The following is a 61714-nucleotide window of genomic DNA, read 5'->3' as shown; positions in this document are numbered from 1 at the left end:
GAACAAATTCGTTTTAATTTAATTTCTGATAAACATGAACCAGCCTGGCTGGACCAAAAATGCCACAATGCACATAAAGGACACTTTATGGACTGGAAAAAAATAGTTTTTTTTTTTTTTTTCACATTAATATTGTCTCTCATAATTGTAATGTGTTAGTGTCACTTATGCCATTGGTTCTCAAAGTGGGGTCCGGGGACCCCCAGGGGTCCTTGGGGGGGTTCCAGGGGGTCCCCAGCACAATGTGTGAATATAGCATCACAATGATTTTAACCACTTTAACCTTTTATACTTTGGCTATTCAAAAATAGCAGATATACAAGCACATAGTGCGGCACTATGAGCTTGTAGATCTGCTATTTTTGAAAAATCTTGAAGATTTGTGCAAATCTTTGAATATATTTCTTTTAAAGCGAACATTTTAACACAAATCTTTGCTTCTGGGAGTCCCTGGCACAACATATTTTCAGATGGGGGTCCGCGGCCAAATATATATCAATTTGGGGGTCCCTGGCATGAAAAAGTTTGAGAAGCACCCACTGACTTATGCCAATAAAATATTGAATCGAAATCGAAGAGAGAGAGAGAGAGAGAGAGAGAGAGAGAGAGAGAGAGAGAGAGAGAGAGAGAATGGAGATACTGATCAGAGACAGAAAAAAATGCAGTCCACTCCACATGTCCAAGCATGCTTGGTCATTTCCACCTTGAAGTGAAAATGAATGCTGTAGTGCATTGGTTCTCAAAGTGGGGTCCGGGGACCCCCAGGGGTACTTGAGGGGGTTCCAGGGGGTCCCCAGCTAAATGAAAGACAGGAACCAAATGGACCCATATGGGTCTGTAACTCTGAGTGTACAAATGGACCCTAACGGGTCCATTTGGTTCCATTTGTACACTCTCAGAGTTAGATTAACATTGATTTTACAATATGAATTGGAGTCCCAGAGATATAAATGCCATTAAATGGGGGTCCGTAGCCTAATGCATGTCAAACTGGGGGGTCCTTGAAATTAAAGTGGTTGAGAATCGCTGCTAGAGCCGTAAAAAAATCTTCTCTTATGGGGGTCCCTGGCATATCTTTTGAAATGGGGGTCCGCGGGCTAATAAGTGTCAATTTGAGGGTCCTTGACATGAAAACGTTTGAGAACCACTGCTGTAGTGCACTGTTTCCCAAACAGTGGGTCGGGACCCATCTTTTTGTATGGGTCGCGAGTAAATATCTCCCTTTTTCCGTTTCCTACATTTCAAAAAAAGATATATACCTGTGTATATTTCAAAGGTTAAAACAAAAAAATCACAACTTTTCATCAATTAAAAACATTTTTATAAAGTATTTAATACATTAAATGAAAAAAAATCTAATAATTTCCATAAATGTAATAAAAAAGTTTAAAGGGATACTTCACTTTCAAATAAAATAAACATTAAAAAAAAATGTGTCCTACTAATGTGTGAGGGGGCCTTTATTTTGCCATAACTTCTTTAATTTTTTTTAAATATTTTTTTTTAATGTTTATTTTATTTGAAAGTGAAGTATCCCTTTAAGAAGTAATAAAAACAAGCTTGTATAGGTCTGCTATGTTTTACTATAGTTTGGGTCCCGGGCAAACAACTAATTTATCTTTTGGGGTCTTGAGCTTAAAAAGGTTTGAGAACCACTGTGTAGTAAACCAAAAGCACGTACTACTGTAAATGTCCCTTTAAAACTGTCTCCCCTCCCACATGTGTCTGTCTGTCTGGTCTGAACACAGCGCCCCCTATCGTCCGGACGACAGCGGTAGCAATACTTTCCAACACACATCAACAATGAGCACCTTCGCTCGTCATAATAATGACAAATCTAGTGTTATTCCAGCGAACAAGCAGAGCGTTCACCGTGTCTAACCCAACGTGGTACACCACCAGACTACAGCTGATATAGTAGCATCCGCTCATCAGAGCCGTTAGCATCGGTAAGTGCACCGTTTCCTTGTGTTTTTGACCATCCCAGTTTGATTGGCTGGTTAGCCTGTTAGCATCACAGCTAGCGTTAGGCCTCAAGTCTTTTGTATTTATCCGAGCCATGCCTTGGGTTTTCTCCTGTGCGTGTCCTGTAGGGAGAGGAGGACAGATCACGTTGTTTCCACACGCACGGGCCACGCACACATGTGCAGCACCGTGCACGTCGTCTCTCGGTAATAAAGGGTGTGAGGATGTGTTTAATGATGCAGCGTTTTGGTGAAGAAGCAAGAAAACTACTATAATGTCAGCTTCCGCAAAATGCGATGCGGCGAGATTAGAAGAAGTGCAGAACTTGTTTAGGCAGGGCCAGTGGTTTAAAGTAACGGAGTACATTTACTCAAGTACTGTACTTAAGTACTTTTTTACTTTACTGTAGTATTTACAGTTTTCAGTACTTTTACTTCTACTCCACTACGTCTCAGAGGCAAATATTGTACATTTTACTCCACTACAATGATTTGAAAACTTTTGTTACTAGTAACTTTGTAGATCTATATTATTATTACAAAACATACATTAACCACTTCAGCCCTAATACACTTTGACCATTTGAAAATGGCAGATCTACAAGCTCACAATTTTCTGAGCTTGTAGATCTGCTATTTTCAACAGCAGATCTACTGCTCTTATACATTTGAAAAACTTGTGAAATGGGACATACTGCATAATGAGTACTTTTACTATTGGTACTTTAAAGTATATTTTGATACCTTTTACTACCTAATACTTTTGTACTTTTATTCAAGTGAATTTAGAATTCTGGACTTTTACTTGTAACAGAGTATTTCTACATTGCAGTATTGATACTTTTACTTAAGTAATGAAAGTATCAAAATGTGAGTACTTTTCCCACCACTGAACATTAGAAGTGCAGAACTTGTTTAGGCAGGGCCAAAGTGTGTTTTTTTTTTGTTGAGGAAACGACCACGTACATTTTTTTTTACGCATTAGATTAGAACAATATGTCCCTGTTTTGACCTGCCACAGCACAGATTATGTATACATTTGCATTGTTGTTTTTGTCTCACTCTTGGTGCAAAGATGCATGTTTTTGTTCTTGTGCAACAGCACCTGGATGTCTGTCTCTACATGATCTGCTCTGCTGGATGTTGCTTAAATGTTGCTGAATGTTGGCCAACTGACGCCCATTCTTCTGCAGATGCATATCACTCTTTAATGTAATTATTTCCCCACACAAGTAGTGTCATTTATTGGCCAAGTATGTTTGGGGGTACATGTATGCAGCACATGAGAGCAATGTATACAAATAATATAGAGTCATGCATAACAAGTAAAACACTGGCCTATATGTATATATGAGAAGGAGCTATTGCAACGTATTGCAAGTCAAATAAACGTGAACCAATATGCAAGTATAATCAATGTAGCCTGTGATTTATATTCCTAGCAGCATTGAGGACAGATAAAGGTGAACATGATGTCCTGTACAAATCATTGAGTCATTTCAAAATTGTAGTAGTGGTAGTACAACAGCAAAGTTAACCAATCAAATAATGTTCAAACGTGTAGTCTACACAGCATGAGACAACAGGGCTTGCACTTGAAAATGTCTATAATTGAATCATAGTTCAAACCTTTCAGTTAAATCTCTCTCAAACACCAAGAGATAGAACGTTTTAGTGACTCGTTTCAGTGAAGGTGTTGAGGGCGTGAATTGCTGCCCTGCCTGCCCACTTTCCCAGTCTTTTGTTAAGCAGTATCAGTCGTCTAATCACAGCACTCCTAAACAGAGACATTTACATGCAGTTTGTGACGGTGCAACAGTATGGACACGTTTGGAGTAGTTTCTGGGGGGAGGTGATTTGATCCCCGGTCTATCTATCGTTAAGCAGAGATGTAGGGGGGCAAAGCCTTTTAGTTCCTCTTTCAGGCCAGGGCAGGCAAGAGCTCAGTTGGCCTTGCCTCTACGGTGGCTACGCTTCTGCCCCGAGGGTCCTTGGAGCCCACTTTGAGAACCACTGTCCTAGTGAGTGTGATGACCAAGGTTCAAGTCTGACCCGTCTTGCTTGTCTCTCCTCTCTCTGTGCTTGTTTTCTTGTCTTCTAAAATGGCAAGCAAATCTAGTGTGTGTGGGTGCGCGCTCTAACGTGTATGTATATACAGGATACTGTATATATGTACATATACCTTTAATCAAGTTGTATGTGCTCTGACTTTTTAGTTGTAAACCGCTGCGATCAAGAAGGGAAACCCAACCCAGACAGAAGACATTGAGTTGTGGGCGTGTCTGCGATGGCCGGAGGTCGGAGAGGAGCGAACCGAACCACTTACTGCAGGTCCCCGCTGAGCAGTGAGCCGGGCTCGGTGAGCAATGGCAACCACTCCACCAGCTCCCCGGTCACTGGGGTGCGATCTCGCACAAGGTGAGAGAGTTGACCTGATAATGGGTTGATTGTTTTGAATACTTTATTAGACAGAAATTTAAACGGCACGGATGTACAGTAAGACTTTTAGGCTGAAAGGATACAAGTCCTGGGGACTTGTTTGCATTGTGGTCCTATGTAGTCAATTAATCAACATAGCATAGAATATTAGCACGTTAATACATGCCATCAACAATTAAAAGCATCTATATGTACAAAGGAAAAAAACGACGGCAGTGAATGACACCTCCTGTCGGAATGCTTGGTTTAATCATACTGTACAGGAGTGAGAACGAGATGGCTGATTTTTCATTGCATTCACTCGTCAGTGTCATGGCCTCTGCTGTGTGCGGTGCACTGTTTGAATTCAAATGATTCCGTTGTATTGCTTCAGCCAGGAGCATGTACTGTATGTTAATGCTAAATGTATGTATTCCTCTGTCTTTACAGGTCTTGAGATTTCTCTTTTACTTGCATTTGAAAGGCTAGTTTTTCAAGTGGAAGGTAGAAAATATAACCCTAACAGCTTGCCACGGTGTACTTTGTGGTTCAATATTAACCATACGTTGAAAGAGGTTGAGCCTGCACACCAAGCATGGCAGTTATCGAAAAAGTTTTGATAGTTAGGTCAGGTGTCTTAAATATTAACCCAAACCTTCATGTATTTGGATGGTTTTGCTCTAAAGTACCAAGTGATGTCACAACTTACCAAGTGATGTCACAACTTCATTAAGAGGAAGTGCTTCAGACTCTTGAACCACAAAACCGTACCACACTGGACCTCGCTATTTTGGGCACGTCATTATAAGCTCCAAAAAAGAAAAGGAAAAAGAGAACTACAAGCTCACTCGCAACACATTGCGTTGCAACGCACTGTGAGCTTTTAGATTGGCTATTTTTTAAATGGGGCTTAAGTGGTTTAAACACTTGTTTATTGTGACATCACTGTCCGCTCCTTGATATCTTTATCGTAGCTCACAGCTTGTTGTGCTTGCAGGAACGGCTCTGGAACAGGCATCTCCAGCCCCCCGCTCGCAGCCCAGACCGTGGTGCCTCTCAAGCATTGCAAGATCCCCGAGCTGTCAGTGGACCGCAACGTGCTCTTTGAGCTGCATCTGTTCTTCTGCCACCTCATAGCGCTTTTTGTCCATTACGTCAACATCTACAAGACAGTGTGGTGGTATCCACCCTCACACCCCCCCTCGCACACATCTCTGGTAAATAAATACTTAGGAGCCATGCACTCATCGACCGTGGTCCTTATCTCTGCTTATCATAGTGTTTATGCCGACCCTTGTGAAGTTACTGTGTGTAGCGTTTTTTTTAGGTAGGTTTTTCTGTCAATGATTGCTTAATTGCTGTTGTTATGATCACATGGTGGTTGGTTTAAATATCTTTGGAGGTCTTTCTGTACAGGATTCTTTGTGTGTAGTTGACGGAACAGTTGGAAGACGTTGCAGTCATGTGCACTATTGATCAATGTTGTATTGTATTACTGAAGGGTTTTGTGTTCTCTTACAGAACTTTCACCTCATTGACTATAATATGCTGGTATTTACCGTCATCATATTGGCGCGGAGGTTGATTGCAGCAGTTGTTAAAGAGGTAGGAACACATTTCTTCACGGTCTTTTAAAGAATTGTATTTCCATTATCCTCAGCGTTTCTCCTATGTACATTTGGTCCCCATTGTGTGCAAATGATAATGCAGTTGCATGTGCAATTATTCCATTTATGTCATGATACATCTGGACCTAATAAGAGCCAGTTTGATATAGCCGTAGGTAATGGAGCTTATGCTATAAATAGGTCTTGGAACAAGCCGTTTCAAATCCAAAAATATCCTCCCACCCCACCGCTACCACACCAATCTGAAGGAAACGGCCTATGTGCTCTGCTATTGAAACATTTCACCCAATGGCTATCCGTCCGTTTATCCATCTTTGTTCCTCTGTTTTCCCTACCTCCCTTCCAGGCGTCTCAGAGTGGGAAGCTGTCGTTCCCTCACTCCATCTTTTTAGTTATGGCACGCTTTGCAGTGCTGACACTGACCGGTTGGAGTCTGTGTCGCTCTCTCATCTACCTGTTCAGGACATACTCGGTCCTGAGCTTGCTCTTCCTCTGTTACCCGTAAGTATGAGCCAGACACAAGGCCACCAACAGAGCCCCTAACAGAAACTAACAGGGCTCTGATGCTTGTAGGGCTGCTCAATTTATCACATTTTAGTTCCTGATTATGGAAACAAGCTAATGGAGATAAAACTAGATAAAACGTTGTGCCACATTCGCTTTCACAATGATGCTCAGCTTTTATCTTGTGTTTATAAATCGGTGTATACTTATGTAGTCAATCATGTCTTGCGTCCACAATCTTCAAATGCTACAGAGAGTCTGTAATCACGCCTCTTTACGAATGGAAGCTGTCATCTGTTTGTCTTTTTCGTTCATGTAAAGGTTTTAAAATATATTTTTGAATTGAAATTCCACTAAGAAGCAACCTAGATTAGGACTTATTTACGCAACAGCAAAGAAGAAACGGCAGTGGGGGTACTAACCCTTATGGGTCTGTAATTCAGAGAGTGTGACCCGTTAGGGATAGAGTCCGCACACTGGCTCAGCACTGTTGTTCACTGTTTGGATGTGCGTGCTCTTCTACTACCTTAAGGGTCCATTTGGTTCCATTTGTACACTCTTGAGTTACGAGGGACCAACCAAACTAGGGGCCCTTGAAATGAAAACCTTTTGAGAATCACATAAATGTTATAAACGCAGCGGTGCACCTTCTCGCCTCCCTAAAAGCCCAGACTCACTCTGTTAGGCTGTGGCATGTTTAGTTCAGCTCCAGCCAAGATGACGCAAAGAGAGCCTTTTGGTCAACATGAAAGGTCAAACCAATTCAGCTGTTTGGAAACACTGCTCTCAAAGAGTCCAACGAATACGGTGGAAGTTTCATTACAGTCCTGTGTGCACCACGAGGAAATGCAAAACATTTGTTTAACCATCGGAAAGAAAAGTTCAAGAAAATCCACTTTTAAAAAGACAGTTAAAGTTCAATAAATGCATGTTTCCAAAGTCGATGAGTAATCGTTCGAGCAATCGAGCAAAAATATCGAGCAAAAATACTTGTGCCCTAGGTGCTTGTCATACTGATGATCCATAAACAACACAAAATTTGATGGCGATGATTTTTTTATTTTGTATTTTAAATGTTTATGTTAAAAGAGACGGGACGGGGTAGGAGATAAGGGTTCCTACCCCGAGGGTGATGTAAAAGCTGGTCAAGCTGGTCATCAGAAGTTGTCGCTGTCTCTTCTGCACCGCAGTGCGCTGATCTTTTGAATGGAAGTTCAGCTTGCTCATTTGAGCCTGGATGTACATGTATATCTTCAAAATAACACGAGGCAATCCAGAAACCCTAATATCTCGTGTGATGTCGCCCACAGATTTGGAATGTACATTCCCTTTTTTCGCCTGAGCTGCGACTTCCGGCGAATGGGCCCGCTCTCGCCCATCGCGAGCATCGGCTCGAAGGAGGTGGGAGGCATGGGCCGGGGCCGGGACTATCTGACGGTGCTCAAGGAGACGTGGAAGCAGCACACCAGCCAGCTGTACGGCGTCCAGGCCATGCCCACGCACGCCTGCTGCCTCTCGCCAGACCTCATCCGCAAGGAGGTGGAGTACCTGAAGATGGACTTCAACTGGAGGATGAAGGAGGTGCTGGTCAGCTCCATGCTCAGCGCTTACTACGTAGCCTTTGTACCCGTCTGGTTTGTCAAGGTGAGAAGCTGGCCAATGTCAAGGGTTTTTTTTTCCTTTCCATAATTCTGTTGTTTAGATGTATGTATCTGTATTTTATGATAGATTTTGTCACTTGATAAATCAAGTAGGCCAATAAATTATTACACACTACATCTACAGCAATATTTTTTCATGGTTTTAAATTTCAATTCAGTGGTCAATATCTTTTCATTTGGACTTGACATGGACAGAAAAAGCGAGGGATTACTTTTAATTACACTACAGTAGCTTACATTACGCTAGGCTTATAAAACGGATATTCTTTGGACCACTTATCTCTTATTAGCCTTTTGGTTTTGATGCTTGGTTGTTCCCCCCCCCCCCCCCCTCCCCCCTGTAGAGCACACAGTACGTGGATAAACGCTGGTCCTGTGAGCTCTTCATCCTGGTGTCTGTCAGTACCTCCATCATCCTGATGAGACACCTGCTACCACCGCGCTACTGTGACCTGCTGCACAAGGCCGCAGCACACCTGGGTTGCTGGCAGAAAGTCGACCCATCGCTATGCTCCAATGTCCTACAGCACATGTACGTTCTACTCAAAATACTCATTAAGCAGAATGTCCCGTTTCACAAGTTTTCAAATGTATAAAATGTATACAAATCTTTTGAAAATAGCAGATCTACAAGCTCACAATGCGACGCATTGTGAGATTTTAGATCGGCTATTTTCAAATGGATGAAATGTATATAGGGCTGAAGTGGTGGCTGAAGTAAAAGTACTGAAAATTGGAAATACTCCAGTAAAGTAAAAGTATCTCAAAATTGTACTTAAGTAAATGTACTTAAGTTAGTTTACATCACTGTGTATAGGCAGCAACACACCAGACCGACGTCGGCATTGATAAGTGGAAAGCACCGAAAATCTGTTGTAGTATACGGTGTCTACATGGCTGTGACGGGTCCTCGGTTGTAGTGAGGACCCGTCGACCAAGCCAGCTCAGTCGGTTGTCGACCTCTGATAGCAACGGGGCGGCAGAGAGGGGGGGTCGAGCTCTCTGGTTGGTTGTTTAGCCTTGCAAGCAGGGGGCCCTTTTGGCAAATGCAATGGAGGTGGTTGTACCCGCAGTAAATTAAATTGATTTTGTCTGCATATCACATAGAGTAGGTCTACGGTAGACCGTATCGCTGCAGTGCACTGCATGTTTGTTGGAAGTTGGATTACTTTGTGGTGTGCAAGGCTTGTGCCCAATGTGGTAAGTACTAAGTAGCCTGCCGAGGCTAATCATTCTCGCTATTGATAATATATAGATTATTAGTTCTAAGCAAAATGACTGATGTCCGTGTGCACATCGCAGCACTGTGTTTATTGTTTTAACATTAGATAAGAATGGTATGATAACCAAAGTAGCCCAAATACAATAACCTTGTGTCTATGTCCTGTAAGCCCCCTGCTGTGCAGTGGTCATCATTCATGCGTGTGTTGTTGAAAAGCTAGTGTCAAGCCATATTTTTGGCACCATACTATCCGACTGTCGGTGTGGTGTGGAGAGAGTGGCATTCAGCAACTTTTTCCACACCTTTTAAACCGATTTTATTCAACTAAATTACAGTCTGTAGTAGTCTGGACGACAAAGTTTAGTGTGTAGCCCGCTTATGAGTTGAGGCAAATAAACCTCCTTGATTCTCTATTCTACTGAGCGGGTCTCTTGATTTACAAGCACTCTCTTTCTGGCTCAGGGGAAATTACTTGCTTCGCAGAAATAGCTGACTGGACTAAGAACATAATTGCTTAACCACTTAAGCTTTGCCGTACAATTGTGTAGCACAGGGAAAATAGCTGATTCACAAGCTTGTGAGCGTGTCAATTTTAAGTCTATGGCGATGTTGAAAATAGGCTGGCAGCGTTGAAACTGTTTAAACATCTTCGTCAACATTCTGTTATGCGCTCTTATTTGGGCTAAATGTGACTACAAACGGCATTCTCCTAAAAATGGCATTCTCTCTCTCTCTCTACACAGATGGACAGAAGAATACATGTGGCCCCAGGGTGTCCTGGTCAAACATAATAAGAATGTCTACAAAGCCATGGGCCACTACAACGTGGCAGTGCCCTCAGACGTGTCCCACTATCGCTTCTATGTGAGTATCGCCAGCTGAGCACACAGGTCCCCTGTCAAATTGGGCTGGCCACAGTAAATAACCCCAAAAACCCACTGTGAACACGGCACTCAATTTGAATCCCATTGTAGGAAGCAAGCCCTGTTTTAATAATCAGTGTCGGCGTTGCAGGTTAATTTTACTTCATTTATTTGGAAGTAGAGGCTGTACTGTCATGGAACCTATTTTGTAAGAAAGAAATAGACAACTTTCTTTTTAAAGGCGTGTGATCGTTTTGAAGTATTACAATAACATAGAATTTTGAACAGCAGATAATACCGTTTTTTTAATAGTGCTTCATCACCAGCAGATAATAACTCTGTACTGGTCATGGCTAACGTTACCGAGATGAACAGCTCTACAACATCAATCACGAGCAGGGATTGTGTTTCAAATAAAGATAAGATAGGCTTTTTATTGATGCCATTGGTGCAAGACGGGTGTCGTAGCAGCAACAGCATTTAAGTGTAGAGAGATAAGAAAACAAATGGACTTGGAGTTTCACACTACACATCTGTGCTGGGTCTGAATTATGCATATTTTATTAATAAATATAAGTATAAATATGAATGAATAGACATTGCCAATGAATGTATGACTGGTTATGAGACCGATATAGAGCACCGAAGTCTGACATCACTGCCGCTAGAGGGCGCTATCCCCCTGGCTCACAGCATTATTTTTTCAAGTGTTTCTCAACCAGTGGTCCGGGGACCACCAGTGCTCCTTGAAGGGGTTCCAGGTGGTCCCCAGCTAAATGATGGAGAGTTTGTAACCAAATGGACCCTTTATAGATCTTAACTCTTGTGAGCGTAAAATGAAACCAAATGGACCCTTATGGGTCCATTTGGTTTAATTTTACGCTCCCAAGAGTTAAACTGTTGTTAAACATCTGCATTACTTAATTTAGAAGAAGTCTACACAATTAGAGAAAGTAGAAGGATTGTTATTTTGATCAACGTTTGCCTGTTATCTCTCCTATGGTACCAACATCAATACAGCATGGAATTGTGGACAGAATCTTATCCAACGACAACGAAATATTCTATATATATATATACCCATTTTTTGGGTCTGAGAGTCTAAATCTCATCAAACGGTGGTCCGTGGCTCAAATGCTGAATAAATAATGGACCTTTTTGATATGAAAATGAAAGGTTGAAAACCACTGCTGTAGGGGAATCTTCATATAAGAACTGTGTTCCAGAAATAAACAAATAAGCCTTGGGCGATTTATGGATATCCATACTCGTATGGATATGAAGCATCAACTGACGGTGAAAGAGTACTAATTTAGGGTAAGAACATTTTAAACAATTCTCCAAACACAGACGTTAATCAAATGTAACAGCTAGTGTATATATATATATATAATTTTTTTTAATAGCCAAAGAAATCTAAAGATGACGCAGATTCTTTCCCGGTTTAAATGGGTTAATAACAGGCATCTGTCATGGTACATCACAGTAGTCACTCTACACGAAATTTCTTTGCCGAAAATAGCCAATCTACAGGTTCGCCGATTGTTCGCCCTAGCATGGGGACACCAGAATTCAAGTGGTCAAAGGTGGAGGAAGTTATAACTGTAGACTGATTTTTGACAGTGAATCTCTCTCTCTCTCTCATATTTCCCATCCTTCAGTTCTTCTTCAACAAGCCTTTACGAATACTGAACATCCTCATCATTCTGGAGGGGGCCATGATATTCTACCAACTCTACTCGTTGATATGCTCCGAAAAGTGGCATCAGACGATATCGTTGGCGCTGATCCTCTTCAGCAACTACTACGCATTCTTCAAGCTCTTAAGAGACAGAATAGTCCTAGGGAAGGCTTATTCATATACAAACAGCTCATCTGACCAGAAGGTCAGTTAAAGTCATAAGTTATCGTTGGCCAAATTCACCATGGAACAAGAAAACATGCATGAGAGCTTTGTATTTTTTCTACAACTGCATTTTTGTCTCACCGTTGTTTTTTGTTCTGATCTGCCATAATAAAGAAACATATTTTTGTATTACTTTAAATGTTTGCTTCTCTTGTACAGTATATTACACACGTAGCTCTTTAAAAAGGATACCTAACATTTGGGTCAGTCTGTCCTGACCACAAATAGGCCTTTTTTTTGTTGGTCATGTTCTGCTCTATTGGACAGTGGCAGTGAGTAGACAGACAGGAATGGTAGGAGAGAGAGAAGGAAGAGGCAAAGGGCCTCAGGCTGGATTCGAACCCCGGCTGGCTGCAGCAAGGACTGAGCCTTGATGTCGTCTCTGTCTGGTGGAAACCATGTAGTATGTCCAAAACCGTTTGGACACAAACTATTGTTAATACTTTTCATTGGTTAGATATTTATAAAAACCCACTGATAGACCCACAAAAAAAGCCGATCTACAAGCTCATAACGCGTTGCATCGTGACTGCAAAATAGGGCATTAATGTACGGGGGGGGGGGAAATTAAATGAAAAGAAATCTGGAGATGGAAGGTCTGCCCAACAGCAACGATATGATACACGGTCTACCAGGTGAGCTACCGGGGTGCTGCTCTCTCATCAATTTGTTATTTATCACTAATGTCCTAAGTGGTTAGTCTGTCATGTACATTGTCGTGATTTGACAAGAATAGGCAATAAGCCATCAACTTAACCAAACACTAATTGCAGGCTGCCAACAAAATTGTAGAGTTACGTACCAATCAAGGAGGTTTCACCAAAGGGCCGGACTGTTGGATCCAGGCCCTGTTCAACACAATTTCATGGTGAGCCTCCAGTTTTGGAGAAAGCTATCCAGAAGTCACAGAAGAGCCAGTGGTGGAAAGTAACTTAAGTACATTTGCTCGAGTACTGAACTATGATTTTGAGGTAATTTTACTTTTAATTGCATATTGCCATTTGTTTATACTTGTTACTTTATACTTCTCTCAATACGTCCCAGGCAAAGTGTATTTAAAACACTTTTAAGGTCTATCCAGGCCTGTTTTTTAAAAAAGTTGCTTAATTGAATATTTAGATATTTGATCAAACACACCCCAATCCTATAGAGGCCCATTCAACTTCAAACTCTACATTAACCATTGAAAACACGTCCCTGGTTCTGATATTGTCCTAATGAATTAAGGGACCATACTTTTTCGAGAAAAATAGAAATTTTGGTTGAAAAATGAAAAAATAAAACTAAATTTAGAAAATGTATAATAATAATACTTCCACCACTGAGGTGAACACAGCATCCTGATATTGCACTTGTTATCCATGGGGTTGGCCTGTCTGTCAGGTCACTGAATATACGATCACATTAATGCAAATGAGCAAATGAAGTCACACCGATACTGGGGCTGGGGCCAATACTGTATGTATGGGGTAGTATGAGGCTAGGTAGTCCTGGCCCTTTAACAATACTGGGAGTCAGTGTTGCCATGTGTGCTTATTATAAGCTCCTTTGGGCTTGTTCTTCTGTAAAGTCGCTTGTAAATATTGGTAGTTGCAGGTTTTCATTTTTTTTGTGATTAGTAGTTTATTGGATTTTTGACACTTTATTTTTACAATACGACACAGAACAACACAACACAAGATAACGCATCCAAATAAAAAATAATGTACCTTCACAACAACACAGTCAATACAGTAAACAAAAGAAAACAAGAAAAGATAAAAAGGGAGGGAGGGAGGCAATGCTATCCATAACCCTGTGAACAAGCAAGGATATACAGGATACCTATATCGGGTATACATATAGGGGAGCCAAGCCAGTAGTCTGTCATTATACAAGCCATTAATATAGTGAAGAAATCTTTCCCACTTCAGGTGGAACTGGTCTATTCTGCCCTTCATAGAGACGGATACGCGTTCATATGACGCTGTCCTATTAAGTAAGTTATACCAATCTATGATTGATGGTACATGACCTGAAGTCCATAGTTGGACTAGCAGTCTCCTACCCAGCATTATAGCTGTTTTGACCTGTTTGGACCCATGCCACATAATGTAGAAGGAGTTATATCTTTCAAAATGGAGGGATCTCCCAAAATGAATATGCGGATATCAAAAGGAATACCGTGATCAACAATTTTCTGACTACGATCATGTACTGCTATCCTTGGGGCACTACTTTCATCCAAGCACTAAGGATCGTTCTTAAGCTTTGCTCTGTACAATTTGGAAGGGGTCCAAATTCCAGTACATTCTGTTGACAATTTTAAACTGAATTAACCTAGTGTGACTATTGCGTGACATGTGCTTTGACTTGCTTAGTACGTTGACCCCTTCTTGTTCTGTGAATGACTGTAGTTCCAATGTCTTTTTCCCATACAGTTTTCAGGGCACTGGTGGTGCTGTATTTCTGCAGTAACATTGAGTAGTAGAACGATGCTTTGTGACCCTTACCATAACTTTCAATAATAAAAGAAGGGGTCTCTACATTTTGAGGGACCAGGGAACTTTTCGACAACGTTTTCAGCTCAATTCAAACTATGAATTTGTACATAATGCCAGTGTTGTTGTTTATTCAACTTAAATTCAGCCTGTAAGTCGTTAAAAGATTTAAGATCCTGGTCTCTTTTTCCACACATTTATTCCAATAGAAGGAAGATTTGCCAAAGCGTATGCAAGGATTAAACCATATGCTAGAGTTTCATTTAAAAAGGGATCAAAATTAAGGATCTTAGCTGCCTTTTTCCAGACATCATGTACTCAAGTACTGTAAAATGTTGAGGTATTTGTACTTTCTTCTGTACTTACAATTTTCAATACTGCTACTTCTACCCCTCTACATCTCAGAGGAAAATATTGTACTTTTACTCCTCTACAATTATGTGAGCTTGTAGATCGGCTATTTTCAACATATTTTTTAATACATTTTGAACTTGTGAAATGGGACATTCTGCACAATGAGTACTTTACTGTTGGTACTTTAAGTACATTTTGATGCCAATACTTTTGTACTTTTACTCAAGTACATTTTGAATACGGTACTTCTACTTGTAACAGAGTATTTCTACATTGCAGTATTGATACCAAGTACTTCTGGTAGTGATACAAGAGCAGATTTGGTGTCCCTACACCACCCTGGTCCGCCCTGTTCTGAAGTTTATTGTTTGAGCATTCTCCTGGCTCGTTTCCCATTCCAGAGAAAAAGGCTACACAACTGGTTGTACTTGTGGAAATACTTCATAGTAATTGCTGCAGGCAGGGATTGCAAAATGTAATTGAATTTGGGAACTACATTCATTTTAGCACATTAGCTTTAGTTTTGCCCACAAGGAAAGACGAAGAGGTGCCCATCTTTCTATGTAGAGTTAACATTTCTCAACTATATTAGTTGACTATATACTATATTAACCTTTAAGATATCTGACAGGTTAGATGGAAATACAACTTAGTTGTTTTTAAAGTGCAGTTGCTTATTTGGGCTTGCTTCCTAATGTTGTTTAAACCAGTCCCCCCATTTGTCCGTGGACCCCCATCAGAAAGATATTTTGTGCCAGGGACCCCCATACAGATTTGTGTTGTTATTAAAATGTTTCAAAGAATATTCAAAATAATTTCACATTTCTTTCAAGATGTGTTAGGAAAATAGCTAATGTATTGGGTTAGGGTTGCTAAACTGATTTAGATACTATATTTACTCATTTAGCTGGGGACCCCCTGTGTGTGTGTGATTATGCGGCCTAGTCGTTTATTTTGGGCTTGTTTTCATAGACTTGTCTGCAGTGATGGAAGAATAATAATAAAAATCTACAAAGTAACTAGTAACTAAAGCTGTCAAATAATTGTAGTGGAGTAAAAAAAACAACTATATTTGCCTCTGAGATGTCGTGGAGTAGAATAAAAAAATATTGAAAATTGGAAATACTCTAGTAGTAAAGTAAAAAATACCTAAACATTTTACTTAAGTACTACTACTACTTGACTATGGACTTTATGGTATTAAAAATGCACTTAGTTACTTTCCACCACTGCCTGTCTGCTTGTTTCTGCCACAGAATCTGGCAACGCTGGCTGGGGGTTTGTTGTACTGGCCCTTTAAGGACAGGATGAAAGAGAGCAGCTCAACAAGCGCACTGATGCCGCGCGTTAGAATGCATTAATAAGTAGACTGATGATGATAAATGCTTTAATCCTGTTTAAATTAATATACTTATTCCAAGCAGAACAAAGGTCCGACTCCCTGACCTGTCCAGCACGCCAGGCGTGTTTCTTTGCGCGTAATTGATTCGGTAAGTAAGTCCTACATTCTTTCCATATTAGGGAAACGGGGAGTCCCAATTATTATCATCTGCAATCTGCATCCAAGGGATGGATTTATTACAAACCATAATAAACTGTATTGCACAGTTTTCTGACTTTATGGTTTGCAGCCAAATGCAGATGAAAAAGATCTGAACGTGTAAAGTTCGCATTGTGGTGTCTAGTGGCCATCTTTGTACTGACTGAGTCCCTTTGATTCCACTCCAGGCTTAATTGTGCAATATTCGCTTATAATAAGGGTTTTATTTTTATTGTATTGAGTTAATTTATCATAGTGATGCGTTATGTATGCATAGAATTAACACGATCAGCCATTTGACGCGTTGGTGTCGCATATTTCCAGTTAACGTTACATTGTATCTAATCCCAGTGTCTCTCTCTCAGCCATCTGTCAAATGGACTGTTGTTGTTGTTATTGTAATTATGTTGCCATTATTGTCTCAGTTAAATATGTTATTGGTTTCTTCTAAAGTAATGGCATTAAAAACAGAGGTTGCACAGCTGCTCAGATACAGTTCAGAATCAGATTAAATCAGATTTTCTTGTCGACTAAATAATTATTGGAAGGGTGGCATGCCAGAATATAGGCTAATAAATCATTAATTTGTCTGAATGGACCTTATTCACCCTGGTAGATTAATGGGTGGCCTGGACAAAATCATGACAATTTTATTGTTTAAAAGTCCTTCATTTGTAGTTAAAATGATGTTAAGCTGCTGTTCACTGGGAGGCTGTGAGACTGTCTGGGTCTCTGTTTAAGATGCAGAGCCCCATTAAATCAATTACTACCCTGAGGCAGACATCTGAGTTGCAAAAACCTCTTAAATTTGGCACCATTTCTGCACACTCAACTCAACCTCTATATATCCTCCACACAGACCTCTGTGGTCAGGAGAGAAATGTCAAGACCTGGGAAGTTGTTGCCGGCTTTGAACTTCCTACCTTTGTTATCTCAGGACATCCTATACCCCCCCCAACCCCCCCCCCCCCCTCTTCCCCCCAGGACTTGACTCAGTCAAACTGACTAAGTATAAACCTCAAAGCTATGGAGGACAAACGCAAGAAGAGGAGCCCCAAAGTCTCCCTCCCTCAGCCACCCCCGCCCCCGGTCAACCCGCGCAAGATCTCCGTCGTACCTGCCAGCAAGAGTGCCACCTTCTCCCTGGGTCTGCCGCAGCCCCCCTCCCCCAAGAACAGAGGGAAGTTCAAGAGGTCCATCGGGGCGCCGGGCCAGTCCAAAGAGGTGCTGGGCACGGTCGCAGCTCCACCAAAGACCACCAGGTCTGTAATAATATCCCTGATACACAACAATACTCACAATATCTCAATGTCTCAGTGCTTGCACAATTAATAGCCAATGTGCAGAATGGTGCTAGTTTGACAACGGAGAACTATGTCCACGTTTTGATGTGTAGCACAATATTTGTATTTTTAGGCTTATTTTGTATGTATTAATGACAGTAGTCCAAAAAATGGTATGTCATGTCTAAACACAACTCGTACCACCATATTCACTTACACCCTGTATATCTACATGGTTGACCGGAGTCCCCCAGGGACTTGGCCTCTCCTTTTTCCCTCTACACCAAATCCTTAAGCTGAAAATAGCCGATCTACATGTTTCGAGCTTGTTGATCTGCTATTCTCAGCGAATGTTTTCCCCCCAGAATAGGAACACTAGGGTTTTAAGTGGATGAGATTTTTTATTATATCATAATAACCATTGCTACCTTAAACATGTCCATGCACATATGCAATATTAAAAGCAATACGACACAATATGTGAGCACTGAGAGAGAATGCATTCTAGCAAATTAATGTTGCGTGACATGTGAAATGGGTGGATGTGGAGTTGGAATGTAGTCAGATGCTGTCATCATGAGCCTCCACACACAGACAGTTGTGTGTTTCTTCTCACCCGTGTGACAGTGCTTGTTGGTCGTGCTTTGGAAGTAGAACCGGCACACCATGCTAAGTAGGCTAATTCAGGTTTACAACGTGATGTTTCTATGCACCGTGGCTCCTCCGTAGGCCTGTCACAATTATCACATAATTGCCTAATTGCAATTATTTGAGATAATCGCAATTATTTCGCATAATCGTCAAAATTGTTTCCAGGATGAAAAAAGTTCATACAATTTCGAACATTTTCCAAAAATAGCAGAAATAGCAGATCTACAAGGTATTGTAAGCTTGTAGATCAGCTATTTCCGCCATTAAAAAAAAAAAGTATATATAATATAAAAATTTGTCAGTAATTTATTGGTATATTTAAGTTATTTGTCATGTCTGCCCTGTGCAGATTATGAACATTGAGAAGCCTAAAAACCAAACTGATATTACATTTGTATGCTTATGTTCCAATGCTCAATGCCAAAAACAAAATTAAATCGTTAATCGCAATAATTTGTGTGACAATTAATCGTCAACTTAAATTTATAATCGTGACAGCCCTAATGCAAGTAGTTCCAGTTCCAACCCTTAAACCCAGCACCCGCTGTCGGCGTGCGTGTCAGCTAAACTCTCCACTCTAATGGTTGGTTGCCAGGCCCCACAAGGAGAAGCAGAGGGCCCCGCAGCCCGCCGGCCCCAGTAAGGTGGCCCAGTCGTCCCCCCTGCAGCACTCCTTCCTGACGGACGTGTCGGACGTGAGAGAGATGGAGGGAGGCCTCCTCAACCTCCTCAACGACTTCCACTCCGGCAAGCTGCAGGCCTTCGGTAAGACCAGTGGTTCTCAACCTGTGGGTTAGGATCCCCCACATGATTTTGTGGGGGGGGGTCCCCAGATGACCGTGAAGTGACAGTTTGAGGACTTAATAAAAGACCATTACTGCATCAAAAGTATTCAACAAACTATACTATACAAACTGGTCAAACATTGGTCAAATTGTCAAATAAATCAGACATGCAAAAGTGTCACTTTTCAGCTACAGTCACCTTTTTGAACCCAAATAGGGCAATTGTGTGACACCTGACCCAAAAGAAAACAACATGTTGTCACCTTTTTCACCTCGGGGCTGTTTGCATGCCTGCATAATATAAGAAAGAGGCTAATGTTTTGAAAATTGCATCTTTATTCTTCATTAGATCTGCTATTTTCCCAATATTTATCAAAGAATCAAACTAAATGTAATGCCTCAACATTACAAGTGCTTGTCAGGGTGGGGAGTCCCCAGTTCAAATATGATTATTTTTGGGGGGTCCCCAGTTCAAATATGATTATTTTTGGGGGGTCCCCAGTTCAAATATGATTATTTTTGGGGCGTCCCCAGTTCAAATATGATTATTTTTGGGGGGTCCCCAGTTCAAATATGATTATTTTTGGGAGGTCCCCAGTTCAAATATGATTATTTTTGGGGGGTCCCCAGTTCAAATATGATTATTTTTGGGGCGTCCCCAGTTCAAATATGATTATGTTTGGGGGGTCCCCAGTTCAAATATGATTATTTTTGGTGGGTCCCCAGTTCAAATATGATTATTTTGGTGGGTCACGGCCTGCACAGGTTGAGGACCAGTGGGTAAGACGACCTTGGCAGGCCGGGGACCACACCGGGAATATTCAAATTGAAAATGAAGCCACCTGAACGGTACAGTGACCCCGGCCACAGCAGCACACAATGCGATCAAGTGGTGCTATTTATGTCACAATGGAAAGATCTTTGACTTTGTTATTAGACCCTCAGTCTCTCTCTCTCTCTCTCTCTCTCTCTCTCTCTCTCTCTACCCAAAGAGGTGACACTTCATAGTTCCTGCTAGCGGAATGTGTATATATACTGTAAAATCCAAGGGTGCCATTTTAACTCTAGTAAAATAGGACATTAAATGAACACTCCAGAGTTCATTGTAGCTCATTGGGATGGACTTATGATTTTTTTCTACTGTACCACTAGTCCTAGGAGATCATAACATCATAAAAAAGGTAAAAAAAACATCGGGTGAAATTCTCCTTTAACTCAGAGAGTGTACAAATGGAACCATTGTACACTCTCGCAGTTACAGACGGTACCCATAATGGTCCATTTGGTTCCTAGCTATCAATCATTTAAGCTGAAGGGTCCCCCCCCCCTGGAGGCCCCCCCTCCCCTAAGGACCCCCCGGGGGTCCCCAGAAGACTCCACGTCAAGAACCGCTGGCATAGGCTGATAAAGCTCTGGCTTGTTTCCCTGTAGGCAAGGTGTGCAGCTTTGAGCAGCTGGAGCACGTGCGTGAGATGCAGGAGAAGCTGGCGCGGCTGCACTTCAGCCTGGACAGCCACGTGGAGGAGCTCTCTGAGGACCAGAAGAAGTGTGCCTCGGACCACAACCTGGAGCACCTGCTCTGCAACGTACGTGATTATCGCAATCAGGCTTGTTTTTGTCACCCGGCGTCCGGGTAGCTCAGTCGGTAGAGCACTCGCCTTTTGACCACAAATAAGGTCATGGGGTTCTATGCCGGGCGCCACCAACTCAGCGTATGGGTAGCACGGCTTGGGTGCGGCAAGTCGTGCGGTAAGTACTGGGAGCTGATGTTGCGGTGTTGCGCTCCACCTCAGCAATCCATCTCCCAGGGGTCTAGCGCATTGTGAAATGGGGATAGACTGCCGCGCTCTTGGCTGATACTGACAATAATGACAATGATAATAATAAACTTTATTTGTATAGCACCTTTCATGACACGAAATGCACCTCAAAGTGCTTTACAGAGCTAGAATAAAGCACAAGTGCTTTACAGAAAAGGTACAAATAATTTAGTAAAGCAAAAAAAGAAAAGAAAAAGCATAAAACAACATTTAAAAAAATAGCAAAAAAAGGCTGTGAATCAGGCAAAACAGTGAGGACATGAATAACAACAGAGATTTAAAAATCAAGTAAAAGCAAGAGAGAAGAAATAGGTCTTGAGCTGTGCTTTAAAGCTATCTACAGAGGCTGCCTGTCTTAGGTGTAATGGGAGTTTATTCCAATTCGTCTGCCCGTGTCGCAGAATGCTGCTTCACTGTGTTTTTTATATGCCATCGTAGGCACTTCCAGGAGGTCAGCACTAGAGGACCTGAGGGCCTGAGGGGGCAATAAGCCTCTCTGACCTAGTACTCCGACCTACTTATTTGTCACATCACGAATAAGATGGAGGTACAGTGAGAGGACAGGGAAAGAGAGAAAAACGGGTTAAGCCATTTAAGACCATTAAGTTTTCTGAAAAACGTATGTTTCTATATCAGTGGTGCTCAAACCTTTTCATGTCAAGGACCCCCAAAATTATGTATTTGGCCGCGGACCACCATATCAAAATATTTTGTTCCAGTTAGATTTGAGTAAAAAAATTACGGTTTAAAAGAATATATACATTATATTCAAAGATTTGCACAAATTCTCAAGATTTTTTTGTAGTGCATATCTAAAATGTTTTTAACAGCCAAAGTATAAAATAATGCTTTTTGTTCAAATCTAAAATGACACAGGTGCTTTCCCGGTTTTAATGGGTTAAATAAAACAAATAAAGATACATACAGATGCCGTATGTGATAGCAGGTATATACATGAGGTTTAGAAACATTGGCATCATATGCAGGTGTGTACATGTTCTTTCCAATTCATATACAGCGCTTTTCTCTGTACTCAAAGTCACTTCACAAAAACAGAAGAAAATAAACAATTTCGTTATGAGAAAAACTAGTTAACATTAAAATTAATGCAGAAGGGGGGGGGGGGGTTTGAATTAGGTAGGGAATGTGAGTCTGAAGAGGTGGGTTTTGAACAGGGCAAGAGTGGGGGCAGCTTTGATGTGAACTGTGAGTGAGTTCCAGAGGGAGGGGGCTGCAACTGAGAAAGCTCTGTCACCCCAGGTTCATTTCATTGTCGTGACATAGGAGGTTGGCATCACCAGACCTGAGGGAACGGGAGGGGGCGAAACAGAGGCACCAGATTGAAAGTGGTTAACCAGTGCTAGAGGTTGAGGTGGAGTGTGAAAACTCACCTTTTCACTGTTTTCAGACTCTACCTCACCCCCCAACGCTCCTTGTTTCTTTGTACTTTCTAGTTTATGCAGATGACGTTGTTTAGACGGATGCTAGGATTGATGGTTACCTTGTATCCTAGTTACTGCGTAGCACTTAATTGTTTTTCTTTGCATTCTATTTTTACTCCGATCTTGCTCTTTGTAAATCACTCTGGATAATTGTATAATTTTAACTGTCTAAATGCTAAATACTAATACTTAATCAGAATCCATAGTGTGTTGTAAGAGTTTGAAAGGGCTGCTGTCTGGCTGTTCATGTTGTGTAGTTATCCACTGCTGGGGTTGAGCTACAGTATGTGTAAGGGTTGTGTGAAAACTCTTCAGCTCATTACAGATGGTGGTGCCAAGAACATTAACCACTTGAGCCCTATTTATACCCCCTCGTCATACGACAATTATGTTTGACAAGTGAAAATAGCCGATGGACTAGACAATTATTGACATTTTTCACCTATAATGACATGCCCAAAATGGGGACACCAGGTTTAATGTGCGTCACACGAAGGTGCCGCTTGCCCGCAATAGCGGATCTTCCAGCTAACAAGGCGTAATGACATTCGTTGGCTGTAGACACCCGTGTGGAACCAGAAAGGCTGTTACATTACACCTGCTTGTGTGGATGAAACGATAACCTGTGCGTTTTCACTAAAACAGATTTGTTGTACATCACTGAGTGAGGAGATTTGGGTTGTAGTATTGATCTGACGATATTACATAACAGAACCAAACTACTGGGCTGTTATGTGATACCTTTTGTAGATTATTTCTACTTGTAACCGTCACATCAAGTACAGTACAGTTTCTACCCGTTTCTATTCATGTCATTGTCCTAATCGTGTCTCTTATTTATATCCCACAGCTGGAGGAACTCAGCACTTCAATGTATCCTTTCCTAATTTTAGCATTCCATGCACTGATGTTAGATTCTAAAGGATACATTTATATTTATATTTTGTTGCACGACTGTGCGGTGCTACTGTATGTTGTATTATTATTATTATTATTATTATAATCATATATTTCTTTTTACATATGATGCATTGTCCATCAAAATCAAACTATGCTGCATGACAACATTAATGTCTGGGGATGGGCAATGTATCAATATTGTAACGGGACTAGATATCTTGGATTTCAGATAAGTGGTGTCTTTTCCTAGTTTGAAAGGTTTTTACAGTTAAGTGATGTACTTTTCTGACTGTTAACTGTTCTTTGTCTTTACCGACTTAGTTATTATATAGGCATTACTGAGGATTATTTATCAAAATTTCATTTCGTAAATATTTTGTGAAAGCCTATCACAATATCAATATCGAGATATTTGGTTAAAAAAAACAAAAACAAATTGCGATATTTGATTTTGTCCATATTTCCCTGCTCTATTTTCCACTGAGGAACGTCTCTCTTTTCAGTTCATAGTTCAGACTCCTGACTGGTGTGAATCCTTAACTTGACTCTTTGCAGACAAAAGCTGCACTTGGCGGAGAACCAGGATCTGCCCAAGACATCTGGTCCATGACAAGTGAGGTGTGGAGAATGGCAACCTCACAGCATCCAATCAGGCTCCGTTACCATGACATGGATCCAGCTGCCTTCGCAACACAAGGGAATGGTTCACAGGAGGAGAGGGGGGGGGGGGGTGCATGTCTCATTCTTTTTAGCAAGTCATACTGTGTAATGTTTTGGATTAAACAAGTTAATCTTTCACTGTTATATTTTTCACAATAACATTTCCACATGCAGTACATGTGTTTTTTGACACAATTGTTGTCGCAAGTGTCTCACACTCCAATGACGCAGGCACTGGAAATGTATTCATTTATTTAATACATTATGTTTTTGACAACGTCGTCGTTGCTTTCCAAAACATCCTCGGTGCTAGAAGGACCCCCGCACCATTCGTTTTCGAGCGGTATACCTCCGTGTTTTTGTTTGGGAACTGAATTGAATGGCAGTTCTACCAGACCATAGATAGACAGATGGCTGTAATGACAAACGGAGCTATCAGTGGTGTCGCCAAAAAAGACTAATGAACTGAATGTTACACAGTATGACTTTAATTAAAATAATAAATTCCTCTGACACGGCACAAGAAAACGTAATCGCCAACCTCTACCATACTATTCTGTGCGAAGGATATATTTCGATTAAGAGGTTCCCCACTAAACCCAGAAGATTAATATTCTTCTGTGTCTGCTGGTTGTGTTTCAACTCCAAAAAGCACATTTGACGAGGATAAACAGATGTTCAAATGTTGGTTTTTCTACTGCGACTGGTCCTATACCATGCCTATATCTCTTGCATCATTTGAGGAAGATGCTTGACTCCATCAGGAAATGTTACTGTAGGTGAATTGAGCCATACAGAAGTAGCTAAATGTAGTGCTAAAGAAGCCTCCACTGTGGGTAAGCTCAGGACCCGTGAGGGACATCTCGGCGCTCTTCAAAACGCACTCCCTCATTTTTCTATCTTTGTTAAAACATTTGGTACTGGACGATAGAAGGATGACTACACGAGTAGTAAATAACAGTGTATTTGATGGCTTTGAACATTAAAGCAGCACTAGGCCGATGTAGTTTGGGGTATCAGTGGCCACTTTGGACCCGCATAACATGGCAGCCAACGTCTTTGACTTCACTACCCAGGAGTCTCTGCAATCATGTCCGGCGAGGACGCGCTGTGATTGGCCAGTCTTCTCTTTGACCGGCAGTTCTGCCTCAGGTGCCTTGGCAAATGCCAGGATGAAACTCATTGTCTCCCCTATACATAGTACTACAGTCAAGCCCCTAGCAGGGACCCGCCCTGAGTCTATACATTTATGGAAGGATGATTGTTATTGCTTAAACATGTAACTTTATAATTTTGTGGGACATAATATGCTATATACTTGTTAAAACGTGACATAGTGCTGCTTTAATGCAAGAATGTACATACCTGTTGATACAGTTTGTTTACACATGGCTGTTCAGCTGCTGTATTTGTCAACATGGCTGTTTTGATACTGGAACACGGGAAGGTTTTGTTGATGTGTCCATGATAAATTTGGTTTATATCTCACTTATACTATTAGCATATAAGTGGGAAGTAGCTCCTCGTAAGCACAAGCCCACCCTGCTACTGCAGAGCTGTAGCATCCACTGTCACATTTAGGTGACGGGGACTTCTTATGCGACAGCGTAACATTCTGATGCATCTGTTTTATGCCATTATACACTGTGCAGTACCATATTCACAGTATGATGCAGCTTGCAGCAGGAATTATGGGGCTCTATTATGGACGTTTTCTCTAAGGCAGCTAGACTATTGTATTTGGGGGGTTGGGGTAGTGGGGCTTTACTTATGCTTAATTAAATTACCAAACTGCTAAGTAATGCACTTATTGTATAAGGCCTCGAGGGCAATTAACCACTTTCAACCTGGTGTCCGCCATATTTTGGGCACATCATTATAGGAAATGCTAAAAAAAATCTTTGAAGGTAGCAAAAACAGGCCATCTACAAGCTCCCAAGCTTGTAGATCGGCGAATTTCATGTGACACTGTGCACCAAAGTCTAAAACAGGGCTTTAGTGGTTTAACTGTTTTTTTTTGTTTTTTTTGCTTTTTAGCCCTTTTTCTCCCCAATTTAGTTGTCATGCCAATGCTGTTGTATCCTACTGCCAGTGAGGAGCCTCCACCGGGAGGACGTGGAGCCTTCCTCCTATTCCTCCCACCTAAAACTCTCTGCTGACAGGCGGCGCCTCAGCCCATAGGATTATATGTGCAGAGTGACAAATATCACCCTCCCCACCTGGCTTCCCTACCCCGTATAGATGCTCGTCAAAGCCGCTGGATTCGAACCCCCAGACTCTGTGGTGGTGGGCAGCTACTGTTACTGTACCACTGTGCCGCCTAAAGCGCCCGCGCTTTATGTTTTGAGCTGAACTTTCCAAGCATGTGTGAATATTGCCACTACGGTAACTTTCTTTGGCTCATTATGAACTAACAATTGTATGAAGGGTTCGATTTGTAAAAAATGTGCACAAAATAGGGATGCCACGGTTCATGTTCAACATACATTTTAAATTAAATGGTTAAATTGTGATATCGCCAGTGGTGTTTTTTTTTAAGTATTGATACCATCATGTAGAAATACCGTACTCTGTTACAAGTAAAAGTACAGTATTAAAAATGTAATTCAGTCTGACCAGAAAGCAGGGATAAAACATTATCCCCACTGGCGATAAACATGAATGGCCAGAGGCGGGTGGGGGGGTATCAAAAGCAGAGGCACGGATCCCCCCACCCAGCAAATCAAACCCTGATTATTATAATGTCTGTCATCTGCTTTATTATCAGCCTACCTCATCTTTCCTGGACCAGTAGCCACTGTATAGTGACACATTGCTGACACTGGTTAGTTTAATGTGTAAAAAGATCCAGATTTGTTCATAATAACATCTCCTGCCTTGCTTTAAACCCATTCAATCCAGGAAAGCATTTGTGTCATTTTAGATATTAGCTATAACCTTTTCTATTGTATACTTTGGCAATCACAAAATAGCAGATATATAAGCTCATAGCGCTACGAGCTTGTAGATATACTATTTTTGAAAAATCTTGAACATTTGTGCAAATCTTTGAATATATATATTTTTTTTTAAAGCGAACATTTGTAACTCAAATATTTGCTTCTGGACGTCCCTGGAACACAATATTTTACAAATGTTCTTTTAAAAAATAATATATATATTCAAAGATTTGCTATTTTTTTCACGATTTATCAAAAATTGCAGATCAACAACCTCATTGCTGCGTTATGAGCTTGTTGTTGATCTGCAATTTTTGAATAGCCAAAGAAATCTAAAATGACACAGACGCTTTCCCGGTCTTAAAGGGTTAAGTTACACTTAAAGAGAGAGATAATTCACCTCAACATAATTGATGTGTCCATAAACATCATTCTCAGCTTTGGACTCCATGTCATTAAATTAAACTGCGCTGAGACATCCCCTCATGTTGGGTTAATTATCTTTTGTGTGTATTGACTGTACATATATAAATAAAATAAACATTTTGAACCTTAAAATAGTACTACTAGTAGTGTGTGCATCATTTCGTGTGTGTGTGTGTGTGTGTGTGTGTGTGTGTGTGTGTGTGTGTGTGTGTGTGTGTGTGTGTGTGTGTGTGTGTGTGTGTGTGTGTGTGTGTGTGTGTGTGTGTGTGTGTGTGTGTGTGTGTGTGTGTGTGTGTGTGTGTGTGGGGGTGTGTGTGTGTGTGTGTGTGTGTGTGTGTGGTAATTTCTATGTATATTACATATTTAAAAAGTGCATGTATAAAAAATACCAATGCTATGTAATTAGGAGTATCAAAGAAATTCATGAAATAGCTGGGGTCAGAATCCTTTACCCTGTAACCATTATCATTTCAATGAGACAATTGGGGTCCAGTTTAAAGAAATAAAACACTTTATATATATATATCAATTTGTCTTCCCTCTTGTTCACCAACAAGTTCATTATAATTTAACAACAGAATAGCAGAAAAGCTACTTGAAGACTGGCACTATATACTGAAACAGAATCACAGCTCTGGGGTCCAATGTTTTCTGTATCAACCATTAGTGCAAGGGTTCCCAAACTTTTCAGGTTGTGACCCCTCAAAATAATCATATTTGAACTGGGGACCCCCCAAAATAATCATATTTGAACTGGGGACCCCCCACCCTGACAAGCACTTGGAATTGTAAGAGTTGAGGCATTACATTTAGTTCGACTCGGTTCCACAGATAAATATTGTGAAAATAGACGACAATGTTCACCTCTTTCTTACGTAATATTTGACAATTTGGCCAATTTGGTATTAAAAAGGTATTAAAAGTCATTACATTTATACTTCAGAAATGTGCAGATACCCTGTATATACTTATACTGTATGTTGGTTTGTTTACTGTTGAGTGAGAAAACAATGTTGCACATTAAGCTAATTATCTGGGGACCCCCAAAAATTATTTGGGGATCCCCCTGGGGGTCCCGACCCCCAGTTTGGGAACCACTGCATTAGTGTAAAGCTACATTATTTTCCTGTTATATCCACCAAGCATTATTACTCCAACATTGATTTAGGCATCGGTGTACATAGATATCTCCTTAACAAAAATATAAACATTGTTTTTGATCCCTTGTCAGTACAATTTGGTCATGCAGAAAAAGGACAGTGCCAATTAGTGCATAGCAGTGGCAGCCATTTTGTGGTGCCACAGATTGAAAGCCTGTTAAGTTTTCCCATAGAGATTTCCTGAAAATATTTATATTAATTATTTTAAGCCTGGAACCAAGACATTCAGGCCCCTGGTGAATCAATTCATGACCATAAAACATTAGTCTGTGTCAAAAAATACTTGAAAACCCCAAAACAAAGGCTATTTATTAAATATAGTATATCATATAATTAAAAATTCAAATATATTTTGACACATAAAATGTTTTATGGTCATGATTCACCAGGAGCCTGGATGGCTTGGTTCCAGGCTCAAAATAAATATAAATGGGCTTTAAATCTGTGACACCACAAAATAGCCACCACTGTTATGCCCTATTAAGCACATCATTGACATATTTCAGACAATAGAACTTCAAAACCATAACATTATTGACACAATAGATAATTTATATACTCTAGTATCATACAGCATACGATAACAGATCAGGGTAATACTGTGCAATTAAAATTATACATTTGAGCTGTACAAAAGTAATATCCTCACTGAGCCAAATTCACAAATCTTCAAAACAACTGTGTACGCCACATCTCAGAAATATATTTGAATTAAACAGCAAAAATATATACATCTTTCAGGCCCTGCAATTCCGATCCTTTTTTGTGCACTTCAATGTTACATTCTGCAATGGTGTCTGATTTGTCTACAGTACGTACAGTACGTTTTGATTCTTACACAAAAAAACAACAGCAACGACAATCATAGGCGATACATCCATTGTAAAACACCTGACGCCTCTCACGGTAACCTTTTCAAAGTGCAAAGAGAGCAGGTGGTTGAGTATTGTGTGAGTCAAATGTCTTCCTGTGCTCCAAGTACCAGAGGAGAGTTTAAGAGTTTGTGTTCTTTATAAGATTAGATGATATGTCTGCTTTATTTAGAAAGAGACCGCGAGCGAGAGACAGGAAAGGCAGGAGATAGAGGGGATGACATGCAGAAAACGGGGGGATATCCCTATGTTTCCAGGGTTCCTATTTGGGAACATAAAAAAGGGTCCCATGTTCCCACAGGGTCAAAGCATGCCCCACATCGCTGTGATTTTACATCATTTTGTCAACAAGGCAGGCACGCTGACAGCGAGGCCTTGGTGCTTGTGAGGAGCGCCTGAACGACCTGCCAACGAGTCAACAAGTGCATTGTCCAAGTTGGCAAGCCGCGGTGGATGGAATAGGTCAGCGGTTCTCTAACTTTTTAATTTCAAAGACCCTCATAACTCTTGATAGTTACAGACCTTTAAGGGTCCATTTGGAACCTGCTCAAGGAACCCCGAGGGTCCCTGGACCACACTTTCAGAACCACTGGAATAAGTCATCACCTTTTGCACGAAATTGCACATACTGTTGTACTTGACAATGATAGAGTGCGCATTAGGCTAGCTAACGTAACAGACTGGCAGCAACAAAACACGATGTTTAATGTGTGTTCAAGGAGAATTCCGGACTAGCCATTTTCTTACCTTTATCTGATGTTATTAATATTATATCCTAGAACGAGTGGTACAGTAGAACATTTTCATAACTCCATCCCGAGTCCACCGCAGCTAAAAGCGTAAAAGATGGTCCTTGCGCTAAATCGCAATTACATTTCGAGCGGTACAAATACGGGATTTAGCGCAAGGATCATCCGCTCATGTTTTTAGCTACCGTACCACTCGTTCTAGGATATAATAACATCAGATAAAAGGTAAGAAAAAGGCTAGTCCGGAATTCTCCTTTAACAGAATATTGAACTGGGAGCATAGGACCCTAGTGGAAACATAGGTAGGTTAGGTACGCTCCGGCAGCAGAGAGCTTCAGGTTGGATTCAAACCAAGGACTATAGCCTTATTTATGTGGTACGCACGCTTGCCAGGTGAGCCACCGAGGGGTGCCGCGGAGCTAATGTTCTTTTCTCTTTAACGATACAAAAGTGCAGGCACTGTTAGAAATACAGAAATGTCTCCCGTCTTCAAGTAAGGTCAGCGCTAGCGTTCCTCTCTGCCTGGTGTTTAGCACTCCCGGCTCTCAGGACGTCGTTGAGAGCCTTCTGGACGTTGACGGGCTGGAGGGCGGCGCACTCCACCAAGCCGGGCCCCATCTGGGCGTGGAGGGCTTGGCACAGGTTGGCCGTGGCCCCCCGCACGCTGCCGCCCCGGCCGTGCACGGTGCCACTGTGGCCCGAGGTGCCCAGGAGATGCCACAGCAGGGGCAGCACTTTCTGTGCCACCATCTGGGGCTTGCGAGGGTGGAGCTCTGTCACCAGGTCTGGACAGGAAAGAGAGAGAGAGAGGAGGGCGGTCACAACATATGGCAACAGTTCGGTCAGACGCTGAGGTCATTAAAGCCTCAATCCATAACTTTTGTTAGAGAATAAAACCAAATCTTGACCACTCCGTACGATAGAGCATGTTGATACAATATAACTAACACAACCGCGGTGGTTGTAGTTGGTCTACCTGCTCGTCTACCGAGACATTTATATCCTGTGGTCAGGTAGGACCACTGCTGGTTGACTTTTGATAGATTGATTGAATACTTTATTAGCAGTTTGCCAAAAAAAAGCACAGGAAAGTACAGTTCAATACAAGGCCTGCTAAGAGGATTTTAAACCCAAGAAAGCCTATGGCTTGTTTCCATTGGGGTCCTTTGTACTCAATAAATAATTCAATAAATAATTCATAGAGACATTTAATGACTGACAAATATACACAACTATGCAAAACATCATATGAACAGTTTGAAAACAAAAACCAAAATATGCACAGTAAACAGTTCAAGGGGGGGGGGCTAGGCTTTGACTTTTACCAGGGGGCCAGTTTCGAATTGCAGGCACTTGTAAGTGCTCTTTTAGAGCGGTTTTGAAGGAGAGTAGGGATTCACACTCCTTTACGTGGCATAGCAGGAGAACGAATGTGCTCTCTGTTATCCTATAACAGGACACAGGCAATCATTGAGAGACGCTCCCACAGGAGAGCGTGATTGTCTCACACCTGTGCACACACACAGAAGGTGTGGAGTATCTATCTATATAAGATCACGATGGTATCATTTCTGTAAGACACTCATGATAAAAGGTGCAGAGGGACCGAAGGGGCAGCGCTTGAATAAATGCTGCTGAGCAAGAGCGCCAGATTTTTCTTCATGAATTTTTCTTCATGAATGGTCAATAGTTCAACAGAAACAGAAATGTCGACGCTCACGCAGTGAGGACTAGTCGGTTTTATTGTGATTATTTCTACAGCTGGAATTACCTGCCACCTTCTGCACTAGATCCACCTTTGCTTTGCCACTGAGGAACTGGGACTTGGTGCAGAACGGCTGGAGCAGGAGGATGTTATCTGGAGTGGAAACACAATGAAAAGACAAATATAGACTCAGTCACCACCACCATCATCATGAAGCTCTACTTTCCACCTGATAAGTGAATCGTTTGCTGTCGGGGTGGAAACCTTGTATGTCCAAAACCATTATTATTTAAAATGTAATTTATATTAACCCATTAAGACTGGGAAAGCATCTGTGTCATTTTAGATTTTAACCACTTTAAGCATTATTTGTATACTTTATTCAAAAATAGCAGATATACAAGCACATAGCGTGTCACTTCGTGCCACGCTATGAGCTTGTAGATCTTCTATTTTAGAAAAATCATGAAAATGTATGCAGACCTTTGAATATAAACTGCCCACAAAAAGTTCTGAAACTTAACTTTGGGCGATTATTTCTCCCCTTTAATAATACCAATTGGTATTGTATTTGATATCATTTTTATCGTTGATTAGTCACCTCTACAACGAGGTACAGATTGCAAGGATTGTGCAATCGTGGAATGAGCAACACAGCTAAACGTGTAGGTAGCGCCCCCAATAAATGTGCCAAAATCCCCCAATATGCTTCTGTTGATAATCGCTCTTGTTTTGAGTGATCTGCCAGTCACTCAGGTGACTGGCACAGGCATGTGACTGGCAACTTTGTTTGGTTATGCTCCAAGCAGCAGCACTGCCCCCATGGAAAGATGGCACATTTGTCATGCAAACATTGCAATAGGGCAAGTGGAAGCATGTTCCGTTATGCAGAGTGGCACCATTATTTGGTGTCAGCCCTGGTACCACTTCCAAACGTAAGGATTGTGCAATCGTGGAATGAGCAACACAGCCAAACGTGTGGGTGGCGCTTCCAAAAACTTGCCAAGGGTTGTTGTCTTTCTTTGACTTCACCAGTCTCACAGAACTTGGTCTTAAGTTTGGAAGTGGTACCAGGGCTGACACCAAATAATGGTGCCACTCTGCAAAACGGAACATGCTTCCACTTGCCCTATTGCAAAGTTTGCACGACAAATGTGCCATCTTTCCATGGGGGCAGTGCTGCTGCTTGGAGCATAAACAAACAAAGTTGCATGACCCATGCTTAGGTGCCAGTCACACGCCTGTGACTGGCACCTGAGTGACTGGCAGATCACTCAAAACAAGAGCGATTATCAACAGAAGCATATTGGGGGATTTTGGCACATTTATTGGGGGCGCTACCTACACGTTTAGCTGTGTTGCTCATTCCATTATTGCACAATCCTTACAAGCTGTACCTCGGTGTAAAGGTGACTAATCAACAATAAAAATCATATAAAATAAAATACCAATTGGTATTATTAAAGGGGAGAAATAATCGCCCAAAGTTAAGTTTCCGAACTTTTTGTGGGCAGTTTTATATATTTTTTAAAGCGAACATTTTCAACTCAAATCTTTGCTTCTGGGGGTCCCTTGAACTGAATATTTTCAGTTGGGGGTCCACGGCCAAATACATAATTTATCCTTGACATGAAAAGGTTTGAGAACTAGTGACATAGAAACATGTTTTTTCAGAAAACTGTTAGGATTTAGAAGACATTTTTTGAATCGGCCTCAGGTCTTAATAGGTTAAAATAGTGAAAATAGACGATCTACAAGCTCACAACGTGTTGCATGGCGCCGCGTTCTGAGCTTGTAGATCTGCTATTTTCACTGCTTTTCTGCGACACTGAAGTGGGGCATAAATTTACGGGGGGAAAAAAAAAATCACAAAAAGTTGTAACATCGAGATACGAGGTTTCTGCCCGACAACAACGGTATGTGAGATGCATACCAAGATGGAGGAGAAGTGCATCGAGGGCTCCGTTAGCAGCAGCGCAGATGGCGTTGCTTTTGGAGTTGAGGTGATTGTCCACAATCGCCGGGACCAGAATGTTGACCACCGGGGACAGGTTGTCTTTCATCAGGACGATGATCTTCTGGAGAGACTTGAGGGCGTGCAGGTTGACCTTACTGTTGGACTCCAACAGTCTGGCTTTGAAGGCATCAAACACCTTGACGGAGCAGAGAGAGAGAGAGAGAGCACATAAACACAGGTAAGGAAGTGCAGTCTCCTTGTGGTAATTAACCCTGGCAAATCTATTATTCTTTTTAAATTCTTCTAAAAATAGCGAAAATAGATGATCTACAAGCTCACAACATGTCACATCACGACGCGTTGTGAGCTTGTAGATCGGTTATTTTCACTAATCGGGAGTTGCAATATACAAAAGCTTTTAAAAAGGAATTTCAAATTCTCATTTATCGTGGTGATATTGAAACGTAATTTGTTAGAATAGTCACTTGTACATTTTGTTTTGTACTGTAATCATTTAAAATGAACTGGATTATAAATATAACTCTCCTGGGGGTCTCCAGAGTCCTTTGAAAACCGCTGCTATATCCAATTGGCAAAGATTTATAAGTCAAGGTCACTTTTATTGTCCCACTGGGGGAAATTTGGCTTGAGCCTCCCCCCTGTGGCAACCATCAAAGAACAAATGTCCCAATATAAAAAAACGAAAAAAACAAAACAAACACACAATAATGTCTTTACATAAAAACACATAAGGTTGCCAAATAAAATCAAACAAAAGCAGATTAATAAAAAAACTAAAGGTCCAACAGTGTCCATCCTGGCTTCATTCTTTTGCCTATTATAGTGCCACACTATTTAGATGTATTGACACAGGGACAAATAGATTTTAAAAATCTGATTACCTTCTAGCTGGGAAACCTGAACTTCCAGCCAGAGGGCATTAGCTGGTACTCCGCATATAGAACATGGGCTGGTTCAGTAGTTATTCTATTGGCTTGCCATAAGGTAGCCTGTTCTTAAGTAGTAGGAGGTGAAAAGTTGTTTATCAAGTTACTAACCGGGAATATACTGTTGATGACCATGTTGGGGTTGTGCTGGCAGTCAGCCACTAGCTGGTCGATGCCTTTAATGCGCTCCCGGAAGTCCTTTGAGCCCAGCAGACCTGAGATCTGCTTGATGTACTCTGTCTTGTCGGTGATGTTGTGATGCAGAGATCTGCAGCTGTACTGCCGACTGGACTCCCTGCAAAAAAACAGGTCAAATGTTGTAAAGCAGTGGTTCCCAAACGTTTTAGCTTGAGACCCAAAAGAGAAATGTGAAAATAGCCGATCTACAAGCAAAAGAATATATATATATATTTAAAAAAAAAAAGGTTTTTAATGAGGGGGCCACAAACATTTCAATACATTCTGTGTCTTGAGTTGGCCCTCATAGTCCAGCAGACAGCAGCCATGTTTTACGTCTTTTTAGGCTGGAGGAGTTTTTCTTGAGCCATGGAGGACAAGCTTATAAGCCAGTAAGCCACAGAACACATAAAAAATAAATGATGTCAGATTCTCACGTCTTAGAAAAGATCACGCTGACTCACACTGAGGAAGGGCTGCAGGCCGAAACGTCCTTTGTGTCTGATCTGCAGCTGCCATAGCCCCCACCCTATGGAATGCGCTCCCCCCCCATGTTAAAAGGGCCCCCACCATTGAGACTTTTAAATCTCGGCTTAAGACACACCTTGGCATTTTAACCCCGCTTGAGAGTTTTCTGTGGTCTATGTCTTATTTGTTTTCTGTGTTTTTTGATGGTGTTTTCTGTGTTTTTAGCATATTTTAGATTGTTTTTTGCATGATTTTCTGTACAGCACTTTGTAAACCCTTAACCCTGGTTGTGAAATGTGCTATACAAATAAAGTGGATTGGATTGGATTGGATTGGCCTTATGACTGACTAAATAAACAAGAAATCCTAAAAGGATCAAAGTGAGCGCTGGTGATCTTTTCTAAGATACTATGCCTACCAGAACCGTGCACACGAGAACTGTGAACTATTCGCCTCTCTCTTTTTCAAGATTCTCACGTGTCCTCTTCACAACAGACCTTTCTATTCTGTGAATAAATCAAGAATTAAGTGGCTCTCTGTTTGTACTTTACATTAGTGGTTCTCAAAGTGGGGTCCAGGGACCCTCAGGGTTCCTTGAGGGCGTTCTAAATGGGCCCTTACAGGTGGGGGGTCCTTGAAATTAAAAAGTTTGAGAACCACTGTTTACATCCAAACAGACGGCGAGTCAGCAACATTCTTCTGGGTGTTACTGGTATTACTGGTGTATGTTTCTGGTGTTACTGGTGCTCTAGTTCAGTGGTTCTCAACCTGTGGGTCGGGACCCCCAGGGGAGGTCCATGATTTGGGGGGGGGGGGTCCCCAGATGACAGTAAAGTGACAATTTAATGACTTTTAATACATCAAGAAAAAAATTGATGAAATGAAAAAATACCATCACTGCATCAAAAGTAATCAACAAACTATACGATAAAAACTGGTCAAACATTGGCCAAATTGTCAAAATAATATAAGAAATAGGCAAACATTTTGAAAATAGCCGATCTACAAGTCACGCTCACAAGCGTGAGATCTGCTATTTACACAATATTTGTCTGTGGAACCGAGTCAAACTAAATGTAATCCCATAAGTCCTACAATTCTTAGTGCTTGTCAGGGTGGGGGATCCCCAGTTCAAATATGATTGTTTTGGGGGGTCGCGGCCTGAAAAGGTTGAGAAGCACTGCTCTAGTTGATGTCTGTGTTATTTGGTGCTCTGGTGGATGTTTTTACCCACCTGTTGACTGGTTCTCTGGTGAGAGACGAGGCCCTGACTGTACCACTGCCTGGGAGAGAGCGCCTCCCACTGGCTGGGGCATCCTGGGGCATTTCACCAAGACCCTGAAACACACAAGTTTCTATGTAAAGAGGTGTGCAGGTGCATCCATACCACTTCTTCATGTACCACTACTTTATGTTTGGATACTCACTCATACCGACTGGTATACCAGAGCACTCATACCGACTATGAGAGTATTTTACATAATAATGGTATTGTTTGTTTTAACAGTTTTAAAAAAGCAACAATTGCGAACTATAATATAAATGGTAAATGGTGCATTTATATAGAGCTTTTATCCAAAGCGCTTACATAGATTGTGCATTACATTCACCCATTCACACACACACATTCATACACCAATGGCGGAGGAAACCATGCAAGGCACCAACCTGCTCAACGGGAGCAATTAGGGGTTCAGCGTCTTGCTCAAGGACACTTCGACACCAACTCTGGGGGAGCCCGGGATCGAACTGGGAACCTTGCGGTCCCACCGGCCACTCTACCCCTGAGCCACTGCCGCCGCTTACAATAAGTAAGCCACTTACAATTATAGTATAACAAGCAGGATTTCCCTTCTTGAAATAGGACAATAATGGCCAATCAGTGTCTGTGTCTGTAGAGACCCTGGCCGGTGGATTTTGTACAACAAACTAGTAAATTACAATGCAACCATCCCTTCAGGTTATGGGATCTGAACAGCCAACGTGTCCCTCCAGGTTATGGGAAGCATGTCGCTTGGACATATGGACCTTCCCCAAGGTTATGGGGATGGATATAACGGATATGACAACATCATTGTGTTCATGGACGAACATACCTTTGTCCTGAGAGTGAGAACAATGTCTCGGACAGTCGGCAGGTCTTTAGCGGGGACGTATTTCTCCAGGATCTTATCAAAGTCACGGTGTGACGAGAGGAACAAGAGCATCCGCCGACCAAAGTACCTTAGGACAGAACCACAATGAAATAATAATCATAAATAAATTAAACACTCGATTAAATGTCTAAATCGTTTTTTGGTTGTTTTCTTGTAATGCTTGAAAAAACAACTGAAGAACAGCTGCACATGCACACATTAAGCATTTACATGGCCAACTACATTTAAAGATTGGGGAAAATGAATAAAAATAAAGCTGTCTTAATCGGGTTTTGTGTATTATGATTAAGACGTTAACCTGATTTTGGTAATCAGATAACAGTGTTTACATGACAATTTTAATAACCAGATTATTGCTTTAATCCAGGTGAGATCAGTGTACTAGTATTCTAATATAAATAATAGTATGATTATCAAATCAGATTACTGTCCAAAATTGGGAATAATAATCAGACTACATACTACAGCGCATGTCAGTAGTTTTAAAGCAACACAAACCAGATTAGTGACTACATCGTACCTGGCTTCCTGTGAGGAGTCTTGTGCCAGCCTGGTCACAGCGGGCACAATTCTGTCAGTGAGATCTTTCCCTCCAGAGAGAAGACGGGCAGCGCCAACCTTCTCAACCAGAGTGGCCAGATGTTGAGCTGTGCATTTCCTAACCCCCGCATTCAGATTGCTACACACACACACACACACACAAACACACACACACACACACACACTTTACAATTTAGGCATTTAGCAGACGCTCTTAATCCAGAGCGATTTACATTAAGCAAAGAAAACACGAGGTAATACAAATGCATCAAATGCATAGAAATAGTAATCTAGGATCATAGGTAAACCAAGAACCTATCATCAGTCTAAACAGTATAATATTATAAAAATCAATAATCCGTACATTGAAACTATACACACTATAGGATGCCAGGTCTACAAATGACCTGGTATCTGTCTACATCTGTAACATGCTATCTAAATAACATTTTAGCCTTTGCATAAGCCTGCAAGGTCGTCCAGGCTAGGGCAAGTGCTACAGCAAGTGCTACAGTTGATTAATAAGTGGCTAAGTATGCATTAACCATTTACCGTAAAATGCGTAGTGATGGAAAAAAATACATTAATATTGATCTGGAAACTTGGGTGGTGAAGGGATAAAGTTCCTGTCTAGGGGTTTAAATCATCTGCTGTGCATTTTGTGTGTGTGTGTGTGTGTGTGTGTGTGTGTGTGTGTGTGTGTGTGTGTGTGTATATGCATGCGAGTCCTGACCTGAGTCCTCCTGTCATCAGGGCGTTGATCCCACGGATGGGGGTGCAGTGCTGGACCATGCAGTCCAAGGCTGCGTCCGTGTGCTGCCTGATGAAGGCGTTGGTTTCCCCGGCCTTCTGCAGCAGAGCCTTGGCCGTCCCCTCCAGCTCCTGGTCCATGGCCTTCTGCAGGTGCGTGTACAGGTCGCCCAGTGTGCACACCGCCACCCTGGACACCCCCGATCGCAGGTTCTTGATCTGGACAAAACACAGGAAGCAGCAAGTGTTTTTTTTAATGTTGTATTTAACCTAGTCTCACGTGGCCAGACAGCTGCCTCCCACAATTTTCAAATGCTTCCTGTCATACAGTCTGGAGCACGGAAGCTCTGTTGACGATTAAGGTAGAAAGCGGAGTGCTGCGCTATGAGCTTGTAGATCAGCTATTTCTGAAAAATCTTGAACATTTGTGCAAATATTTGAATATATATATATATTTTTAAAGGGAACATTTATAACTCAAATCTTTGCTTCTGGGGGGGTCCCTGGAACAAAATATTTTTTGATGGGGGGGGGGGGGGGGGTCGGCAGCCAAATACATATCATTTTGGGGGTCCTTGACATGAAAAAGTTTGAGCACCACTGATACAGCAACATACGTTTTTCAGAAAAACTGTTGGGATTTAGAAGACATTTGTAGAATCCCTTGTAGCGAAGAAGCTCGTACGAGAGAAGCTGCTATTTTTGAATATCCAAAGAAATCTAAGAATGACACAGATTATTTCCCGGTCTAAATTGGTTAAAGGGGGATGAAACCCAAGGCTGACTTTGCAGTTTGTTTTCCAGTTCAGGTTAAAAACAGGCTGAATAAGACGGATACAGTAAGACTGGGTGTGTTATATTTAGGTGTGTCAATGTACACGGTCAATACTATTGACTACTTCTGCTTGCCTTGCACATTAGCACATCCACGGCTCTCTGGACACAGTACACATACATCTAACACACCCATTAATAATTGCATTAGATGTAGCTCTGTTGCTTTACTAGCATACCATGTTTAATCTGCTGTAGTTTTTAACTTGAACTCGAAAACAAAAGATTAATTGAAAATTGTGTTTCTCGATTAACAGATGCATACTGTATTCACACGATCAAATTTGTACACTGAATAAGCAGTAAGCATTTCAAACACTACTGTAGCTATTTACAACTTCACTAGAATGTGAATGCTTTGTCTTTGTTGCATATTATCAAATGAAAAGGCTATGTTCTTGACTGCTGGGTAAACAAATTAACCAATTCCATCTGTCTGTCCATCCATCCATCTATCACTCACTAGATCAATAAACAGAAAGCCATATCAATCAGCTAATTGATGAAACAAAGTTCGCCCATTAAAACCGGAAAGCATATCTGTGTCATTTTAGATTTTTTGCCTTGGCTATAAAAAAATAGCAGATATACATCGTGCCGTGCTGCGAGCTTGAACATCTGCTATTTTTGATATTTTTTTTTATATCTGAAAATGTGAGAACAGATGATTTAGAAGGCCTTTGTAGAATCAGCCTCAGGTCTTAACACATTGGGTGCCAGAGGTTTATTAAAATATTATACGTTGAGTGCCTGCATTTCTTCCATCCACTTGCGTTATACGTTTCGTGCTGTGAGAAGCCTAGAAGCGGAAGTGCATGTAAACAAAGCGTGCGTGCGAGACGGCGGAGGGTCCCGACTAACGCCTGGAACAATAATATTTCCAACGCGACCCTCCATTGCAGCGTGATCGCCGATCGAAAACGGCTCGTTTCCACCACATTAAAAAGAAATGGAGATATTAAGCTTTTAGTCAAGGAGATAACATTGAAAACGCCGACCGGAAGGATTTTTGACATGGAGCCAGATCCAGCCTCTTCTTCTCAGAAACTCCTTGGGTGATGTCAAAGTTTCGTTTTAGCGCCCCACGTGGCCCACATGTATAAAAATAGAATTGGGTCAAAAACGGTCCGGACCGTTTTCGGCACTTCTCGTTTGGACCCTCAAAAACGGTCCGGACCGTTTTTGGCATTCAATGTGTTAATGGATTAAGAAAATACACAGATGTTGAATATGTGTCTACTCTGTGTACCTCTTGAATGAGTATCAGACACACATCGTGGAGCCTACCTCTTGAATGAGTATCAGACACACATCGTGGAGCTTGTTGAGGACAGTGTGTGAATGGTTCTGTGCCAGGCTGCGCAGGATGGTCAGACCTCGAATCTTATCTTCCCTGCATTTACAACAACAACAATAACAACAACAGAGACTCAGACATGTTCATTAATTTGCCATTTTAAAAGGGGTAGTTCAGCCAAAAAAATCTACGTATTTTCTATCAATTACACACCTGCAGTACATTGCATTACATTTAATGACCGGCGGACTGACCGATGACCCGGTCATCAAATTATTGGCTTAGGAATGCGACAAAAACTAAAAATCTCCATGAATTCAAAGCTTCATGTAGTGTATTATTGATAGAAAATAAGTAATTTTTTGGGTGAACTACTCCTTTTAAAGCTGCAATCCGTAAATTATATGTCTACCTGGGATTCAAACCCGGGTCTCCTGCATGAGAGACCACATTTGTACCACAGTCAAGAGGCAATCCCCGTTTGGCCAGGGGAGATAGTGGGCTTATGAGCTTGAGGCAGTACTGCTCGTCAACCAGTAGGTGTCCTACCAGACACCAGGGTCTAAATGTCTCAATGGAAGAGTAGAGACACCACCTCCGACCACTGTAGATGTGCTCAGATAGTCATTCAAATAAGTTCCCGGATTGCAGCTTTAAAATGCAACGGTTTATCCAGACTTTAATTTTCTGAATTTGAAGTCAGTGTTATACTGTTGTACATGATGCTTGGTGATGGTAGCTAGGAAATACATTTGCCTCTCTCTGCCATACAATATACTGTATGAAATTACTCTGAGCATTATCACTGTGTAAAATGGTTACTAATTAGCCACTTAAACCCTAGTCTAATACACAGTACTTGGTGTGCTTTTTTTTTTTTTTTTTTTACCTCTACACCAAAAAATAGCCGATTTACAAGTGACACGTTGTGAGCTTGCAGATCTGCTATTTTCGGGCAAATGCCGGCCCGAATCGGGTTCAAGTGGTTAATTTAGTTTTCCCGATAATGGTGTGTGTGAGTGATTGTGCTCACCAGTCTTCTGAGCTGAGAAGTTTGAAGCTCTGCGTCAGTGCCAGGTCAGGATCAGAGAAGGGCCTTAGCTCCGTAGATTCTGTCACATCTCTCCTCTGGCTGGGAGTACCTGGGGTCAGCTCGTCTACACACACACACACACACACACAGAGTTTCACGTTACATCTCCTGAAAGCAGGCAGTGCATGAGTGGGTGGAGGTATTTTAATAGTAGCTTGCTTGTCAAAACAGAGCACAGCGGCCCATTAGTTGTGAGAACATCTTGTTCCAGAGCCATGCTCTGCCAGGTTTGATGGGATAATTAATGAACTATGGTGTTGTTAACCACTTAAACCCTATATAACGTTACTTCATTGCCTGGAGTCCCTCAGGGGTCTATAGTAGGCACAGAATAGAGACGCTAGGGTTCATTTGGTTGAAGGACTGGTTGATCTATGTATAATGTAATGTAGCAATGATTGGTTGGCTAAAGTAACATAATGTCTATTGAGAGCTATAGAAACGGAGAGGTACGTATGACACAAAAAATGGCATATTTTTGATTGAAAGTTGATGACTAAACAGAGATTTATTTGTATTACTTGATGCAAATCATTTACCCTACAAAATGATAGGAAAACCAAGGTAAATATATTGTTGAAGAGTTATGTGACATCTTGGAATTGCTTAATGTTTCCCCCCAGCAGTCACAAACATTCACTTTTTTTTGGAAGAAAGACAAGCAATTACGTTTTGGTAAAGTATGTGACTAGCATAATATATTAGCAATCTTTACATGATCATTAAACCGACTATTACGAATGTAATTTGAAACCTTTTCAGTCAATTGATTAATTGATTATTCCTCCCTAAATGGAGGTTTATGTTGGCACAGGGAGCAAGGGAATCTAGGTTTGCGTAAACCAGTTGTCTCCAGCTCAAGACCCAAAAAACTAATTAGCAAACGTTTGCCCAGGACCCAAACTAGTGAAAATAGAATCTGCTATTTTCACTAGTTCTTAAACTTTTTTATTTTTATTTGTGGATTTGTTTTTTTTAATTTTATTTATGAAATACTTTTACAATCTTTTGAAAAAAATAATATATATATATATATATATATATATATATATATATATATATATATAGTTTTTGTATAGGTAGGAAACGAATAAAGGGGATATTTACTCGCGACCCATAAAAATTTGATCGCAACCCCAAACATGGGTCCCGACACGGGAAACGGTGGCGTATAGACCTGCTCACCTGAGCTGTGAGAGAGGGAGGGCCGCGTTCCACTGAGGCGGGGGGTCCTGCGGGTGCGAGGCAGGGTTCTGGGGTTGGGAGGCACTGTAGGGGGACTGGGCTGGTGGTGGCGCTGATGGGCGGAGCTCTTGCTGGGACTCTGGGGTACCGGGGGGCTGGTGGGACTGGTGGGGCTGGTGGGGGACTCATCAGGTGGAGATTCCGCCTTGGTGGAGGTCAAAGTACTGCCGTTCAGATGCAGAGCTACAACAGAGGAAAAATAACAAAAGTCAACATAACCACATTAACCTAGCCTGGGATCCAGACTGCTTCGCTACGTTCGTCAGATTTTTATTTCTCACTCGCTACAAAGTCTGGAAAGCCTCCTATCTCCATGCACAAACGGGAGAAAACGACTCGCGGCTTCTGATTGGTCTGTCGGGGGAGCGGGACCAATGTTGTCCAATTGATTGATTGATTGAAAATGTTATTAGGCAAAAGAATGTAAAACAACACAGTTACATTTATAATGCTTTTGTCTAAAAGGTCCGGCCAAAAAAGTCCTTGCGGGCTTGTTTCCGTTGGGGTCCTTGAATTAATTTCATAGACATATATAGTAGCAACCAAACAGTTGAAAAATCAACATAGAATACAGAGGAAAAAATATATACCACTATGTACAAAAAAGGCATGAGAAAATAAAAAATGATATACAAAAAAAGCATTAGAAAATAAAATATGTACAAAAAAAAGGAGGGGGGGGGTCGTCTGTTAAACCTCAAGTCACTTCCTGACTTGCCTACGTAATTGAAATAAAAGTCAAATAGGAGGCTGGGCCAGACTGAGAAAAAAAAATCAGCTGAACATAGTGAATCAGGCTGGATCCCAGGCTAACATTAACCCTGGGATCCCTATTTTGGGGTGACATTTCTAAACATTTCAGTGAGCTTGTAGCTGATGAGTTACAAGCTCACTATGCGACAAATTCTGAGCTTGTTGATCTGCTATTTTCAGCAAGCGACACTATCGCATGATGAGGAATTAATACGGTTTCAGTGTCCCGATTGTCCCAAAACAAGACTTGATAAATCTTATTCCAATCTGGAGAGGCCAAAAATGGGATTTGGGCCACAGTTTACTTAATACCAACTCTTTCTCACCTCTGATGTCAGATGGCGTATGGTCATCTGCGGGCCATTCAGACAGCATCTGTTTGACACGTCGTCTGTCTGTCTGGACGTCCGTTTGTCTCTCTCGTGCGTGTTCCACCTGAAAACCCTGCACCTCCGACCAATCCAGTCGCTGAGGCCGTGTGTTATCGCGACCACACCTGGCAACCCTGACCCTCTCCTGCACACAGAAAACACACCAGGGAGGTTTTTTTTTCCACTTTCAAAAGTCTACAGAAAACACAATAACTTTATTATTGTTTCACAGCACTGGTTCTCAAAGTGGCGGCCAGGGACCCCCAGGTCTTCTTGGCGGGGGTCCCCAGCAAAATGAGGGAGAGTTAAAACACTTAGATAAAAAAAAATGTGGCTATTCGAAAATAGACGATCTACAAGCTCACAATGTGTCACAATGCAAGGCGTTGTAAGCTCGTATATCTGCTGTTTTTGACAAATGTTGAAAAATCTTCTCTTTTATGGGTTCCATGCGTTTTTGTTGCTCAGATTTGAACAAACCAATCCGATTCCAATCTAGATTTTAAATCTGCTGTTTTTGACAAATGTTAAAAAATCTTCTCTTTTATGGGGGTCCCTGGCACAAAACCTTTTCAAATGGGGGTCGGATTACATATCATTTTGTGTTTCCTTGACATGAAAATATTTGAGAACCGCTGCTTCATAGTCATGTTGTTGTCCACAGCGTGCCGCTGCACAGCAGTGTGACAAACCTTAGGCTCTGGCGGAGCTGGGCTGTGCGCGTCGGTTTCGTGGTGGCAGCCAGGCATGGCGTGACCGTATACGGCCCTCAGGGGACTGCAGGGGGACTTGGCCCCGCAGTCGCCCCCCTGCTGCTCAAACATCTCAGCGACTCCTTGGCGACTGGAGAAGACAGCCGAGCCAAACACACCTGGGGAAAGGACAGGTGAGATGATGATGCAGACACAGCCACAACTGATGTGATCTACTCGTGCACTAACTCAGTGGTGAAAATAAATCAACAAACTATTTTATAAAAATTGGTCAAATTAGCCAAATTGTCAAATGTTCCAGAAAACTGCTGGAAGGCCAGGCCCATTAGAAACGGTTCTTAATGGCTGGGAGCAGGGTCCCCACACATTTTTAGCAATGAATTTCCAAAACTTTTCCAAAACTTTTCCAGAATATTTAGCCCAATTCCAGGCCTATAAAACAATCATTCAGCGCAATAATGTGTCTCTTACTCCTATGTACAATGCCCAAAGATAGGCAGTGTAGCAAAAATAAAGCATAGAATATAAAATAGTACAATTTCATTCAACATTTCGTGCAAAATTAGGGCATAGTGACCCTGCGAGCGAAAATAGGAGGAGTGGACGACGTCGTTGCACGGTTCGTTGTCGCTCGCAGTAGGACAGGACGGTCTCATTCAAAAACATGTATTTTAATGAGATTTCATCGCCCGCTCGCTTCGCGTCACGTCGCATCACGTCGCATCGCTGGCAGTGCGGATGGGGTGTTACACAGCCCGTTCGGCGAAAAATTACTTATGTTACATATTTTGTGTAATGTTATACATGTTTATGAAAATGTTTTGTATTAAAAAAAATCAATAGCCAAAAACAATGCATAGCCAAATATTTTTCCAGGACCCTTGATAAATTCCAGGACCTTTGATCAATTCCAAACCTTTTCCAGTACTGGATTTTTTTTATTTTTATTTCAAAATATTTCCAGGAATTTCATGACCGTGGGGACCCTGTGGGAGTCATTGGCTTTGGTCTGACTGCAGGCCTTTATGATTTGTTTCTCGGATCTGATCTTTAGGACTGACGGTTATTTGCAAGTGATCAGATCTGATTTGTGTATTCAGACATTGTTGACCTATCTGCATTAGTTATTGTGGTAACCATGTAACGACATACAGCAGGCGTGAGTAATGCGTAACTTATGCTCTGACGACAGAAATCAGGAATCAGATTTGAACTGCATTTCAAACCACCTATAGGAATGTGGTTCAAATCTGAACTTTCCATGCGTTTTTGTTGCTCAGACTTGATCAAAACCAATCCGATTCCAATCTAGATAGGCCAAAAATAGGATCTTATTTAGCTTGCCAGTATGAACATGGCATTCATGGCTTTGAGGGTAGGGCCATAGGACCTTAGGAAGCAGTCAGTGTGTCTGTCTGCTTTCAAACACAGCCATGACCCAGACCCTAGCCGTGTTTGAACAGCTTGATGAGTAGATGAGTGAACAATGACATGAGGTTATAAATGACTGACCCTTTCCCACCACTCCTTCAGGCATGTCTGTGACTGGTGAGCTCCTGTTGCTGTAGCTCTGACATCCTGGTGGACACAGGAGATTAGTATTAATGCATTAGATATCGATTCATTACGCTAACGCCAGCGATTCCCTACCTGTATTATGTATATTTTTTTCTTTAAAACCTTGAAAATTTTGTTTTCATTGTGATACAGATAATTACAAACTTAAAGTTATCCTATGTTAGTTCCATTGATAAAAGCCGGAACACAATTGATTGATTGATCATTAAAACAAAAATGCACGTGGCCCATCCATCTGACCACTTAACACGACAGTGCATAGCACTCGGCACCTAACAGGAAATGTATATATATAATTTTTTTCAGCTCTCAAGTCAGCTCTCCGATATTCTTCCGTCATTTAAAATGGACACTTAGGGTTCACTGACTGACCTTTGGCAGGCCTCAGAGCTCTGATTGGTTCGCGGCAGGTCGGTCTGACCGGTGGAGGAGGAGAGGGCCCCGTCGTACCGTCCTCGTCCTCGGGTTGTGCCCGTCCGTTGGAGTAGGGGACTCTCTGGCCAATAATGCCCACGTCTGGCGAGGCTTTGTCCTTCTTAGAAAAGCCTAGAGAGAGAGAGAGAGAGAGAGACACAAACATGTTTAGGAATGAGGGCCTACATTTGACGTAAAAACGTACAACACAATTGGCAGACAAAATGGAGCATCTTCCCTCTACCTTGTAAGCTGCTGAAGTCCATGGACAGGGAACATCTGAGTTTTGTAGAAGGCACTCTTGCAGTGGGAGGCTTTGCCGCTGAGCAGGCAGAGTTTCCAGGGCTGTTGACAATGTGAAACACATACAAGACACTGTGTGTTGGATGGATGTTTTCAAAGTGGGGGCTTCCAGGGGGGGGGGGGGGGGGGCATTTGATATTAAGACAGAATGTTGCCCCTATTGTTGACCAGGTCAGTGCTGGCCTTGTGGTTAGAGAGTGTACGGCCTGAGGCTGGGAGGGTCAGGGTTCAATCCCCCGGCAGAGTCATTCCAAACACTAAAATGGAAATGGTGCCAATGCCTCCTTGCTCAGAACACGCTGCCTCACGCTAAGGAAACAGGACATAGGCTCCTGACCTATTGGCCAACCGTGGATCCGTTGGATCCCAAGTCTACTTATTTCAAATCAATTCGCAGAAAGGGAAAAGATTTTAACCTCATGTACACAGCAAAATAAAGTGTTTTGCTTAGAATATAAAAAATATATATATGTTGATTTGACCCTGGAGCCCTGTTGTTTTGTTTGATTTATGCACTTTATATCTTTTTATGATACTTCGAACACACATTCCTTTCATGAATCTTCCACTTGGATTCCATCATCAGACAATCCTCATTAAACCATGAGTAATCAAAGCAATGAAGTGTGAGTGCTTCGTGACCCGTATTATTCTGCCATAAAGGCATATTGGCCTTTACAGAAATTACCCTCTCATGGATTCCATGCCTTATTGATCCCCTTCATCGATTTCCCTCACAATTTGCCAGACTCTAAGGGATAACGGTTGACCCTTCACCTTCTTCCTGCTCTACTTGCTGCTGAACCCGTTTGTTTTAACATGTTGAACGTGGTACACTGCTGCCATTTTACACCACGCACCACCCAGTATGTGTTGTATCATATCGGATGTGTTACCGTCTGCGTCATTTACATTGTATAAATGATCTGCATTTCATGCACTGGGCGTGTTCTCCTCATCTAATTAAGAGCAGGCTCACTTTCAAACGCTTCTATCTGAGATGGCTGCCATCATTGTTCTCCCTTGTACATACATACACACACACACACACAATGTCACACATTCTCTCCCCGTTTCTGAGACGAGCTCGGCAGCTCGCCAAACTATGCATTCACATGCACCCACAGCAGATGCAAACAAAGGAAGAATTCGCTTGAGACTAATACAGTGATTTGTTTGGGCATTATCATTAAAAACAGCAACAAAGAATCTGGGAGTCAATAAGGGAAGGGATATTGTCAGTCTTTGCAACTTTGGTACCGGTTCCAACACCAGATGGACATTGGGTCATCACATAGCCTCATCATCATCAGCTTTGCAAATACTGGCGTACTTTCAACAAAGTATAAAATAGGGCTTAAATGGTTAGTGGTCCGCGGTGTTGCTCGAAAATAACCGCAAACTATACATGCTATTTTCCCAAGTTTTGGAAATGTTTTGGTTGAAAGTGGCTAAAAACATGCAATGAGAAATTAATTTGAAATACATGCTTGATCCAAACAGTGGGTCCCAATTCTCACCTCCTCGTTTTGGGGTCAGCGACAGTGGAGTTAGGGGGTGAGCATAAACTAGAGAGACCGCTCTCACTGGCCGGACTAGTGACCACGGGGGAGTAGTTGGATGGCGAGTCCAGGCCCAGCTCCAGCTTCATAGCCGAGTCCGGGCTGTCCGGATCCGGGTCTGATCCGCTCAGGCTCATCTTGGCTCTCTTCTTGGCAGCACTGTTGCGCAGTGAGCGCAGGGAATTCAGCATCTGTTCGAGAAAAAAAACAGCACGCACATCATTGACACATGGGAAGCACAAAGATCGAGTGTTTACTGCGGTCTAATGCAGACCAGCTGTCCTCCTCGGCATTGTGAATCACAATGCACATCTGAGTTCCTCAAAGTCTACGCACTGGATCAATGGTTAACCATATGAACCCTAGAGTCCGTATTCTGGGCATGTCATGATAGGCGAACATTCCGCAAAAATAGACGATCCACAAGCTCACAACATATCGTGCTGCGACACATTTTCGGCGAAGAGATTTGGTGTCGAGGGGAAGAAGGAGGGGGGACCAAGAATAGAGCCCTGGGGGACCCCAGTCAACGAAGTATAGCAGGTTTAAATGATTAAACAACAAAAGCCCTTGTGTCACATGTCAAGTGTGGATCATTTGAAGTAGGGCAATTTTCAATGTGCTGTATACAACCTATTTTCCTCAAACTGCAACGACCCACATTTAATGTCCCTGCACTGAAGAACACTGTTGAAACTTGCGCAGTGTAGTGTCTTACTATATCCCTCAGTGCTTATACATACTTTGTCGCACTCCATGTCATACAAAAAACTAAAGATGTATTTCCACATTTGTTATTTAGTTTGTTTAGCTTGAACACAAAATTGTTCTCTTTACACTATTTATGTGATTATTTATCATGTCGTTTGTAGACTAGGGTTCATGCTTAATCTGCTTACTCTGATTTCGTACTACTAAGTTGCTCTGGATAAGAGCGTCCGATAATTGCCTAAATTGTTAATTGTTAATTGTGTGAAGTGTTGAATTGTGTTGACTTCTGTCGAACATACAACATTTTTGTCGTAAGACAGCACACTGTCATGTGACAAAGTATGAATAAGCCTCAAGGGGAAGCAAACCATTGCTTCGCTCACCTCCTCCATGTCCAGAGGATCCTCTTCCTGAGGTTCTGGAATCGAGTCGTTGAGACCGGCGAGGTCCAGATCGAGGTTCCTCTCCGGCTGTCGGTTCCAGGGGCTCGCCGGGGGATCGGGTTTCTGGCCGTTCTGCGACTGGGCCCTCTCCGCCAGGGCGAGAACCGGCGAGACGGGGAGGGACGTCCTCGAGCTGCTCAGGGCCCGTCGGAAGGAGGAGATGGAGGCGGAGCTCACCGGGGAGGCGCGGGGAGGCCAGGGAGAGCACTGGCTGGTCGTGTGGTCCGCTGGAGAGATGAGACGAGCATGAAGATTAAAGTCACTTTGACAAACAGATATAAGGGATTGACACTCATTTGACAACACAGTTTAAAGGGCAACTTTGCTGACTTCTAACCTGAATCCTATCATTCTATCACACGTTTCAACCTCCACCAGTGTGTAGCACCTTCTGAGAGAGAGCGCATTGAGAGGTTTTACGTCAGATTCAGGATAGTTTTTTCCCCCCCAGTACTTTCTATTCCCCCCTCCTTTTTCTCCCAGTTTAGTCGTTCTGTCAATTCCCAAGTCCCCTTGTACTGCAGCCTCATGTCACTGCAGACAACTAACTACTGGTTTGGTCAAGGCGAGCACATGCTTCCTCCGATACACGTGATGCTGCCTCGCCTGCCTGCCAGTAAGCTTCTTTTTTCACAATGAGTTTCACAATGAGGATGTAACGCATGTGGAGGAACACGCTATTCCTACCGGTACTGCTCCCTGCTGAACAGACGCCCCGGCCAACCTGTAAGAGTTGCTATCGCAGTGAGTCAGAGACAGAGATCGCCCTCCCTGCCTGGCTTCCCCACCCTCAAACACGGCCAATTGTGTTCACCGGGAGGCCCGGCCAAGCCAAGCCAGATGCAACCGCAGAGGTTTCAAACTCCTGGTCTCTTCGGTGGTCGGTGGTGGACAGGAACTTTACCCCCGTGCCAACCCGAGCGCCCCTCAAATGTTGCCCTTTAAAATAGCCATTGTCACTGCTTTCAGCAGGTTTTCCTCCTTGCCTGTTACGTCTCTCCAGGGGCTGGAGTCTCGCTGCTGAGGGCTGCTGTCTCTCTTGTTGGGCCAGGTGTTGGACATCGAGAGGAAGGAGTCTGCTCGGCGGCGGGGCAGTGTCGGCGTGCGCAGGCCGCCGGGGCACGCGGCCAGCGGGTAGGACGGCAGGAGGAAGGAGCCCGGCGACGCGGCGTTGGAAGGGAGGGAGAAGGTGCGCTCGACACTGGGGTTCCCGGAGAGAATACGCGCCTTGCGCGCCACTGTGACAAAAGACAAACAAGAAACAAATCATGCAAATATCGACCCCTGTACAAGGGGAAAACATTGTGTATAATGAAAAAGGAAATGGAAATATGATTTATCGTTGGCGGAGGTTGGAAGGTGAGGGGAATGATTACGTACCACCGTCTGTGTCAAGGGAGCTGGTGAGTTTGAATATGTCAGGATCCGAGTCGACGCTTCCGCTTCTTCTGAGACGTGCCGGGGACTCTCTTCTCCTGGAGAGCAGGGCCTTCTGGGGCTCCGCACAACCTACGTGGAAAACATTAGTCAGCTAATACTCACTGGTAACCTAATAGGGTTGCATAATGCTTCCAAACTGGCTTGTGTTACAATAACAAGATGAGGGTATTATTGGTGTATATGGTTTCTGTGGAGATCGCAAGCATTACATTTTCCTATCAAGTAGTGCCAGAGTTCAACATTGGTTGGAATAACTCATTTTATAAGAAATAATCTAGGAGGGAGATTGTGTGGTTTGGAGTTTGTGGTAAAACTCCTGCAACCGGTAGTAACAAAACACGGTCAAGTCCAGTCTTGCCTGCATGTGTACAGGCTCCTGTACACACTGGCTATGCAGGGGGTCGCAAAGCTTCTTTGAGCAGGCATGTGTGTATGACTGAGGGGAAAAAAGAAGTGTACTGCCAAGTAACATGTGACAGAAGTGCTTTACTGAAGCACGCTCTGCATCTAGAGAATCCTGCTAGATGTGCATACAGTAGTTCCGGTGCATCCTGTGCAGGTGTAATCTTCATTTGAGGCTTACGGTTAGCATGCGTCCAGAAACAGAATCTAATCCCTCAGAAATCAAATGGTCACAGGATCAAGTTAACTCTTTCACTGCCAAGAGTATTTTCATAAAATACTCCCCCAGTGCCAGAAATTTGCGTTTTTTTTTATTTTTAAATTTTGTAATTTTTCATTCAAATAAATGATCTGATTGGGGTTTTAAACCCATAATACAGTTCTACCAGTAGAGAGCAACAAATCGACACATTGATGATCTCGCTGGCTCACTCGCCCCCTCCCAAACAGGCTCACGTCATATCCGGTCCTAACCGGATGTTGACATTTTTGACAATCGTTGATCAGGCTAAATTACGATGCGATACACGACTACGATGACTGATCGTCACCCAGACCAAAGAGAGTAGACGTGGACCTCTCCGTTCGTTTTTTATACCGTGTGAAAAACCGTGACTTTCCCTATTCTGGCCGAAAATCACCGGAGAAAAACAACGTGACCCGGAAATGAAATTTCTTTTTTACATCCGGCTCCGGGTGAGTCTGAAGGAGTCAGGAAGCGAAAGTGATCATGAAAAATAATCAGAATAGAGCGACCACAGTCAAAAGTAAAAACTTGTGCTGGCACTGAGGGTACTCGGGAAAAACTCGGGATATGTCGGGGCGTGGCACTGAGAGAGTTAAGAGAGAGTGGGGTTGGGCAATTAACTGAAAATACATCAAAACCGATATTTAGAACTAATAACCAACTTAATCTTGCTCATGTAGGTTAATCGAATAATCGAGAAGTACCGTAGTTTTTCTTTATATATCAACAAATCGATCAAAGAATTCGAATACATTTTTTATCATTGACTAAATCGATAAGTCTGATTTACCCTGTATTAGACTTGGTTGTACAATGGTGGTGTAGAGTAAATCAATCTTTTCTCCAGGGAGTAATCCTAGATTACTATTTCTATGCATTTCTATGCATTTGCTTATTGTAAATCGCTCTGGATTAAGAGCGTCTGCTAAATGCCTAAATTGTAATTGTAAATTGACTGTTTTTGGCTACACAAACTCCAAATCCATCCACACTTTAAAATGCATTCAAATGCAGCTATAACGTTAACTTTGACTAAAAATAATGATGAGCCCTATCCAATTGCTTCCTCGAAAACCACAGTATGCTTAGGAAAATGGTCGGCAGTAATGTCACGTCTATCGTGAGTTGTGGTCAATGGGCTACGCATGCCAGACCACTGGTATGGTCTCTCAACCTTTTTTGAACTCTGGACCACAAGCATATTTCAAAACAATCCTCAAGGACCACCCCAACCAAGTCCCCACAACAATATGTACTGTATTATATATTTAGTATATAAAGGAGGCACAGTCATTTCTATTTAAAAAAAATAATGTAAAAAATGAATGATCTTAAAGCTGGATTTAAGATCCAGGAACATTCCTCGTGACAGGTGCTGCCCCAACTCATAGGAGTATATGCAGTGACAGAGATCCCCCTCCCCCTCCCTGCCCGGCTTCCCTCCCCCGAACACCGGCCAATTGTGTTTGTATAGACTGCTGACGCTCGGCCAAGTCGGCTGCACCACGATGGATTCGAACCCCTAGACTCTAGATTTATACTTACTTGAGACGTGGTGTCACACCAAGTCACATCAAGCTCAACGCGTTGTGCGTGACACTTTGTGTGCGCAAAACAGCGGGAAACTCAGTGTATCAAGCAATTAAATGTCAATATTTAATTTAAAGCTTTTGATGGACTCCCATGGAACACCTATAATTATGTTATGGACCACTAGTATATACCAAGGTGGTACATATTGCTTCCCGTCTGTTTATTGAATGTTTAATGATGTTGACATTCAATAAGTGATGTAGAAAAGCTCTCCCATCAATAGAAGGGGACTCGTTGAACCTCAGGCCAACCAATCCATCATGTTTACTCTAATTACATGTTGTCACCCTTCCACAATATTACTGTCCTGACACCCACGTACATTATGTGCAAACCACAATCACAGTGTAGAGTGTAGAGCTGCAATTGCATGGACATTTAGAACCACACACCTACTGTAGAGTAGGTGCACTTTTAAGTTTTAACCACTTAAGGCTTACGCCATATACTATATACTTTGTCGTACGACAAATAACGAAAATGGCCCTGCTATTTTTGGAAATGAAATTTCTTGAACGTTTTTGGAAAATACATTTGAAACATTTGAAGGTGTTTGAAAATTTGCCTAAAATAGGGACACCTTGTTTGGTTAAACACATGCTGCTACCTAATGTCCATAATGTACTGGCCAGCAGTCTTTAGATGACAAAACATTGGGAGAATGCTGCGCTGCGATGGCTTCTACTTATGTTGTCTGAGATCCATAATGACATGGATCTACGTACCAACATAACACAGCCTACGAACATTGTTTGCCACAAGTCTTTGCAATAAACACTGTTTACATTCAACGTTACTTCTGAATGTTTTCACCACGTGTACGAAGACCATGCCGTCTAGATTCCTCAAAAGTGCATTGATCACATCTCATTACAAAACAGAACCACCTGCTATGTTTCAAGTGACATTAACCACCAGAAATGTATGAAGAGTGAAAGTCGGATTGTAGTTGATCAGCCCTGCCTATGAAAACATTTCTTTCAATCTCTTAGCTACACCAACATTGTCGTGGAGAAGCACTTTTGTACTTCACTACAAATAGATAGTTATTTCCATTAGGAGATGTAGAGCATCACCACATGTGGTCAACATGCCCATAAGATGCCATCATATACACAGCGTTGTGATTCGGGCAGCTTTGCTAAAGATAGGACTGGGACTGAGGCCAAGCTGTCTTTTATTGCTTTATTGTTTAGCTTTGATTCTGTTCAGTTGATATATTTAATATCATTTCATTACAGTAGGCTGATGTTACTTTGCTAAAATATGGCGCCAAACACCAAAACTAGTGCTTTACTGACAAAATGTTTCAAGTGACATTAACATCTGTGCCTTGCCATGGTAACTAAACTAACACTGCAGGTTTGCATTATGAATGCTTAGTTATCAAGCTAATAGCAAGTTGACTCATTTGAACTCACATTCATGTGTGATTCTGTGACCCTTTGAAAATGTTTAATCTCAGAATAGCCCCCCTCCACAAACACTTGTAAACGTTCGGAAAGGTAATGCCTCGTTGAACTAGAATACAGCTCTGATCATCTCACAGCTTTGGATGGCCTGTGACCGGTGGGTGACTCCTTTCACTCAGCTAGCTTTCTAATCCAATTCAAAGCTGCTCTAATTTGGATCCCGGCTTGCACTCGTTATCTCCTTTGGGCTTCATGTGGTATGTGGTATGAATTGGGGCTGGGCAATATTTCTGTATTATATCAATTTTGTAATATGAGACTAGATATTGTGATATGTTGATATGGCATATGTGCACTGTCTTTTCCTGGTTTCAATCAATTAAGCCTTATACTTTCAAAATTTGTCAAAACGTTTTCAGAAATAGCGAATATTGGCCCGGACCGCTGGCGTAGCGGTCCGGGCGCCTAGGCTCCAATGTAGCCTGACAGCGCATCGTGGGTTCGAGTCCCGTTCCCGACGATCTTTGCTGCATGTCTTTCCCCATCTCTCTCTCCCTGTTTCCTGTCTGTACTGAAAACTATAAAAAAGGCCAAAAAGCCCCCAAAACAATATCTTTTAAAAAAAAAAATAGCGAAAATTGCCGATCTACAAGCTCACAATGTGTCACATCGCAACATGTTGTGAGCTTGTAGATCGCAATTTCACATTTCTTTTAAACGTTTCAGCATTTTTAAAGAAAATTGATTTATACAGCTATTTGGTCAAAATATTATTAGATTTTATCCATATTGCCCAGCCCAAGTAAGTATAAACAAAGATGAAGAGGTAGGCGGTAATTACCAAAACTGGGGATGTAGGTCTCTGGACTCGGCTTCCTGTTGAGGGACAGGTTGTCTCCTGGGGCCACCTGTACAGTATGTGAAGACATAATTACGACATGGAAAAAGACATTCGTGCCTTTGGGAGCGAAAAGAAAGCATGAAGTTCAAATGACAAAACGTGAGCAATCTGGAGGCAGAGGGGACCTCTGTAACTCTATCCAGCAGCCTCAACAAAGGGATGCAGCACAGAGACACTGGACTTCAGGTGGGATTCTGCCAGGGCACGTGAAGGCACGGAATGTCCAGGACTGGATTCTCATTAATCTTTTACTGTCAAGATTTAAAAGGGGGTTGTAAGTGATATATTTGTTGTTGTTAAAATAACTATTATATTGTTGCTGACGGGCAGAAACCTATCTCCATATATTTCTTTTGCCCGTAAATTAACGCCCTACTTGATCATACTACAGCGTCACACAAAAAGCATCAAAAGTAGCAGATCCACAAGCTCGAAACGCAGCGCGAAGCGACACGTTTTGAGCTTGTAGATCTGCTACTTTTGATGGTTTTGAATTTGAATCCTGAAAAGCAACAGTTTTGGACACATGAGGTTTCAACCCGACAGAGACGATATAGCTCTATATATATTCTGATAGTAATCATTGTTTGTTCAGCAACAGGGGGTCACCCCGTCTCTCCAGCTCTTTAGTAAAGAAAATAAAATTTCGGGTTCTGATACCAATTTCATCCAATCAGAAGAGAAAATGTATACAGGATATAGCGGGATAAACAAGACGTGGCATTGGAAGTGATGAAGCAAAACAAATGAGCATGTAAAATTGGAGCTGGAGCACTATAAGACTGAAGCTGATGAATGATCTTTGTGGGGTTCTCTCTCCTGATCGGATAAAATTGGTATCCTGATGCAAAAATTTATTTTCTGTTTGTTTAAATTGGTATCCTGATGCGAAAATGTATTTTCTGTTTGTTTACCAACGAGCTGGATAGATGGGGACACCCCTGTTACCGAACAAACACTGTATATAGCAATGATTATTATCGGAATACAGATCTTTTGTTAAAAAACGTTTGTTTTTAGCGGCACCTGAGTAAAAGCATTTTGCATCACTACATGCAGTAATGTGTAGGCACTTATCCACTGAGGCCACCACTGGCTGAGAGATCAATCTCGCCGCCTCTGCAGTCCAATCAGCTCACTATGCAGCATACTGATGGTGTTGGTAATCAACACAAGAGCAGTAAATATAAATAAGCGATGTTTTACTGCCACAGGCCCTGTGATATTACCAATTATGTTTCAGCCGCCCACCCCCTCCACCCCCTGTCAAGTGCTGTGTGGTAAGGTTGTTGCTGGGAGACGCATGCTGGTGTAAACAGAAGGTTTTTCTATGGAAGGCTCAGAGATGAGTAATGCCTCTCAAATCAAATCTATGGTGAATTAACCCTATATGCTCCTTTGACCGGGCGGGGTCCCCCGTGAGTCTATACTTGGTCCCCTCCTCGTTTCCCTCTACACCAAACCTCTTCGGCTAAAATGGTCAATCTACAAGCTCACAATGAGTCGGCTTGCGACGTGTTGTGAGCTTGTAGATCTGCTATTTTCATTAACTGTTTTTATTTTTTTTGCCTTTTCAGGTTGGTGAGGTTGAGAACTTAATATTCTAATGTTGATTTCACAATTGCAACTGGCTATTGAAGGCTCCTCCTAGAGTTTGCCAGAGATGTTCATAGAAAAAAATACATGAATACAGACAAAATCTTGGTCGACTAAGACTGAGGGGATAGTCCTATTAATTAGGACTATTAATTAGAATTTGAGTTTTTCTAAATCAAAGTGATTTCTAAAGGCTGCCTGTAGATGAGTGCCTACTGTCCTCGTTTATGAACTAGACTATATTACTCGATGGTGCTAGCTGCTAGGTCTCCTACAGGGAGTAAAGGAGTCAATCTGTTGACTGTCTTGTCTGTAGTCCAACATAAGCAGTGGTCAAATGAAATCTTCAAAGTTGGTTCTTGGATACAACACAGTATATCTTATCATCTCAGAGGGTTTAACTTCAGCATTCCTAGGTGAATTATGCAAGACAAAGAGATGGAAGCATACACAACATGTCGTGCTCCTTGCAATCACTGCTCTCCTTGAGTGATTGGGGACCAAGATGAACAAGTCAATCAAAGTCAAGGGCCCTTGAGATGCAAGGGGATTTCAAAGTCAACGTGACAGAATGTTTTGTAATACAACATCTACTGTAAAGGTAGTCAACAAGTGACTGTGTGAATGATTTTTTTGAAGGGTCAAATTATTGCTTTATTAATGCCAATTAATTACAACAAAAGGGAAAACCTTGCATCAGTTCCCAGGGGAAGCTAAACTACACTAGACTATTATTTTCATAATTATGTACTCAATCCTAAACAAGGCACCACAGAGCCAATACAAATATTGGGATGCTTTGCATACAGTAAAATCAATAGGGAGTTTTGGGCAAAGACACTGATGGATAGATAAGAGAAGGATGAGTTGGTACTTGTTGGGGTGTAGACTAGAGATGATAATAACCCCCACCTGTTCAGAGTCTTTCCCATTAGTAGCGCTGCATGGCTGGTCATTCTCTGTGGACGTGAAGCTTGACATTTCCCAGGGTAGCTTGTTCTTCCCTTTGCCTGCACTGACAATCCTCCTCGGCAGTGGAATGGCATCTGTCAGTGAGCCTAAACTGCCGTAACCGTGCAGCCGATCAGTGTCTGGTTCATTTCTGTGATTTCTGGCACCGTTTATCCACCCTCCATTAAGTACCCAGTCGAGGTCGGCACCAGAACCAAACTGTGGAGAGCACTGCTGTCCCGGTTTCGGCACCACCAGGGCATATTCCACCAGCCCCTCTGTTGAGAGCTTTGGAAGAACATGCCTTGCTCGTCTTGCTTGCACAGCCGCCATTAGACCTTCTGCATCCTCGTTGAGCTCAACCATGTCCACGGCCTTTATCAGAGGCTGCTTTTTCCCCATGTCAAGGCAATAGTCAAACACAGCAAACAGCTCCAGGGCTGCATGGCGAACCTTCCTTTTGCTGTCTGCCAAATATGGTGCAACTTCGAAGCAGAGGTCAGGGATGTTGAAATCCCCCCTGGGATGAGTGAGCATAGCTGCCGTGATAACGTTGAGAATGTCTTCTCGAACCCTGGAGTTTTTGTGTCTCAAATGTCCAATGGTGAGATCCAGCACCTTCTGTGGTCCTACGATTCTCATCAGCTGTCGAAACACATTCATATATTCATGTCTGGTGACGGTGTGAGTGTCCCCGAGGGACTTCAGGGCTACACAAGTTATTTGTTTGAAATATCTGTCAACATCTGAATCCAGCTTTTGAATGAGGACATTAATAACTTGTAAAGTGCCATACAATACTTTAAAATTGCTGTCATCCAGGAGCTGGTGGAGAAAACGTATAAACTCATCAATACTGTTGGACGGGACCGACTTCAGGTCCAGGTCGGAAAGGATGTCTTTCAGCTCTTCCACCCCATTTGTTCGGTTTTGGTAGTTCTTCAGGTCCAGAAGCTGCTCATGTAACTCCTGGGAGATCAATCCAAGTATCATCATTAAAGTCGAAATAGTCAGATGTTGCTGGTCAGAGCTGGGAAATCATCCAACAAGTATTTAAAACCAGTTTCCATTTCAAATCCTATGACATGGACAGGAACACTCCATAATATCGGACCAGAGCATACAGAACCCTGCGTGGAATGGCGATGTGTTCCAGCATAATATCACTCACTCTCGTACCCAGCCCAGACGTTTAAAAGGCGTACCGTTGTAAACAAGTTGTATTGACATTGTTGGACTGGTAGATCATCCACACGGTCTGTTTTATGTTCAGATCGAGCGTCTGAACAACAACAACAACAACAGCTGCAGCTGCAGCAGCAACACGACCACTTGTGGCTGTCGTTGCTGCTCGTGGAATGGCTGAAGAAATAGCCCTGCTTTTTCCACTGGACGGTGGTGAAGAAGAAGAAGAAGAAGAAGAAGGCTTCTCTCCACTCCTCCTCTTCATCTGCATGGCGTCAATAACATTTTCACTGACTTACTAACGTTACGGTACCGGATTACCTTCTTCTCCAACGACCATCGTGGTCCACAGGGAGCCGGGGTTAACGCAGCCGGTTAACGGTGCTGCTTTCGGAAGAGACGTAACGATAATAACAACAACAACGCTATTCTTAGCAAAGTTAGAAACCCCGTAAAATCTTCTTAGAGCTCGCATTTTCCTCAGAAGTCCTCCTTCGTTCCTCTGAGACGTTTCGGCAAAACACAGAGTCCAGATATGACGTCCAGGACATTCTAATGTTCTGGGACAGATGGAGATGGTTCCAGAACAGACGCGGTGGTCCGGGTTAAATGGCTCGAGGTTCGGGTGGGTGTTGTGTTGAAGGCTCCGTTCAGCGGAGCCCACACACCGAGACAGACAGGCAGGCAGTCAGGCAGCAAAATGGCGACTACATGTCGCAAACTGACCGCTGCCATGGTGACGCGACTTCAACTCTCGAGAGAGATGCGAGCGAGAGTGGTCTAGAAGGCTCTGGTCTCGTGTATTTATAACCCTGATATAAACACAAGTTTATAAGTCGTGATTTTATCTATCTATCTATCTATCTATCTATCTATCTATCTATCTATCTATCTATCTATCTATCTATGATAAATAGATAAATAGATAAATAGATATTCTATCTATCTATCTAAGATAAATAGATACATATATATTCTATCTATCTATCTATCTATCTATCTATCTATCTATCTATCTATCTATCTATCTATCTATCTATGATAAATAGATAAATAGATATTCTATCTATCTATCTAAGATAAATAGATACATATATATTCTGTCTATCTATCTATCTATCTATCTATCTATCTATTTATCTAAATAGATACATAGATACATAGATACATATATATTCTATCTATCTATCTATCTATCTATCTATCTATCTATCTATCTATCTATCTATCTAATAGATACATAGATACATACATACATACATACATACATACATACATATATATTCTATCTATCTATCTATCTATTTATCTATATTAAATAGATAAATACATTTATTTATTTAATATGCTATTATAGGCTATATATAGCCTACTATTGTATATCAGACTCACACACAAACATGTATGTATGTATGTTGTTATTATTATTATAGGTAGTGGATATAATCAGTTGCACTGGACTGGAGTATATGGCTTTTATTTTGATACCAGTTATGTCTGTGTTGCCCCTTTAGCCTATTTTAAAATCTCCTCTTCATTATAATAATTCTCATCCAGAGAATAACAGAGGGGCGGGTGGGTCAGGGTGGATTATTGCATGGGCCTACCACACCAGGCCCAGCCCCAGGGGCCCAAGAGCTCAGGGGGGCCTAAGCCAGAGTCTTTGTCTGAATTGCCGATGTTATTAACTTTGCATTTCTCGTCAAAGGGGTTAGTCATTCATGTCAAACACAGAGCCCCAAA

The 61714-nt window shown here is 42.0% G+C and overlaps 3 protein-coding genes across 4 annotated transcripts; 2 read left to right on the top strand and 1 right to left on the bottom strand.

Annotated features, from left to right (window-relative positions):
• The first annotated feature begins 1768 nt into the window (after positions 1-1768).
• tmem39b (transmembrane protein 39B) lies at positions 1769-12305 on the top strand. Its single transcript, XM_080413878.1, has 9 exons — positions 1769-1949; positions 4181-4382; positions 5380-5599; positions 5904-5987; positions 6357-6511; positions 7825-8158; positions 8520-8707; positions 10141-10261; positions 11922-12305. Exons 2-9 carry the CDS (start codon positions 4252-4254, stop codon positions 12153-12155), a joined length of 1467 nt encoding a protein of 488 aa, XP_080270004.1. The 5' UTR covers positions 1769-1949; positions 4181-4251; the 3' UTR covers positions 12156-12305.
• Positions 12306-16316: 4011 nt separating this feature from the next.
• Positions 16317-24117, top strand: ccdc28b (coiled-coil domain containing 28B). 2 transcript variants are annotated; one of them, XM_080413213.1, is made up of 6 exons: positions 16317-16490; positions 17525-17802; positions 19070-19239; positions 20691-20845; positions 23372-23394; positions 23977-24117. In XM_080413213.1, exons 2-6 carry the CDS (start codon positions 17567-17569, stop codon positions 24029-24031), a joined length of 639 nt encoding a protein of 212 aa, XP_080269339.1. In that variant the 5' UTR covers positions 16317-16490; positions 17525-17566; the 3' UTR covers positions 24032-24117. The 2 variants fall into 2 exon arrangements, with proteins under 2 accessions (XP_080269339.1, XP_080269338.1); XM_080413212.1 differs by having other exon boundaries at positions 17478-17802.
• Positions 24118-27934: 3817 nt separating this feature from the next.
• On the bottom strand, positions 27935-60624 carry togaram1 (TOG array regulator of axonemal microtubules 1). Its single transcript, XM_080413271.1, has 22 exons — positions 58748-60624; positions 56180-56246; positions 51625-51753; positions 51231-51482; positions 50185-50471; positions 49049-49281; positions 47470-47570; positions 47184-47357; positions 46746-46811; positions 45213-45391; positions 44476-44665; positions 43337-43579; positions 42092-42215; positions 41049-41154; positions 38911-39146; positions 38158-38316; positions 37578-37704; positions 36716-36819; positions 34948-35131; positions 33866-34085; positions 31999-32085; positions 27935-31012 (listed from the first exon to the last, which is right to left on the bottom strand). Exons 1-22 carry the CDS (start codon positions 59780-59782, stop codon positions 30717-30719), a joined length of 4599 nt encoding a protein of 1532 aa, XP_080269397.1. The 5' UTR covers positions 59783-60624; the 3' UTR covers positions 27935-30716.
• Positions 60625-61714: the final 1090 nt, after the last annotated feature.

The sequence above is a fragment of the Gymnoscopelus braueri genome (assembly GCF_963280865.1).
Source record: "Gymnoscopelus braueri genome assembly, chromosome: 19".
Lineage (NCBI taxonomy): Eukaryota > Metazoa > Chordata > Actinopteri > Myctophiformes > Myctophidae > Gymnoscopelus > Gymnoscopelus braueri.
This window is presented reverse-complemented; position numbering and strand designations above follow the sequence as displayed.

Coding starts and splice junctions, on each gene's coding strand:
- tmem39b (XM_080413878.1), top strand. CDS start 4,252: ATGGCCGGAGGTCGGAGAGGAGCGAACCGAACCACTTACTGCAGGTCC. Junction 5,600..5,903: donor CCCCCTCGCACACATCTCTG/GTAAATAAATAC, acceptor GTTCTCTTACAG/AACTTTCACCTCATTGACTA. Junction 6,512..7,824: donor TTGCTCTTCCTCTGTTACCC/GTAAGTATGAGC, acceptor TGTCGCCCACAG/ATTTGGAATGTACATTCCCT.
- ccdc28b (XM_080413213.1), top strand. CDS start 17,567: ATGGAGGACAAACGCAAGAAGAGGAGCCCCAAAGTCTCCCTCCCTCAG. Junction 17,803..19,069: donor GCTCCACCAAAGACCACCAG/GTCTGTAATAAT, acceptor GTTGGTTGCCAG/GCCCCACAAGGAGAAGCAGA. Junction 20,846..23,371: donor TGGAGCACCTGCTCTGCAAC/GTACGTGATTAT, acceptor TATATCCCACAG/CTGGAGGAACTCAGCACTTC.
- togaram1 (XM_080413271.1), bottom strand. CDS start 59,782: ATGATGATACTTGGATTGATCTCCCAGGAGTTACATGAGCAGCTTCTG. Junction 41,155..42,091: donor CTTCTCAGCTCAGAAGACTG/GTGAGCACAATC, acceptor TTGTAAATGCAG/GGAAGATAAGATTCGAGGTC. Junction 34,086..34,947: donor TCATCAACAGTATATTCCCG/GTTAGTAACTTG, acceptor TGCTCCGTCAAG/GTGTTTGATGCCTTCAAAGC.